A 72,089-nucleotide genomic window follows, 5' to 3' on the forward strand; every position below is an offset into this window, starting at 1 on the left:
TCCTTAACACACAAGAAATCTCTGGTAGCTGGAGAAGGTGCAGAGGTATGGGCCGGGTCATTAGACTAAAGCTCAAGTCTTCAAGACAGCAAGGTGACTGTGTCCCATGGGCAGATGACTAAAGTCAGAAGCCTTAAGAAATCTTATTAAAATGCAGATTCCTGCATATGGAAAAATGTAAATACTTCACCAAAAAAATGGTAGAATGAACTAATTCAGTAAAGTTACTGGATACAAAATAAACATGCAAAAACAGCTTTTCTATACACTAATGATGAACTCACTGAAAGAGAAATCAGAAAATAAATCGCATTCACAGTAGCCACAAAAAAATCAAATATTTAGCAATAAACTTAACTGAAGAAGTGAAAGATCTCTGAAAATTATAAAACACTGATGAATGAAATTATCAAGGACACAAACAAATAGAAAGATATTCCTTTCTCATGGATTGGAAGAATTAATATAATTAAAAGTCCATAATACCTAAATAATCTACAGACTCAATACAATCTCTATCCAAATACCAATGACATTCTTTACAGAATTAGAAAAAAAATCCTGGGGTAAGCATTGTGTCACAGTAGCTTAAGCTGCTGCCTGTGATGCCAGCATCTCTGTTGAAATCCTGGCCATTCCACTTACAATTCAGCTCCCTGCTAATGCATCTGGAAAAGCAGCAGAAGATGTCACAAGTGCTTGGGCCCCTGACACCTATAATTGGAGACCAGGAGTTCCAGGCTCCTGGCTTCAGCCTGGCCCAGCCCAGCCCCATCCATTGCAGTTATTTGGGGAGTGAACCAGCAGATGGAAGATCTCTCTTTAGCTCTCTTTTCTCTCTTCTCTTCTCTCTCTCTCTGTAACTCTGCCTTTCAAATAAGTAAAAATATTTTTTAAAAAATCCCAAAATTCATATGAAATCACAAGACTCAGAAGAGCCAAAGCAATGCTTAGGGGAAAAATCATGCTGGAGGCTGACTTCAAAGCATGCTATAAAACTAAGTAATTAGGGGCTGGCATTGTGTCATAGCACGTAAAGTTGCTGCCTGCAATGCCAGCATCACATATGGGAACATGTTCAGGTCCCAGCTGCTCCACTTCCGATCCAGCTCCCTGCTAATGGCCTAGGGGAAGCAGTGGAAGATGGCCCAAGTGTTTGGATCCCTGCCTCCCATGTGGGAGATCCACATTAAACTCCTGGCTCCTGGCTCCTGGCTTTGGCCTGGCCAGGCACTGGATGTTGCAGCCATCTGGGGAATAAACCAGTGAATGGAAAATCTATTTCTGTGGGGCCGGCGCTGTGGCATAGTGGGTAAAGCCGCTGCCTGCAGTGCTGGTATCCCATATATGGGCGTCAAGTCCCGGCTGCTCCACTTCCAATCCAGCTCTCTGCTATGGCCTGGGAAAGCAGTAGAAATGGCCCAAGTCCTTAGGCCCCTGCACCCATGTGGGAGACCCGGAAGAAGCTCCTAGCTCCTGGCTTGGGATCGGTATAGCTCCAGCTGTTGTGGTCATCTGGGGAGTGAACCAGCGGATAGAAGATTTCTCTCTCTCTCTCCCTCCCTCTCTCTCTTTGTAACTCTTTCAAATAAATAATCTTAAAAAAAAGAAAATCTATTTCTGTAACTCTGACTTTCAAAATAAATAAATAATAAATATTTTTCAAGAAAAAGTAATTAAAACAGCACAGTACCAGCATAAAAAGTGACACATCGATCAATGGGAAGAATAGAGAACCCAGAAATTAATACTCTTACATACAGCCAACTGATTTTTGACAAAAGTAAGGATGAACTGTTCAATAAATGCTGTTGGCAAAACTAGATGTAGAAGCATGGAATTAGATCCCTATCTCTCACCATATACAAATTTAAATCAAGATGAATCAACAACCTAAATTTAAGCCTGAGACTATGAAGTTGCTGGAAGAAAATGTAGGGGAAACACTTCAAGACATTGGTGTAGGTAACAACTTCTTGGATAAGACCCCCCAAAATAAAGGCAACAAAAGCAAAACTACCCAAATGGGATTATATCAAAACCTGAAGCTTCTGCACATCAAAAGAAACAAACAGAGTGAAGAGACAGCTGATAAAATGAAGGAAAATATTTTCAAGCTACTTAATCTGACAGAGGATTACTATCCAAAATACATCAGCAACTCAAAACCTCAACAACAAAAACATTCCAGTTAAGAAATGAGCAAAGATGACAAGAGCCTCAGGTGATTACTGACGTCATAAATAGGAGTGTCAATTGTTAAATCAACAACAGGAGTCACTGTGCCCTTGTTCCCCATGTAGGATCTCTGTCCTTAATGTGTTGTACTATGAGAATTAATGGTAAAACTTGTCTTCAAACAGTACTGTATACTTTGTGTGTCTGTGTGGGTACAATCTGTTGGAATCTTTACTTAGTATATACTAAGTTGATTTTCTATATATAAAGATAATTAAAAATTAATCTTAATGAAGAATGACATGGGAGGGGAGTAGGAGATGGGATGGTTGCGGGTGGGAGGGTGGTTATGGGGGAAAGAACCGCTATAATCCAAAAGTTGTACTTTCAAAATTTATATTTATTAAATAAAAGTCTTTAAAAAAAGAAATAAGCAAAAGACCTCAATATACAGTTCTCAAAAGAAGAAACACAAATGGCCAACGAATATATGAGAAAATGCTCAACATCACTATCCATCAAGGAATGCAAATCAAAACCACAACAAGAGATCATCTCAGCACTGTCAGAAAGGCTATTATCCAAAAGACAGTAACAAATGCTGGCAATGATGTGGAGAAAGGGGAACATTTATTTATACATTGTTGGTGGGAATGCAAATCAGTTTAGTCACTGTGGAAAACAGTATGGAAATTTCTTTAAAAACTAGAAATAGACCTGGCATATGATCCGGCAGTCCCATTACTGGGTATATACCAAAAGACATGAACACGTTGTAACAAAGAGATCCTGGCACCATCATGTTTATAGCAGCACCATTCACAATAGCCAAAATATGGAATCAACTAAGGTGTCCACCATCAGATGAATGGATAAAGAAAACGGATTATATATATATATATATATACACACACACACACATACACAATGTAATATTATTCAGCTGTAAAAATGAAATTCTATCATTTGCATCAGAATGATTGCAACTGGAGGACATCATGTTGAGTGTAATAAGCCAGATACAGAAAGACAAATACAACATATTCTCCCTTACATGTGGGAATAAATTTTTTTAAAAATTAAAACAGAAATGCTTGCATGTATCAATACTGCTGCAAAAAGGTTTATCGAACTTTTATATCTTTGCCAAACAAATTGTTAAGAATGATGTACTACTATAGTTGTAATGATCTGTGATTATTTTAAAATTACGTGTATAGGAATGAAATTGAGATCATTATTGTTTATAGGCCTTTCCTATATTCCTGTTGAACTATGGTCTTTTTCATTTTTTTCCTTGTTGAACTCTTTATTTAGTAGAGCATTAAACCTTTGAGTATACCGTAAATTAAAAATGTTCTCTCAAATATATATGATTAAGTAGAAAATTACCTATTCTATCACTTCTTCTTGTTTAATGTTTGCAACATTAGTACCATGTGGAGCAAACATTTATTGAATAATTGCATTTTAATTAAAAATAACATAAATAAAATGCGAATTCCTGTATTTGTGTGAGATCCAGCGCGTCAGAGTGTCACGTAGGACCAAGAAATCTGAATGTTTAACACGCTGTCACATGAAAGTCTCCCCAGACAGGGTTGAGAATCACTGACCGGGCCATAATATAATTAACGGAGGTTTCCCAGCCGCTCCAGTTATTCTAAGGCTGATCGGGAAGAAGTCCTCACTTGGTTCATTAGCCCAGGCTCTGGGGACCAAGAAGTGATTAGACCGGAAGCGGGAGCTTTTCCAAAACAGCTTGAAATCGGCCGAAGCCAGAGAGACTCTCAGCCCCTCTCGCGTCAGCATCCTTGTGCGCCCAGAACGCGGCGGGCGACGTGAGACCTGCTGGGAGTTGTAGTCCGCAACGCGGTCGCGCGCCTGCGCCTTGTGCAGTTGCGGGTGAGCTTGGGAGAACCGTGGGCGCTGAGGCGGTGAGTCCCGGAGCGGCCAGAGGGCGTGGCCGTCCCTGGGGCGCGGGCGCGGGTAGCGGGGCTCCCTTCGCCGGCCCGAGCTTTGCAAGCTGGTGGATTCCAGCTGTGCCCCGAGCGGTGGGCGCCGGGAGGAGCCAGGGGCTACGGGCCCCATCCGGTCAGGGTCTCCGCCGTCGCTCCTTGCGACCCGGCCAGGCCTTCCTGGGAGTCTTCTGAGACTGGGAGCGCCCCTCGGGGTGGCGGGTCGTCATAGCTCAGGGCCACTCGGGGACCGCGACAACGGCGGCCAATTTTAAACCAGCTTTCAGATTTTTCAGGGACGTGTCACTCCTGCTGTTCCCCAAGTACCCTCTTTCCACACATGGCTTTACTCAGAGGGCCTGTGAGGGCGGCGGGTTCGCTAAACGATGGTTTGGGGGAGAAACCACTAGCCTTGCAGTAAAGTGAACTTTTCGTTGGGAAGGGCTCATGGAAAGAAACGCGAAGGGTCCTTCCCGGCAGGCGTGGGGGGAGGTTTTGGGTCAGTTGAGGGAGGGCTGGTCAGCTGTGAGGCTGCAGGAGATTAATGGGTGGGGTCCGCAGCCAAAACCAGCAGTTCCTGGCTGTCGTCTGGCGACGGTTAGGAGTCGCGCTCAGGAAAGAGAAGCTTCCTAGGAAGGAATCCTGGGCAGCAGTGAGTGTTAGTTGAGCACTTCCTGTGTGCCAGGCATGTGGCTGCTCACTCTCCATACAGTTGCATAGGAGCAGGACATTTTAGGGAGTAGCTGCCGTGATTCTCCTCACGTTGCAGACGGAGGCCCTGAGTCTGTGGGTGCACAGCTGGCAGATTATCGCAGTTGAATTCATTTACCTCTGAAGTCGGGTACCCATCGTGGTGACAGGCCATGTGGGGAGAGTGTGCATGTTAATAGAAAGTGGGGGGTGGGGGTGGGGAAGAGAGTGAGTCTTCTCTGTGATCACCTTAAGGGAAGAGGACAGGTACCAAATGCAGAGAGAGGAGCCACTGCACACCAGCAAGTATAGGTGTGCAGACCTGTGTAGATGTGGACTGCACTAAGAACATTTTGATGTTTTTAGACATTTCAACTGTAGGAGACTATTGGTTCTAACCTTGTCATCGTTTCCTTCTGGCATGGACCATATGACCTTGGATAAGTTATTTAGTCTCCCTAAGCCTCAAACCTCAGGGCCCCTGTCTGGATTCAAGGGATAATACTAGCACCCAGCTCATAACCTTGGGTTACTTAGAACAGTGCCTGGCTGGTAGCGTAAGTGTCTTTCATTATGAGTAAAGAGCAAATTTCTCAGGGCCTGGCCTGCTGCAGTATATTTTTTTTAACATAGGAAAGCCGCTTGGAATGCTATTGCAACATGAGGATCTTAGTGATAGTGGCAGAACTGCACATAACCTTGTATGGAGAATGAAGGTGTGGTGACTTTTTTGTCCTTGCAAAGCATGGCTATGCCTAAAATCGCCTTGATTGAAGGCTATTAAGGAATATTTAAAGAGGGAAATATTTGGCCTAATGGTTAAAATATGCACATCCATATCTCAGTGCCTAGATTCATTACCCACCTCTGGGTCCTAACTCCAACTTCCTGCTGATGCAGACCATTGGAGGCAGGGGTGATGGCTCAACTGGTTGAGTCCATGCCACCCATGCAGGAGATATGAATTGAGTTCTTGGATCCCAGCCTTAGCCAGTTGAGGGCATCTGGGGAGTGAACCAGTGAATGGGAGCTCCCTTTTATATGTGTGTATGTATGTATGTATATGTGTGCCTTTCAAATGAGAAAAGAGGAAAAGCACTTAAAACTAGATGGACTTTCAGAGTATTTGAAAAGTATTGTTAGCATTCTTGCTGCATTTCTTTGAGATATATGTATATTCAGAAGAACAAGACACTTGGAAGTAGACTGGGAGTGGGTTAGATGCCAGCAGACCTGTGATGTTTCATTTAAGAGTTGGGTTCTTAGATATGGAACCATGGAATTCTGGACCAAACTGTCCAAAAAAAAAAAAAAAACCTTTCTTTTCTTAAGAGTTATTTATTTATTTGAAAGTCAGAATGACAGAGGGACAGGAAGGTAAACAGAAAGAGATTAGTCTTGCATCCAATGGTTCACTTCCTAAATGCTGGCAACAGCCAGAGCTGAGCCAGATCGAAGCCAGGAATGTTGAATTCCATCCAGGTCTCCCACATAGGTGACAGGGACCTAAGTACACTGTCTTCCCAGGCACATTAGCAAAAAGCTGGATCAGAAGCAGAGTAGCCAGGACTTGAACCAGCATTCCAATATAGAATGTGGGTATTCCAAGTGGCAGCTTAAACCATTGCAATACAACAACTACTTTCAATAGAACTTCCAGAAATGATGTCTATTTAGCATTTGGAATTTAGCTAGTATGAGTGAGAAACTAAATTTTTAATTGAACTCGAATCGTGATGTAGGATGTTTTGCTTGCATGTTATCATAATTCTAGAGGGCCTGTGGATGAGCTTTGAGATTTTATAAAACTTTGAAATTATATACAAAATTGGTAGTATACATATATTTTCCCCTAGGAAGTAAGTCTGTGGCTTTTGTGAGATTCTCAAAAGCACCAGAAAGATTATAAAATGCTCATAGTTCTGTGGTAAAAATAAGTAAGTGAAGGGCATTAAGAATGCCTTTTGTAAACTCTGCTATTTCTCATTTCCCGTTTTTCCCTATCCTCAGCTGCAGGTGACTCCCACAAGGATTACAGAGAAAAAGAATTTGTAAACTGAGATCTCAGGCGATGGCTGTGGCCCTGGGTTGTGCAATCCAGGCCTCCTTGAATCAGGGCTCTGTGCTTCAAGAGTATGACACTGATTGCGAAGTGTTCCGGCAGCGCTTCAGGCAATTCCAGTATAGAGAAGCAGCCAGTCCTCATGAAGCTTTCAACAAACTCTGGGAGCTTTGCTGTCAATGGCTGAAGCCAAAGATGCGTTCCAAGGAACAGATCCTGGAGTTGCTCGTGTTGGAGCAGTTTCTAACCATTTTGCCCACGGAGATAGAGACCTGGGTGAGGGAACACTGCCCCGAGAATAGAGAAAGAGTTGTGTCACTGATAGAAGACTTACAGAGAGAACTTGAGATACCAGAGCCACAGGTGAGAAAAGAGTGGGGGATCTTTGTTCCTGGGCCAAAGGAAGTCGTCGAGGATGCTCGGACTAGACCTGATGTTTTGTCTCTGTGTCCGTCCCTGGCCCCTAGATTTCCCAACAGTCCTTTTCATTTTCTTCTTCTGCTGGAATCAGCATACGACTCAGTGGTTCTCACCCTTATCAGACCCAACCCCTTCTAGAACACATGCTGAGTAATGTCCTCTTTACTATCCTTAAAGGAAATCTGTAAGTAGCACAATTGCTACCTACGCCAACCCAAACCATTACTATATTACTCAATGGCCTGCACACCGAATCTGGACACCTTATAAGCACCTGTTTATAAGCTTATAGCTGACAGTAGTTTTTACTTGTTCAAAGTTGGCTTTAAAAATTTTGAAGAAGGAGAACTGTCAGGGTATGTGGCTTGCAAAGCCTAATGTGTTTACTATCTGACTATGTACAGATAGAATTTGGGAATCCTGAATCATGTGCAGTCTAGAAGGGACATAAAGCATAGGGAACATAGTAGGATATGAACAAAGATGCACTTCTACAAATAAGTGATTGGGTTCAACTACCCCAGGAAACATTCTGAAGTTGCATAAAGCCTGCATCTATGCTTATTATAGCCACTGAGAGTCCACAGCCAATCATTCTGACTGCTCCCCTCCAAGGCCATGAGCAGCGTGGCTGTTCCTATCTAGTTTTCCGAAGTGGCAAAATGACTCTCTTTGGGTATATGCAGGCTGTAAGCAGTGAAGTGTTCCTTTGATTTTCCCAGTACTGCATTGCTAGGAAATTCAAGTCATGCTTGAATGGGTAGAAATATTCTATATCTAACCAACAGGTTGGGGTTCTTGGCAGGTTTTTGTTACCTACATGAATTTTTGAAAAGGGCATGTCACATCACAGTTGGTAGTGACCTAGAACCACTCTGCATCATGAAAGATACTCTCATCTCTAGTACACTACATTCTAATACCTGTGACCTGCCAGTGTATCTGCAGTGTCCCCATGGAGCTGGAAGCACTGCCCTGTGTTCAAAACCTCCAGTTTCATAGGCCCAGGCTGTAGAAAGGCCTACAACTGTTGGAAAAGGGAACAGGCTGTTCCAACTGGGCTACAGGGGTGCTCTGGTCTTTTGGAGAATAGGGGCTCTGTAAGAGCTGTTACCTTTAATGCAGGCAGCCAACCTGAAAGGGAGTCTTGGATAGCATGGAATTGAAGGCTTCTTTCTGTTTTCCTAGTTTTGCTTTTGGTAGAAGTTTTTTCTCTTCATATGGGCTAGACATGCAGTGCCCACTGTAGAAGCCACTAGTCATGCATGGTTCTGAAGCAGCTGAAATGTGGCCAGAACAAATTGAGATCTGCTGTGACTGTCAAACACACAGCACATGCATAAGAGTTAGTAAGGAAGAAAAAATAGTGGGTAAAATATCTCACTCATAATTGTTTATGTTGATTACATGCTGAAATCTTGATACTTTTCATTGGATTAGGTAAAACACACTGTTAAGATAGACCTTGTCTATTCTTTAAATTGTACTCATATGACAACTGGAGAATTTATAACAACATGTATGGCTCTCATTAAAGTTCTACTAGAACAAGTTGCTCTAAACTGTGGAGTGATGGATTCATGTCTCACAGGTGGACATGCATGACATGCTTTTGGAAGAACTGACACCAGTGGGAATGGAACATATGCCACCAAATGTGCACCTGGAGTCACCTGAGCTCCAGGTAATGGCACCTGTCCAGGAGGCCTCTGTGGCAGAGCCCTGGATCCCACAGGCAGGACCTCAGGAGCTGAATTATGGTGCTGCTGGAGAATGCCAGCCCTTTCTGGACCCTGGTAAGGCAAAAGTTTCCTCTCACTTCTTTCGTTTCTGTTTTGAGAACTCAAGAAATACCAAGGGTTGAGGTTTGTGTTAGAAACAGTGATGTCCCAATGCAAATGGAATGCTGAGATACAGAGTGAGAAAAAGAAATCTCCCTCTGGGAACAGCAGACAACACAGGGCTCTGCATGGAATGGGATCAGGAAGACTTTAAACTAATGACCTTGTGCAGGAGGCTTTCAATCAAGAAGTTATGCAGCAAAACCCTGGGAGTAAGAAGCCCAGTCTGGATAAGGATGAGTTTCTCTACTCAGTCAGTGGGATCTGTGTTATTGTGAGTCCAGTGGTCACATTTGTGTCTTCCTCAGTTGCTTTTATAACATAGGAACTCATGCAAACCTCACTCTTCAGATCTTTCAGGAGAGATCCATCCCTTCCCACAGTGTAAAGGAACATGCATCTCATTGAACTGAAAGGTAGAAGTGGTAGCCAGCAGACCGGGCACTCAGGATCATGTGAGCATCCAGATGCTGGTCTCCTGGACCACTTGGACCACATAACCCTGTTGGCCCTGCATTTCACTTCCCTTTGAGGCTTTCCTACATTTTCACCAGTGCTCCCCCTCCTAGCCCTCCCCTTGCCCTCATTCAGACTTTTGCCCAAGTCTGGGCAGAAATCGTTCCCCTGAGTTCCGCAGGCAGAGCTTCAACTATTGGCACAATCAAGAGACTGTATAATGCTGAGACCACAGAAGAGAAGTACACAGAGAACAGAATAGAAATACACAGAGAACAGTACACGTTACAAAGTAAAAGTGTCTGCTGTACCCATAACAAGCACAATGCCAGGGCTTTGCAGCTGTTCATGCTGCTTCCACTCCTTTCTGTTGTGTATCCAACCAAACTTCTGTGTACTGAAGAAGAACTAAGCTCTGTGCCTAACCTAGGGGATTCTGTTGCACTCAGGACAGAAAAGTTCATGGTTCTTCATGGATTTCAAAAAAAAAGTTTGCCATAAAATAAGCATCTTTTAATTCTATTTCAATGAAATACTCTCATATATTTTTTAAAGATTTTTTATTTGAAAGGCAGAGTTACAGAAAGGCAGAGGCAGTGAGAGAGAGAGAGAGAGAGAAAGAGATAGATAGGTAGGTAGGTAGGTAGGTAGGTAGGTAGGTCTTCCATCTGCTGGTTCACTCCCGAAATGGCTGCAATGGCCGGAGCTGCGCCGATCTGAAACCAGGAGCCTGGAGCTTCTTCCAGGTCTCCCACGCAAGTACAGGGGCCTAGGAACTTGCACCATCGTTTACTGCCTTCTCAGGCCATAGGAGAGAGCTGGATCAGAAGTGGAGCAGCTGGAGGCAGCAGCTTTACCCGCTATGCCACAGCGCCAGCCCCTTATTTTTTTTATTAAATTATATTCATTTAACCTAATTGAAAACATGCACAAATTCATTGCAAACAGGAAGTGAAAACTACAAAGTGATCTGAGGAAATCATAGTATAAAAAAGTCCCCCATTCAAATTCAAGCCAGATACTCCAGATACTAGAAGTATCCAATAATATAAGAATGTCTGCTGTGAGAAAGAAACAAGGCAATGGGGCACTGATCTTAAAAATATAAAATATAGCATGCTTATCTTTGAAAACGTGGAGTTCAATATTAGAGCAGTAAAATTGGCACACAGTTTGCATTGTCAAAGCTTTGGGTCTTTCATTTCAGTTGATGAGATTTCACTTGGCGTGTATGTGAAATATCAGATTGTATCTTTTTGATGATGAAAGACATGTGAAGTATAAATTAAAAGTAAAATTTAGAGGTGACAAATGCTATCTGTAAAACATCAGCATATACTTGTAACTTAAATGTATGCAGATTATAGCATCAAAGGATTTATCATCTGGTAATATCTAATTCATGACTAGAGTGATGATATTTCTTGGTGCAATGGAGACTTTATTATGTAATTTTTGTTAATGAAGCTCAATAAATTCATTCCTGAGCATAGGATGGGGGGTGATCATCAATGAAATAATTTCTTTGTTAACCAGCAATTACTTTTTTCCTTTGTAGTGAATTGCATAATAAATTACCCCTAAAATTTAATTGCTTATTTTTTTTAAAGATTTACTTATTTACTTGAAAGAGTTACACAGAGAGAGAAAGAGAGGCAGAGAGAGAGAGAGTGAGTGAGTGTGTGTGTGTGTGTGTGTGTGTGTGTCTTCCATGGGCTTGGTCACTCCCCAATTGACTGCAAAGGCTGGAGCTGCGCCAATCTGAAGCCAGGAGCCAGGAGCTTCTTCTGGGTCTCCCACTCCAGTGCAAGGGCCCAAGGACTTGGGCCATCTTCTAGTGCTTTCCCAGGCCATAGGCAGAGAGCTGGATAGCAAATGGAGCAGCCAGGACTCGAACCAGCACCCATATGGGATGCTGGCACTGAAGGCAGCGGCTTTACCCATTACATCACAGCTCTGGCCCCAAACCTAACAGTTTAAAGGAAAGAGCATTTATTATTTCTGAGAGTGAAGAATTTGGAACTTCAGGATGTTTCTGGCTCAAGGGTCTCTCTTGTAGTTGCTATCAAGATGTCAGCAGTAGCCGGCAGGAAGCTTTAATTCCTTGCTAAGGGAACTTTTCCATGGTCTACTTGTGTGTCTTCATGACAGTGCAGCAGGCTTCCCCTACTCCCCTCCCCCCACCAAAAAAAAAAATGATCCTAAGAGAAAGGCAGAAAGGAACATGCTGCAGTGCTTTCAAGTCACACACCATCACTTCTGCCATGTTCTGTAATTAAAAGAGAGTTATTAAGTCCAACCCATACTCCAGGGGAAGAAAATAAAGTTCCCCCTCTGAAGGGAAAGAATATCAAAGAATTTGGGAGCATACTTTAAAACAACTATGCACCCTATGCTGCACTGGACCCGCTAATCTTTTTTTAAAAGATTTTTAAAATTTATTTGAGAGGCAGAGTCACACACACACACACAGAGAAAGAGATTCCATCTGCTTGTTCATCCTCCAAGTGGCCACAACAGCCAGGGCTGAGCCAGACTGAAGCCGGGACCCTGGAACTCCATTCAGGTGTTTCACATGGGTGTCAGGGACCCACACATTTGGGCCATCTTCCACTGCTCTTACCAGGCTATTAACAGGGAGCTGGATTGGAAGTGAGCAACTGGGACTTGAAACCATGCTCATATGGGATGCTGGCATCGCAGGCAGCAGCTTAACCTGCTGTGTCACAACTCTAGCCCTGCTTCTAATCTTTTACTTTTTACTTCAGTCTTTCAGATAAAAGCTAAATTCTTTTTTTCTTTTCCTTCAATTAATTTTTGAGTGAATTTATTAAATTATATTAGAACAAATAGAATATAGTCATGATGAATCTCAACAAAAGCAAGGAAATGAGTTTAACATCCTAGGCAATACATTGTTTTTGTCACTGGGAAACTAACATTCAAACTATGTCTCAAACACAGAAGACATGAGAAGGTTTTGGTTTCTGCCTGCAGGACTCTTCTATCAGCTGATCAACTGTTGATGTTTTCTCTATTACTTAAAACTACTCATCAGGTGATAATACTAGCTTCACAGACTAGTGTACATAGAAGATAAATAGAAGAGTCCACTGACAGAAGTAGGCTCTGGGGTCTGCTTTCTTATTTCCATTTACCATGGACCCAAAAGCCATGGAGCCAAGCTTGAAAGCATGCAATGAGCACACATATGATGGTACTTCAAGAAATTCATGGACAATGCACCATTATCTTTTCATTCCATTCTCTATGAACTTTTTGAAGTTTCCCCATAGCTAGGAGTGAGAAGCTTCATCCAGGTCTTCCACATGGGTGGCAGGGGCCCAAGGACTTGAACCATCTTCTGCTGCTTTTCGCAGGCCATTAGCAGGAAGCTGGGTGGGAAGTGGAGCAGTTGGGACTGGAACCAGCGCCCATCCAGGATGCCAGTGTCGCAGGCAGTGGCTTTACACACTGCACCAAAACACTAGCCCTGTATGCAGGTGTTGATGGCATAAATTTCTAAAAGTGGGATCAATTCATTAATGAGTGCTTAAAAGTATATAGATACTATGAAATTGTCCCCTGAAATTATTGTACCAGTCTGTTTTCCCACCATAGCATATGAAAGTGCCAAATTCTTCTGACTTTCACTTATCTTGGCTATGTAAGAGATATAGATTTTTCTCACCATCTTGGCATACAGGAGTAGGCTATAACTTTGGAAACCTTTTAAATAAGTGTCAGTTTTATTCAGGATTAGCAATGGTATTTTATTCAATGTATAATGGGGCCAAAGGTATATGGGAAGTAGCATTAGCTGACATAGGCTGTGAGACTACACAGAGTACAAACTGGTGATAGCATCCAGGAGTATCTAAATGTTGCTGAGGGCGAGAGGGTTGGAGTGGGGTGTGTACACACATAAGTTCATTAGGTTAACATCCATGAAGAAATTGAAATACAAGCACATGTTCTCTGCATCCAGGGTCTGGGGAATGACTGATGGCAAGTAATTGGGGACCAAGGTTTTTGTTTTTTTTTTTTTTTTTTTGAAGATTCATTTTATTTATTTTGAAGCACAGTTATAGAGAGAGGAAGAGGGAGGGAAAGAGAGAGAAAGAGAGAGAGAGAGAGAGATCTTCTGTCCACTAGTTCACTCCCCAGATGGATGTAATGGCTAAGGCTGGGCCATGCCAAAGCCAAGAACCTGGAACTCCATCCTGGTCTCCTACATGGATGGATTCACTGCTTTCCCAGGCACATTAACAGTGACTTGAACCAGCATTTATATAGCATGCTGGTATTGTAAGCAGCTGCTTAACCCACTGCACCACAACACTGCTGGGCCAAGCTTTTTGAAAGCTGGCGCTAGGAGTATAATGCTGGGGATGAAGAACAAAAGTGAAAGTACCCAAGCCTCCTTATTTGGTGCTGTACAGAAAATAGTAGCAGGACTTGAGAGCCAAAACAGGAAGCCCACGAGACACACCTGCTTGGTTTTAGGTTATAGTTTCCCTTTCTCCCAAGGAAAGGGTCTAGGCCTGTCTTCAAAGCAACATGTACGGAAAATTGCAACCTTAAGCATTTCAAGTTCATGCTCTATAGGATATGAATAACCAGATAGATAGTATCTGTCATTCTCAAAACTCTTTTTCCTGACTTTGATATTGAGATCTTCTGGACCTCTAGGCTTGTACTACCCTAAAACTTTGCTTCTTTGGGCTGGCATTATGTTGTGGTGGGTAAAGCTGCTGCCCGCAACACCAGCCACCCATATGGGCACTGGTTCGAGTTCTGGCTGCTCCACTTCTGATCCAACTCCCTGCTAGTGTGCCTGGGAAAGTAGCAGCAGAGGACCAACCCAGCTCTGACCATTGTGGCCATTTCTGTACCTTTCATTTTCAAAATAAATAAATGCATCTCTTAAAAAAACTTACTGAACTTGTTTTTTAGTTCTGATTGTTTTATATACAATATCATGACTTCTGTGAAAAGAGTTAGTATCACTTGCTATGTTCCAAGCTGGTATGTTTTATTTCTTTTGACAAGGCTTTCTAGTGCAATATTGAATAGAAGGTGTTTTGTTCCTTGTCTTGTTATTGATATCAGATAAAATATATTTAGTCTTTCACCAATAGTTATGTTATTAGCTGTGAATCTTTCGTAGTTTCCTTTTATCAAGATGAGGAAGTTTCCTTTTATTACTAGCTCTAATGTTTTTATCAGGAAACAGGGATGAATTTTGTCAACTTTTTCTGCATATTTTGAGATGATAATGTAGTTTCTGCTTGCCATTCTATTGTAATGGTGTATTACCTTAGTTTCTAAATGGTAAACCCATCTTGCATATCTGAGATAAATACCCCGTTGGTCCTGGTGTGTACTTTTGTTATATTTTACTGTATTTGATTTGCTAGTATTTTGTTTCAAATTTTTACCTATATATTAATAAGACATGCTGGTCTTAGTTTCCTTTTCTTTTTTACTGTCTTTGTATGGTTTTGTTACCAGGGTGATAATTACTTCATAGAATGAGTAGGGAAGTCTTTTCTCCTCTAGTTTTTAGAAGTATTTGTGAAGAGTTACTGCATTTGTGAAGAGTTGTTAAATTTTCCTTGTGTTGCTTATGCTTCAGGCATCATTTTTATGAAATTGTTGCCTACTCCAAGATCACAAAGATTAATGCATATGCTTCCTTCTAAGAGTATTATGGATTTATTTCTTATGTTGGAATCATTGATCTATTTTGAATTGATTTGTTTATGTGATATGACATAGGAAATAAATGTCATTAATTTGTAAGCAAATATCCAATTGTCTTAAGACCATTTGTTGTAGAGATTATTTTTCCCCAATAAATATTCTTGCCACCTTTATCAAAAATCTGTTAACTGTAAATCGAAATACGTGTGGAACCTCAACTCTATACCATTTATATATCTTTCTTTCCTTACACCAGTAAAGTAAGTAAAGTGTTCAGTTATTCTTAAAGAAGAGATGATGTAGAATCAGTATAAATTCTTTAAATGTCTAACAGAATTCACCAAACTTGGGCTTTTCTTTCTGGGAATTGTTCTGATTACCAATTAAATCTTTTTACTTGTTTAGGTCTATTAAGATTTTCTATTTCTTTGCTTTTTAAAAAAATATTATCTTTGTTTATTTGAAAGAGTTAGAGAGAGATTGATCTTCAATCTGCTGGTTCACTCCCCAAATGGCTGCAGCGGCTGGGGCTGGCCCAGGCTGAAGCCAGGTGCTTCTTCCAGGTCTCCCACTTGGGTGCAGGGACCTAAGCACTTGGACCATCTTCCAATGCTTTCCCAGGCACATTAGCAGGGAGCTGAATCATACGTGGAGAACTGGGACTCAAAACTGATACTGGCATTGCAGGTGGTGGTTTAACCCATTATACCACAACAAAGACCCCTTTGTTTCTTCTTGAGTCAATGTGGATGGTGTGTATGTTTCTAGGAATTTGTATATTTCATCCTAAAATTATTTCTACTTTATTGCCATCCATTTGTTTATAGTATTTCTTTATAATTTTTTATTTCTTTTTTTTCTTTTCTTTTTCTTTTTTTAACTTTTATTTAATGAATATAAATTTCCAAAGTACAGCTTATGGATTACAATGGCTTCCCCCCAATAACGTCCCTCCCACCCGCAACCCTCCCCTTTCCCACTCCCTCTCCCCTTCCATTCACATCAAGATTCATTTTCGATGCTCTTTATATACTGATGATCAGTTTAACATACATTAAGTAAAGATTTCAACAGTTTGCTCCCACACAGAAACATAAAGTGAAAAATACTGTTTGAGTACTAGTTATAGCATTAAATCTCAATGTACAGCACACTAAGGACAGAGATCCTACATAAGGGGTAAGTGCACAGTGACTCCTGTTGTTGACTTAACAAATTGACACTCTTGTTTATGGCATCAGTAATCACCCTAGGCTCTTGTCATGAGTTGCCAATGCTATGGAAGCCCCCTGAGTTCACTGACTCTGGTCATATTTAGACAAGGCCATGGTCAAAGTGGAAGTTCTCTCCTCCCTTCAGAGAAAGGTACCTCCTTCTTTGATGACCATTCTTTCCACTGGGATCTCACTCGCAGAGATCTTTCATTTAGGTTTTTTTTTTTTGCCAGAGTGTCTTGGCTTTCCATGCCTGAAATACTCTCATGGGCTCTTTAGCCAGATCCGCATGCCTTAAGGGCTGATTCTGAGGCCAGAGTTCTGTTTAGGACATCTGCCATTGTATGGCTCTGCTGTGTATCTCACTTCCCATGTTGGATCGTGCTCTCCTTTTTTTATTCTATCAGCTAGTATTTGCAGACACTATTCTTGTTTATGTGATCCCTTTGGTTCTTAGTCCTATCATTATGATCAATTGTGAACAGAAATTGATCACTGGGACTAGTGAGATGGCATTGGTACATGCCACCTTGATGGGATTGAATTGGAATCCCCTGGTATGTTTCTAACTCTACCGTTTGAGGTAAGTCAGCTTGAGCATGTCCCAAATTGCACATCTCTTCCCTCTCTTATTCCCACTCTTATATTTTGAATACTGTAATCAATACACAATTATTCTTAAGTGCTGAAACTTAACTGAAAAGTGATCGCTGTTAAATTTTTTATTTCTAAAAGGTTTGTAGTAGTACATCATCTTTCATTTATGACTATATTAATTTGAATTTTCTCTCTTTTTGTCTAAGCTAGCTAAAGGTTTGTTAATTTTGTTGATGTTTTCAAAGAAACAATCTTGGTTTCAGCAGCTTTCTCTGTTGTCTTGCAGTCTTGTGTTTCATTAAATTCTACTCTAATCTTTATTATTTCCTTCTTCCCTATTGTTTTGGGTTTAGTTTACTCTTCTTTTTCTAGTATTTTTAGGTTGAAACTGAGGTTATTGAGTTTTTTTTCCCTTTCAATATAGACATTTGCAGCTATAACTTTCCCCCCATGCACTGCTTTATCTGTGTCCTTATGTTTTTATATGCAGTGTTTTCATTTTCTTTTATCTCAAAATATTTGTTTTTATGTTGTATCTAGTTTTTTTTTTAATTTTAATGTTATTAACTGGCTTTATTTTTGAATCTAGAATTGGGCAGTACTTCATACCATGTTCTAATTACATTTTTTTAATTTTTAAATTTTGGATGTAAACATGAAATCCCTGTGAATTTTATTGGGTATAATACTATTTCCTTTTTTAACTTTTATTTAATAAATATAAATTTTGAAAGTACAACTTTTGGATTATAGCGGTTTTCCCCCCATAACCACCCTCCCACCCGCAAACCATCCCATCTCCTACTCCCTCTCCCATCCCATTCTTCATTAAGATTCACTTTCAATTATCTTTATATACAGAAGATCAACTTAGTATATACTAAGTAAAGATTTCAACAGATTGCACCCACACAGACACACAAAGTGTATTCACCCAACTGCATTTTGGTGCCCATTATCAAATCTTTCTCAATCCCAGCCACTCTTTCCAGCCTTTGGTAATCACTATTTTAGATTCATATCAACTACAGACACATACATGTGCACACACATGTGCATGCACATTTTGCCTTCTACATATGAGAGAAAAATTATGCTGTTTGTTTTTCTGTGTTTTGCTTATTTCACTTAGCAAAATGATGTCCAGTTCCATCCATTTTGTTACAGTTGTCAGGATTTCATTCTTCTTTATGGCTGAGTGACATTCCATTATGTGTAGATATACCACATTTTTATGCATTCATCCATTGATGTATGTCTAAGTTGATTCCATATCTTGGCTATTGTGAATAGTCTGCAGTGAACATGGGAGTGCAGATTATCTCTTTCATATGCTGAATTCATTTCCTTTGATTATATACCTAGAAGTTAGAATGCTGGATAATTTTAATTTTAGTATTTTGAAGAACCTTTATACTGTTCACCACAATGGCTTACTAATTTGCATTCCTACCAATAGTGTATTAAGGTTCCTTTTTCTATACAACCTCACCAGCTTTTTTTTTTTTTTAACTTTTGGTTAATAGCCATTCTTCTCTTTTTTTTAAAGGCAGAGTTACAGAGAGAAAGAGACAGAGACAGAGACAGAGACAGAGAGATCTCTGATCCACTGATTCACTCCCCAAATGGCTTCAGTGCCTGGAGCTGGGCCGATCAGAAGCCAGGAACCAGGAGCTATTTCCAGATCTCCCATATGGGTACAAGGGCCCAAGTACTTGGGTCATCTTCCGCTGCTTTCCCAGGCACATTAGCAGGGTGTTGGATTGGAAGTAGAGCAGCTGGGACTCAAACTAGTACCCATATGGGATATGGGCACCACAGGTGGCAGCTTTACCCAATACGCCACTGTGCTGGCCCCAGTGTGTAGCCATTCTAACTGGAGTGAAATAATACCTCATTGTGGTTTTTCTTTGCATATCCCTGATGGCTGGTATATAACTGAGCATTTAGAATATTTACTTATTTATTTGAACAGCAGAGAGACAAAAAGACAGAGAGCTCCCATGTACTGATTGATGGGAGTGAAATGCCTGCAATGACCAGGGCAGGGCCAAGTGGTGGCCAGGAGCCAGGAACTCAAGCTGGGTCTCACATGTGAGTGGAAGGGACTCAACTACTTGAGCTGTCACCTACTGCCTCCTAGATTACACAATAGCAGGAAGCTGGAATCAGAAATGCAGCCGAGACTTGAACCCAGGCACTCCACTATGGGATGTAGGGGTCCCTAGCAGAGTAATTGCCAGGCCAAACACCTGCCCCTAGGCGCTTATTCATGTATTTCTTCTTTTCAAGAATGTCTGTATAGATCCTTTGCCCATTTCTTAAAGGGATTGTTGAGGCCAGTGCCGCGACTCACTAATACTCCACCTGCGGTGCCGGCACCTCAGGTTCTAGTCCCAGTTGGGGCACCGGATTCTGTCCTGGTTGCTCCTCTTCCAGTCCAGCTCTCTGCTGTGGCCCTGGAAGGCAGTGGAGGATGGCCCAAGTGCTTGGGCCCTGCACCCACATGGGCGACCAGGAAGAAGCACCTGGCTCCTTGCTTCAGATTGGCGCAGCGCACCAGCCGTGGCAGCCATTTGGGGGGTGAACCAACGGAAAAAGGAAGACCTTTCTCTCTGTCTCTCTGTCTCTCACTGTCTAACTCTGCCTGTCAAAATAAATAAATAAATAAAGGGATTGTTGAGATTTTTAAATTCCTTGTGTATTCTGGATATTAATCCTTTATCAGATGCACAGTTTAGTAATATTTTCTCCAATTTTGTTGGTTGCCTCTTCACTATGAACAGAGCTTCGTGGTTTGATAAAATCTCCTTTGTCTGTATGTGTTCTTATTGCCTGTGCTTTTGGCATCTTATCCAAAAAAAAAAAAAAAATTATTGCCTGAGGCCAATGCTGTGGTGTAATGTGTTAAGCCTCTGCTTGCAGCACCAGCATCCCATATGGGCACCAGTTCATGTCCTGGCTGCTCTACTTCCAATCCAGCTCTCTGCTTTTGGCCTGGGAAAGCAGTGTGTTGATTTCTGTATAGGTTGAAAGGCAGAAGTCTTATTTCAAACTTTTGCATGTGGAAATCAGTTTTCCCAGAACCATTTATTGAAGAGATTGTCCTTTCTCCAGGGAGTGTTTTTAGCATGTTTGTCAAAGATAAGTTGGCTACAGATGCATGGATTTCTTTCTGGTGTCTCTGTTCTGTTCTGTTGGTGTATGTGTCTATTTTTATGGCCACACCACTGAATTCTACCAAACTTTTAAGGAAGAACTAACACCAATTCTTTATAAAAACAATCAAAAGAAAGAGAGCCCTTATGAACTCATTTTACAAAACCAGCATTACCTTGCTTCCAAAACCACACAACAATAAAAGAAAACTGTAGGCCAAGATTCCTGATTAACATCAGTGCAAAAATTCTCAACAAAATACTAGCAAATAGAGTCAACGGCTCATCAAAAAATCATTTGCCCTGACCAAGTGGGATTTTTCCTGGGTTGCAGGAATGATTCAATATATGCAAATCAATAAACATAATACATCATGTTAACATATTGAAGGATAAAATTGTATGATCACTCAACAAATGCAGAAAAAGCATTTGATAAAATGCAGAATCCATTCATGATAAAAAAACTTGAACAAGTTAGATATGTAAGAAATATACCTCATCACAATAAAGGCTGCAAATGACAAAATCACAGCCAACATTATATTAAATGGATAAAAGCTGAAATCATTTCCACTGAAATTTAGAACCAGACAAGGAGGTGCACTCTCATTGCTCTTACTCAATATAGTTCGGGAAGTGTTATCCAGAGCTATTAGGCAAGAGGAAAAAAACTAGCATACAAATTGGAGGAGATTAAATTATTCCTGATTGCAGATGAGATGATTCTATATAGAGTGGAACCATTAAGAAACTATTAGAAATAATAGGTAAATTCTGTAAAGTTACAGCATGCCAAATCAACACACGAAAATCGGTAGTATTTTTATACATCAACAGTAAGCTCACTAAGAAGAATTTACAAGACCAATCCCATTTCATGATAACTACAAAAAATTTCAGTACCTTGGAGTAAACTTAACCAAGGATGTGAAAGACCTCGACAATGTAAATTACAAAGCACCAATGAAACAGATTGAAGAAAACATACACAAACACGCACACACAAACACACAAAATGGAAAGACCTTCTATATTCATGGATTGGAAGAATTACTATTATTAAATGTCCATACTATCCAAGCAATTTACAGGTTCAATGAAATCTCCATCAAAATACCAATGGGAAAAAAATATCATTCTTTACAGAATTAGGGGAAAAAAAACTAAAATTCATATGGAAACACAAAAGACTCCCAAATAGCCAAATCAGTCTTGAACAGGAATAAAGTTGGAAGCATCACAATACCAGATTTCAAGACATACTACAGGGCTACTGTAATCAAAACAGCATCATTTTGCTATCTAAAAATATCTCTAATTTCAATTTTTATTTCTTCATTGGTTATTTAGGAGTGTGTTGTTTAATTTCCATATTATTTGTAAGATCCTCAAATTTATTTCTGTCATTATTTCTACATTTGATCTTAGCCAAAAGGCTGAGAAGCGATGTAATCCTTCCTTCCTTCCTTCCTTCCTTCCTTCCTTCCTTCCTTCCTTCCTTCCTTCCTTCCTTTCTTTCTTTCTTTCTTTCTTTCTTTTTGACAGGCAGAGTGGACAGTGAGAGAGAGACAGACAGAAACGTCTTCCTTTTGCCGTTGGTTCACCCTCCAATGGCCGCCACGGCTGGCGCCATGCGGCCAGCGCACCGCGCTGATCCAAAGCCAGGAGCCAGGTGCTTCTCCTGGTCTCCCATGGGGTGCAGGGCCCAAGCACTTGGGCCATCCTCCACTGCCTTCCCGGGCCACAGCAAAGAGCTGGCCTGGAAGAGGGGCAACCGGGACAGAATGCGGCACCCCGACCAGGACTAGAACCCGGTGTGCCGGTGCCACTAGGTGGAGGATTAGCCTATTGAGCCGCGGCACCAGCCGTAATTATTTCTAATATTCCATTTTGGTGGGAGACTTGACTTTGCAATTATAATCTTTTTAAATTTCAGAACATTTGTTTTATGATGTAGCACTATATCTTTCCTGGAGAATTTTTTATAGGAAAATTGTTGGAAAAATACATATTCTGCTACTGTTAATGGAGTGTTCTATGAATATCTGTTATATTTAGTTGGTTTACAGTATTTTTGTATCTTCTATTGTTGATCTTCTGTCTAGATTTTCTATCCATTAGTGCAAGGGGTTATTCAAATATCCACCTACTATTGTTGAATTGTTTAGTTCTATTTCTGTTGATCTTTGCTGCAAGTATTTTCATATTCTATAATTAAGTGTATATATGGGCTGGTGCCGCGGCTCACTAGGCTAATCCTCAGCCTGCGGCGCCAGCACCCCAGGTTCTAGTCCCGGTTGGGGCGACAGATTCTGTCCCGGTTGCCCCTCTTCCAGTCCAGCTCTCTTCTGTGGCCCGGGAGTGCAGTGGAGGATGGCCCAAGTGCTTGGGCCCTGCACTCGCATGGGAGACCAGGAGAAGCACCTGGCCCCTGGCTTCAGATCAGAGTGTGAAACAGGGAACTGGGAATTTAATCCATGTTTCCCATGTAGGTGACAGAAAGCCAATCATTTGAACCATAATTCCTGCTTTCCGGGATCCACATTAGCAGGAAGCTGGAATCAGGAGCTGGAGCCAGCTACTGAACCCAGCTACTGAATCCAGTGTAGGAATGCAGATATCCTAACCAGTGGCGTAACCACTAAGCCAAAAGCCTGTCCCTAATTTTATTTTTCCCTCCCTCCTTCCTTCCTCCTTCCCTCCTTCTTTCCTTCTTTCCTTCCAAGATTTGTTCATTTATTTGAAAGGCAAGATTTATACACGGAGAGAGAAAGAGAGAGAGAGAGAGAGGGAGAGGCCTTCCATCTACTGGTTCACTCCCCAGATGGCCAGAGCTGGGCTGGTCTGGAGCCAGGATCTAGGTCTCCCACGTGGGTCCAGGGGCCCAAGCACTTGAACCATATTCTGCTACCTTCTCAGGTGCATTAGCAAGGAGGTGGATCAGAAGTGGAACAGCCAGGACTCCAACCAGCACCCATATGGCATGTTGGCATCAGAGAGGGAGGCTTAACCTTCTTCATCACAACTCCAACCGCCTAATATTATTTCTATATTATTGGATTTACATCTGCCATTTTGCTTTCTGTTTTCTATATGCCTCATGATTTCTTGTTCCTCTGGTCCTCTTTTACCACCTTCTTTTGCATTAAGTAAATATTTCTAATATAATATTTTATTTACCTTAATTAATTTTCACTTTTAAAAGTTATTTCCTTAGAGGTTGTTCTATGATTTACCTTGTACATCTTAACCCACAATTGGCTTAAGTTATACTGACTTACTGCCACTGAAATATAAAATCATTTTTCATATATAGTTCCATTTGCTTTTCCCTGTTTTTGTGGCATTACTATTATACATGTTATATTAACAGTGTCATAAACCCAGAAATACATTATTACTATTACTTTATATAATTCTAAGAGTTTTAAAGAGAGTCTTCAAATATTCTTTCTTTTGAAAGAAGAGAGTGTCTTTAAAAGTTAATTCTCTTTAGAGAAGAAAGGAAAACAATTATATGTGAAAGGTTATGTTACATTAACACTGTTTATCATTTCTGACTTTCTTCATTTGTTCCAATGGATTTGGGTTAGCAACTGGGGTCATTTCTCTAACCCAATGCACTTTATCCTTACCCACCTCATTTATGTCTTTATTGGCAAATATATTACATTTTCATATGTTATATGCCCAGGAAAACACTGTATACATATTGTTTTATTCAGTTGCTTTATAATCTTTTAAAAGAAAAGAAGATGTAAAATTTTTTATTTAAATTATCTTTTCAACTTATGTAATTACCTTTACTTGTGCTGTTTTTTCCATGTGGGTTCGAATTACCATCTGGGGTTACCTGCATTCAGACTGAGGAAGTGCTTACTAGTATTTCTTGTCAGGCAAGGCTGCTGGCAACAAATTCTTTCAGTTTATTTTCTCAAGAATATCTTTATTTCAAAGTGAGTTTGGAACAACAGCTTTTCTGGATAAAATATTCTTCATGGACAATTTTCATTTTTCTTTGAGCACTTTGACTATGTTATATTACTGCCTTCTATCCTCCCTTGTTTCTGAGGAAAACTTAGCTTTTTTTTTTACTTTTATTTAATGAATATAAATTTCCAAAGTACAGAATATTGATTACAATGGCTTCCCCCCAATAACGTCCTTCCAACCTGCAACCCTCCCCTTATCCACTCCCTCTCCCCTTCCATTCACATCAAGATTCATTTTCGATTCTCTTTATATACAGAAGATCAGTTTAGCATGTATTAAGTAAAGATTTCAACAGTTTGCTCCCACACAGAAACATAAAGTGAAAAATACTGTTTGAGTACTAGTTATAGCATTAAATCTCAATGTACAGCACACTAAGGACAAAGATCCTACATGAGGAGTAAGTGCACAGTGACTCCTGTTGTTGACTTAACAAATTGAAAACAGCTTTTAATCTCATTGGTATTCCCTTATGAGTGATGAGTCTATCCTTTTGTGTGGTTTTTAGAATCTTGTGTTTATGGATTTCCTTGTTATTCTACTCAGAACTGAGCTTCCTAGATGTACATATTAATATTTTTCAGTATATTTGGGAAAGTTTGAGGTCAATATTTCTTCAAATATTTTTCTCTGACCCTGTAAAACCAACTGGCTCTCCAGGATGACTGTGTATACCTAAGGATGCACGCCAGAAGGAACAATCTCATATTAACATTACTTATGCCTGATAATAATTAGTATTGCAGGGTGGAATGGACTTCACAGAAATTATCCAATATTTACAAGCTACAGATAAACAAACAAATATTCAAGCAAATAACAATAAAAAAGCCCTGGGGTGACATAGGATTAGTATAATGTCCAGTTTAAATATATAATTTCCAACAAAAAGTATGAGGAGTGCATGTTACCAGGAAAGTATGATCCATAAATTGGAAGAAAAATAAAGCAGATGACAGAATCTGCTTATGAGAGTAGATAAATTATAGATTTAAAATGATTCTTGTGACTCCAGATGAAATAAAAGTAATTGAAGAGAAAGTTAATATGAATAGGCCATGTGTCCAAAACTCAGCCTAAATTTTGGAAAGATCTTCGATGAGTCAAACCATCATGCTTCCCTTTCTTTGTTGTGGCCAGGATATCCATTACCAAAGCTTGATGTGAACTTCCCATTGGAGCAGAGAGAAGAACCATGGATTAAGGAACTACAGGATTCCAAAGAAATGAAGCAATTACTTGATTCCAAGATAGGTAAGTAATTGTTCATTGATTTACTATGGAAGGAAGAAAAGTAGAATTCAACCTCAATCGGGTAAAGTTTGGAATTTTGTTTAGAAACTTCTATATTCCTTTTTAGTGGTTTAATAAAACTCTTCATTTTCCTTTTCTCCATGGAGTAAATGATATCTGCAATTTCTGTTTCTCTCCCAGGTTTTGAGATTGGGTTAGAAAATGAAGAAGATACTTCAAAACAGAAAAAACTGGAGAATATGTATCCATTTATTGTAACTTTAGAGGGGAATGCCCTCCATGGTCCCATTGTGCAAAAAGAATATGCACAGTTAGAAAATCACTGGGAACCCCCTCCAGAGGACTTACAGCCAGATTTAACAAAACTTGTAGATCATCAGACCCCCACTCTAGGAGAGACAGCTGAGAGCTCCAACTTAGAAGAACCTCTCAACCCTAAACCCCACAAGAAAAAGAATCCAGGAGAGAAACCTCATCGATGCCCACAGTGTGGAAAATGCTTTGCTCGGAAGTCACAACTTACTGGGCATCAGAGAATTCATTCAGGAGAGGAACCTCACAAATGCCCTGAATGTGGGAAAAGATTCCTCCGTAGTTCAGACCTTTATCGACACCAACGACTTCATACGGGGGAGAGGCCCTATGAGTGCACCGTGTGTAAAAAGCGATTCACTCGGAGGTCACACCTTATTGGGCACCAGAGAACCCATTCTGAAGAAGAAACATATAAATGCCTTGAGTGTGGGAAAAGTTTCTGTCATGGATCAAGTCTTAAAAGACATCTGAAAACCCATACAGGTGAAAAACCTCATAGATGTCCTAATTGTGGGAAAAGTTTTAGTCGATTGACAGCACTTACTTTGCATCAGAGAACACACACTGAAGAGAGACCTTTCAAATGTAATTATTGTGGGAAAAGCTTTAGACAGAGACCAAGCCTGGTTATTCATTTAAGAATCCATACTGGGGAGAAGCCTTACAAGTGTAGCCATTGTTCAAAAAGCTTCAGACAGAGAGCAGGCCTTATTATGCACCAAGTCACTCACTTTAGAGGACTTCTTTAAGAATTGTTAAGGGAAACAGATCCTACAGAAGTTGACACTAACTCAAAAGCATCTTAACCTATAGCAGCCTATTTGTCTTGGAAGAACCTCTTTGGGCTTATAACAAATTTTTGTTTGTTATTTTTAAAAACCCATCTTCCAAGGCATATGAGTTCTTATATTTGATTTATGCTGTCTCCAGAACTCTTTTTTTAATTACAGTGAAAAACCTTGTGTTCAAAACAACCATAAATGATGACAATCCTTAGATACCATTGTTATCTGACACCTTTATTACAGCAGTACCATAATTATCTTACTGCATCTTATTAAAGATAATTATATTAGATCAGATCTTTAATTGTCCCCCAGGTGACAGTAAAGGAGACAGTGAATTTTGTAAAAACAGTAAAAGTGTGTCAGGAACACAAGGATGAAGGATGTATGTAATTTGTCTGGTAGGATCTGAATTACTTCCATTGAAACTTTTTTTATGTTTAAGAAAATTAAGATTTTTAACCTTTATTTTTCAGTTTTATAAAATTTTCTAGTCTGTTTGGAACAGTATTGATTTGGTAATTGATTTTGTTCACAGAATAAGTAAGATCTCTTTGTGGAAGAATATATTTGACAATTTAAGTTGTACAAGTACAATCTAATTTCATTTAGATTCCCTGAAGAATCAGCATGCACTGCTTTTCACTCGTCTTTTGTTATTCAGTGCTTTTTCATTTTTACTCATTCTTTAAGTCCCTGTCTCCCTAAGTATGCATCATAGAACATAGTTCTGTGAGATAATTTTACAAATAATGTTAGGAATCGCTGCCTGCTGTTTCCTCTACCTAGATCCATAGTGTACATCACCATTTGAGAATATCTGTGAGGTCCTCTAGTAAAGGGGGGAAATGCATCTCTTTTGACTCATTGTTTCCAAAATCCACTTGGCCCCAGAACTTTTTTCATATGCATCCAATAATAGTCCACAGAACTAGTATTTTTCGGATATCCCTTGGAACACACTGCCTTAAGCAAATATTTCTATAACTCTCAATATATTCCTGTTAATTCCCAAGCCTAGTTATCTCCAGGTGTTTCAAGGGTATTATGAAACATTTTTTAACCATGTATGTCTTTTGTGTAATACACCCACATGCAAACACACACACATATACACATACACACACATACATGCATACACATCATTTTAAGGAGGCAAGGGTCACTAATTTAGAAAGTTTCTCAGTGATCCCACCCTCTTTGAATTTTCTTATAATCATACATACACTGCTACTTATATAAATGTTCTCATATAATCACGCTAACAACTAAAGTTCCAATAGTGAAGGAAGAACTCTCATTGTCAGTTAAGACTGTTAATACCTGAAAATATTCATTGAGCCTAGTTCCTTATTATAAAATACAAGAATTGGATATTCAAGCATTTCCCCTTTATGAAGGTATCTGGTCATCTAATCCTTAAATTAGAATTAAAGAATTAGAGTATATCTACTCTAATCCTTTGCAGTTCTCGGGAATGAGATATAAGTATTTGGGAGGGTATATACCATGTACCTAATTAGTCCTGTTCTAGACTTAATGGTAAAGAAAATAAGTCATGAGTCAGGCTCATAAAGAGTTTATATCTTTAGTTAAACAAGAGTTGGGAAACAAATGGAGAATAATGCAAGAGAGTTTATAATCAAGTGCCAAATCATATCAAAGTGCTAGAGCCAGGATGTGTCTTTAATTCTTGACATCCAGGTCCCTGTATGATGCTGCTATAATTCTGGGGTTAAAATGGAGATCCCAGTAGCAATAAACATGTAACATGGGAGGAGTCTGAATGTAGAGATGAAAAATATTGAATGTAATGGCTTCTCTTTTCTCTCTTGTGGACTTGCATTCAACCAGAACAGTGCCTTAGAATGGATGTGCCCAACTGCTCTGTATTTATGCAATATTTTAATAAAATGAAAATGTATATGCTCTTCTTGCTTCACTTACATTGATTAATTGTTTGAGCAGCTTAGAGCTACAAGCACCACATTTGGCTTCTTTTTTTAAAAAAAGATTTATTATCTGAAAGAGTGAGAGAGAGAGAGAGAGATCTTCCATCAACTGGTTCACTCCCCAGATGGCCGCAAAAACAAGAACTGAGCCAGGACGAAGCCAGGAGCTTCATCCAGGTCTCCCATGTGGATGGCAGGGGCCCAAACACTTAGGGCATCTTTCTACTGCATTTCCAAGACCATTAGTAGGGAGTTGGATAAGAAGTGGAGCATCTAGACACAAACTGATGCCCATGTGTGATGCTGGTGTCACAGGCAGCAGCTTTAACCACTAAACCCACAACACCGACCCCCCCCCCACAGTACTGTGATTATGCATCATTTTTAGCATTTAATACAGTCAAATTTTAGCAGTGAGGTTAATTAGAATCATAATGTGAGCTGCATCTTCCTCATCTATATCATAAACACACTGTCTAGATGTTTGCAGGGTAGAAAATATCTGGTATTCATCTGTGTATATATGATGAGCATTTGATGAATATTTGTGGCATTGAATCAAGAAACAGGTTAATATAGTAAATACCTCCTAACTATTATAAAAAATAAAAAAACAGTATCTACCTCATAAGTCTACAAAGATTAAACTAAGTATATTATGTTAAGGCCCTACATAATGTAAGCTTTCAATCAATAGTCAACGTATTTTGTTTTCATTATTTAATGATAAAAGTAAGGCTACATATTTTCTTCTAAGTATGGCTTTCATCACATTCCATAATTTTAATATATAATATTCTTATTGGGAGTTTCAATATTGTTTGTTAATATAGTTTTCATTATAATTCTTCTTTGAGCTATCTGCAGTACAATGTTGTCATTTTCCTTTTCCTTTTTGGTATTGCTACATTGTGATTAGAAAATAGGTTTCACTCAATTTCTGCTTTGAAAGCTCATTTAGGACTTTTTAAGACTTGTATTTGATAGAATTTGGTAAATATCCTAAAAGCTCTACAAAATAAGAGTTCCATTTTAGTGCACATATTTAGTCTTGGACCTCTCAATTACATTAATATCTTACTGGTGTTTGCAAAAGGGCAGTGGCAGGTTGGGTGGGTTGCTTCCTGGTCTGCCTTCCCTACACATTTGTACTCCCATTTCCCTTAGCAAGGATATTTTGTTTTTGTTGTTGAGGTCCTCTATAGATATCATATAGCAATTGTTAATAGTTGCTTAGGTATTGAGACTGGCAGTAAAAAACAGGATGCTAAAAGACCTCAGAGGGTCCTGGCCTCTCCAAACCAGGCTGGGATCCAGGATCACCCTCAAGATACCATCCTCATCTGTCCTCCTGAAAGTGGACAGAACCTGCAGCAGTCCCACTAAGGATTTCGCAACTACGGACATTCTGAATCTGCAGGGATTGCTTCCAAGTGTACCCTGGGTGTTTTTTTCCAGGCTACACTGCAGGACAGTGGGGAAAATACAGGGACATCAACCCCCCCAGCGGCTCACCAGCAGGTGGAGGAAGAGAGGCTTCCCACTTTGCTGCATCTTGCACCTGCAATCCCCATAGCATTCTGAAGAGAAAGGGGGCTCAGCCCCTCCAGGAAACAGCATGAGCTTCATTCCTGCTACCCTCTATCCTTCCTAGCCTAGAGATACGGGCTGAATATGCTCATATGTAACCAAAGCTCACTATTGGGCCCTGAACCGAACACCTGTTTCTCCTTCTTGTCTAGTCCTGTGGAACTGATTGATTGAAAAGAGAGTTCATCTCTTAGCCTTTCCTTAGACATTAGTCATCAATTTGCTCAGGCCCCAATTCTAGGACTTTAATAACAGGGATTGGAGGTGGTAGCTTCCATGCTTCCTGAAGGATATATAGGTTAGCCTCTATCCAGTCTTCTAGCTGGCATTATCAGACAAGGGTTCTCAAGGACCTAAGTTCATATTTTTTTTAAAGATCCTAAGCATATTAAAATATTATAAAACATTATTTCAAATATTTATATTTATCAACATCTTTATCACTTAATACAAGAGTATGGATGTAGTAGCACTTACTGGAGATGACTTCAAAACTCTAAGGTTTCAGGGCTTTCCTGAAGATCAGACCATGTTGGACCTGGAAGAGGCTTGTTTACCCCATGATGAAATATATCTGAAATAGTTTTTTAGCCATCTCTTCCTAGCTACATTCCCTTCCTATGAATGTAGGGAAGTAGAAGGTGAACAGTGAAAAACCAGATGTCCCTCATTTTTGCCTAGAGTGGAGAGAGGGAAACTGTTACACTGCTTCCTGGGAAGGTTTGGAATCCCTCCCTCTTCCTAAGATGCTGTAATGGTCAGAGCTGGACTGCTCCAAAGCCAGGAGCCAGGAGCTTCTTCTGGATCTCCCAGGTGGGTATAGGGGCCCAAGCACTTGGACCATCTGCTGTTGCTTTCCCAGATACATTAGCAGGGAGCTGGATCAGAAGTGGTGCAGCTCAGACTCTAACCATCACCCATATGGGATGCCTGTGTCACAGGCATTGGCTTTACCCACTACACCATAACACTGGCCCCAATAATTCTTAAGAGACCAATCATGTGTCATCTCTGCAATGTAACCTTTTTCCTGCCCTCATTGCAGTGAATCTATAATGGCTTGCACCTTTAATCATTAGCAAATAACTTGGAGAGACTCTCCATAGGAGAGACTCTCTTGCAATACATGGTAGAATTGAATTTTTGTTCTATCTTTACCAAAATTTGTGCCCTCCCCTGTGTACACAATCTGGTCTTGGTAAAGCTACATTAAACCAAGAGCTTGTTTATGCATTTAATTTTAGGAGTCTTTAAATAGGTGAATGGGAGTTTAGTGGCATGAGGGAGTTAATGTCCTCTAAGGGGAAATCCGACTCCAAAACTTGGATACTGTATTTTTCAAGACAGAGCACATTGAGAAGGAGCTCTGAATAGGACATAAAGATGAGTAATATACAGTAACCATCTTGGTTTGAATTTTTCCCTGTCATTGAAGGTGTTGCAGACAAAGCAGTGAGATTTAGCCAACTTCCACAGTTCTTTAGCAACTAGAACAGTTGAAGGATAAGAATTGTAGCTGCATTTAGAGTTGTGGTTTGATTTCTCTGTTTCAGACTTTTGAGCTCTCTAGAAGAGTCCAGTCCTGGTCAATTGTTCTAGAAGTAGGACCAGGGGCTTTGGTAAGACTGAGAGAAATGGCACTTTTGAAAGGGAGTATTGAGAAGTGAGCTGTTTAAGGGAATAAAAAAATGTTTACAGCTCTTAATCTCTCTCTAAGAATTATAGCTGTATCCCATAAGTTTTGGTATAATTTGTTTTCATTTTCGTTAATCTGAATATTTTCTATTTCTTCTTCTGTTTTATTATTTGTAGCAACAGTTAAGAGAATATTGTGGCCGGCGCCACAGCTCAATAGGTTAATCCTCCACCTAGCGGCGCTGGCACACCGGGTTCTAGTCCCGGTCGGGGCGCCAGATTCTGTCCCGGTTGCCCCTCTTCCAGGCCAGCTCTCTGCTGTGGCCCGGGAGGGCAGTGGAGGATGGCCCAAGTGCTTGGGCCCTGCACCCCATGGGAGACCAGGAGAAGCGCCTGGCTCCTGCCTTCAGATCAGCGTGGTGCGCTGGCCGCAGCCTGCCAGCCGTGGCGGCCATTGGAGGGTGAACCAACGGCAAAGGAAGACCTTTCTCTCTGTCTCTCTCTCTCACTGTCGAATCTGCCTGTCAAAAAAAAAAAAAGAGGATATTGTTTGATTTCCATACAGTTGTGCATTTTCTGAATTTCTTTCTTCTATTCCCATCCCATTTCACTCCTTTGTAGCTGGAGAACATACTTTAAATGATTTCATTTATGTAAATTTATTAAAGCTTTTTTATGGCCTAACATATGACCTATTCTGGAAAATGTTTCATATGCACTTGGGAGGAATCTTTTTTCTTACTGTTGTTGGGGGAATATGTTGTTCAGATTTTCTATTTCTTTGTTGGTAATCTGCCTAGTTCTATTCATAATTGAGGGAGAGATACTTAAGTATCAAACTATTATTTTTTTCTATTTTATTTATATTTTTGATTATCATGTAATAGTTGTACACTTTTATGGGGTACAATGCAATACATCAGTATGCATTCACAGTATAAGACAATCAAGCCAGGTGACCAGCCTTTCTGTCTTCTTATCTTTTCCTCATGCTTGTAGCCTAATACCCCCTCTCCTCCAGTATTTTATACATAACAGAATGTTATTATGAAATATAGTTATCCCATACCCCATGCTGTGAAACATTAGAAATTGTTCACTTTTGTCTGATGGTGTTTTGGTACCTGTTATCCAATCTTTCTTCCAACTCTTTTTATTGAGTTCTTCACTTTTCACTTGAATTCTGTGTTTTGTCTCATGTATTTTAGGGCTATATTATCAGTTGCAAATATATTTTCTTGGTTCTAGCTTTATTTCTCCTTTATAAGAAATGAAGGTGGGGCCTGTGGTGTGCCATAGCAGATAAAGCCTCTGTCTGTGGCACTGGCATTCCTCATGGCTGCTGGTTTGAGTCCCAGGTGCTCCACTTTCTATATAGCTCCCTGCTAATGGTCTGGGAAAGCAGCAGAGGATCCTTGGGTCCCTGCCATCCACGTGGGAGACCCAGAAGAAGCTCCTGGCTCCTGGCTTTGGCCTGGTACAGCCCCAGCCATTGCGGCCATCTGGGAACCAGAGGATAGAAGGCCCCTCTCTGTCTCTCCCTCTCTCTCTGTAGTTCTGACTTTCAAATAAATAAATAAGCCTTTAAAGAAAAGAAATGAAGGCACTCTGTTTTCTCAAGGTTTTGTGGTCTACTTTCCCATTGCTCATCTAGACAAAGTCTTTCTGATGTTGCATCGGTCTTGAAAACATTACCTCTATCTATTTCTGTGTAACAAACCACTCCAAATTTTAGCAGTGTAAAAAGTAGCTGCATTATTATACTCTCAGTTTATATGGATGGGGAATTTGGATAGGGCACAACGGATGGCCCTTTTCTACCCAGAATGTGCAGGGCCTCAATTTGGGCTACTCACAAATATGGAGCTGGAACTGTTGGAGCAGGTGGATTCACTAAGACAAAATGGGATAGCCAGGATGGCTGAAAGACAGGTTCAGTTCAGATTAGCCAGCTGACAGACTACATGTGGTCTCTCCATAATGGTGGTCTCAAAATAGTTTATTTATGTGGGATCCAAGAGCAAGCAATGCTAGGGAACAATATAGTAGCTACAAAGACTTCTATGTGTTTACCTCAAAAGTGACACTGTATCACTTCTGCTGTATCTTGTTAGCAGCAGTCTCAAGCCTGATTAGATTCAAGGACAGGGGACCTAGATTGCAACTCTTGGGAAGCAAGGCAAAAGCAAGGCAAACGGTGAGGAAATCAAGCTTTGGATATTTTGCCAAAGTTATTTGTTTAATAAACAGTTCAATGTGAATCAATAAACAGGAAGATGACTTCCTGAATAAAGATAAGGCTCCATGTGGGATAACAAACATAAAGATGACACCTGAAATATGGTTATGGCTCAGTCTGACAAAGAAAAGATGAAGATGACCGGTGCATTTAGGTTCTTTTTCCGTGTGAAACAAGAAGCATGAAGATGACTGTAATAAGGTAAAGGTTCTCTGTGAGACAGCAAGCATGAAGATGACCACTAGGTGTAGGTTTAGCTCAATGTGAGACAACAAATAAGAAGTGATGGCTGGATTAGGATTATAGTTCATTATGAGACAACAGTCATGAAGATGTTAAACAGAATAAGTGTAAGGTTTAGAGTGGGACAACGGGCATGAAGATGATCATTGGAATAATGTTAAAATTCAATATGGAAGGGCCGGCGCCGTGGCTCACTTGGATAATCTTCTGCCAGCAACGCCGGCATCCCATATGGGCGCCGGGTTCTAGTCCCAGTTGCTCCTCTTCCAGTCCAGCTCTCTGATGTGGCCTGGGAAGGCAGTGAAGGATGGCCCAGGTCCTTGGACCCTGCACCCGCATGGGAGACCAGGAGGAAGCACCTGGATCCTGGCTTCGGATCGGCGCAGCGTGCTGGCCATAGCAGCCATTTTGGGGGTGAACCAACAGAAGGAAGACCTTTCTGTCTCTCTCACTGTCCATACCTCTACCTGTCAAATGAAAAAAAAAAAAAGATTCAACGTGGAACAAAAAACATGAAGGTAACCAACAGAATAAGGTTAACGTCCAGTGTGTAATGGAAAGTGTAATGGAAAAGATGAAGAAGACAGCTGGGAAAGCAAATGACTGATGAAATATGGCTAAATTGGCTTGCACCATGGCTCAATAGGCTAATCCTCCGCCTCTGGTGCCAGCACACCGGGTTCTAGTCCCGGTTGGGGCACCAGACTCTGTCCCGGTTGCCCCTCTCCCAGGCCAGCTCTCTGCTGTGGCCCGGGAGTGCAGTGGAGGATGGCCCAAGTGCTTGGGCCCTGCACCCGCATGGGAGACCAGGATAAGTACCTGGCTCCTGGCTTCAGATCAGCGCGGTGTGCCACCCGCAGCACGCTGACCGCAGCAGCCATTGTGGGGGTGAACCAACGGCAAAGGAAGACCTTTCTCTCTGTCTCTTTCTCACTGTCCACTCTGCCTGTCAAAAAAAAAAAGAAAAAGAAAAAGAAAAAAAAATAAATATGGCTAAGTTTCTGTAAGACAACAACATGAATATGAACACTGTTACAAGGTTACATTTCAGTGGGAGAAATTATGATATTGAACACTAGAATTAAATTATAGGTCAGCATAAGAAAGCAAGTATGAAAGCAAATGCTGGGATGGAGATAAGTTTCAGTGTGACCAGAATCATGAAGATGAAAATAAAAGTACTTTACAGATCAGTGTTACATACCAAGCATGAAGATGACTGTTGCAATAAGGTTAATATTCAGCATGAGACACCAATTATGAGAATGAGCAATTAGGGTGCAGTATCAGGAAACAAGCACGGGAAAATGGTTAATATTCATGTGAGAAAATAAATAGGAAGATAACCACAATAATAACTTAAACTTCAGTGTCAGACAGCAAATGCAAAAATGACAGCTGGAGTAATATTCAGCTGCAGTATGAGAAAACAACCGTAAATATTACTATTACAAAGCAGCTATAGTTCAGTATGGCATAACAACCATGTATATACCATTAAGAATTAGGTTATGAATAAGCGAAAGAAAACAGTCATAAAGACAGCTGCTGGAATAAGTTTTTGCTTCAGTGTGAGAGAGCAAGCATTAAAATGGCTATAGGCATTAGGGTAAAGTTTCATTTGAGACTATAAACATGATGACAACTGCTAGAAGATTAATGTTCAGTGTCAGATAGCAAGTATGAAGACAGTCACTGGAATTAGATTAAAACTCAGTGTCTGACACCAAGCATGACAATAACTGTTGGAATAAGGCAATAGGCATGAGCATGACTACTGCCAAAGATTACACAACCGTGTGAGACAAGAATGCAGACTACCACTGGAATAAGGGGACATTTCAGAGTGATGAAGACAACTGAAAAATGTTAAGGTTCAGTGTCCTTAACAACAAGACAAAATAATATTGACCATTGGAATATGGTTTTGAATCAATAGGAGACAACAACCACTAAAAAAGTTCAGATTCTACATGAAACAACGTATGTGATGACTGCTGAAATAAGATGATAGTTCTGTGTGAGAGAAGCATAAAGATGACTGCTGCACTAATATTTTGGTTCAGTATGAGACTAAGCAACAAGACGACATCTAGATAAATGCAAAGTTCAGTGTGACAACAAGCATGAAGATGACTGTAATAAGGCTTGCTTCGATGTGAGATAATTATAACTGCTGAAATAAAGCAAAGGTTCAATGTGAATTTATAAGGATGAAAATGACCACTTTTCTAAGATTAAGGTCATCATAAGACCACAAGTATGAAAATGAAGATGGCGCCTGTAATAAGGTTAGTGTATGTGACTACAACAAGGAAAATGAACATTAGAATAAAGATACAGTTGACATGAAGATGGACTCTAGAAAAATTAAGATTTCATGTGATGGGATGAGTGATATGGGGTGTGTGTGACTGAGACATATCCTAGATATGAAGCGAGTGCAGAGTCTTGAGGTTTCATTCTCCCAAAAGAGAAACTGCCAAAGATGGATGAAGTGGGTCTTGGGGTGTGCAAGAAATCTCTACTACGGGTGGTTGAGTTCACAGGAAAACTTGGGGTGATGTGCCAGAAGTCTCCATTATGGAATGTGGAGTGCACAGGCAAACTCAGGCACAAAGACTGGTTGAAAATGGGGAATGAAAATTCTAGGCCTGGGGAAGGGGATGTGGAAAATGTTCCTTAGTCTATTGGAGAGAATGTTGGGGTTCCTGGGGGATGCCCCTAGGACCAAGAAAAAAGCAAAGGGAAAAATGATTCGATATTGCTGTTTTATTAGGCCTAAAGACCCAATTCATGAACCCTTGGCCTTTTGGGCCAAGTTTAGCTCAGATGAAGATTGGATATGCCAAGTTCTAATTCTCTATGTGAACTACAAAACCCCATCCTTACAAGAAGTTTATAGAATGCCAGATTGGGGTCAGGCCAGATCTCAGGGAGGTGCCACTGCATGATGGGAACAGATTGTTCATGGATGGTTCATCCAAAGTAATAGAGGGAAAGACACAATGGTGGTGCTATCATCAATGGTAATAGCCAATCCTTTTGTGAGGGTAGACAATTACTTAACAATTGGTCAGCCCAAACCTGTGAATTATCTAAATATGTCTAAAGGGTTTTACATACTTTTGAGAAAATCTGGACAAAGAGGGGGCTTTGTAAATAATAGAAGGAAGGAACTGGTACATTGGGAATTAATAAAACAAGTTCTAGAAAGCCTCTTAATTCCAGCAGAAGTGCCTATAGTACATGCAAATTGTCATTGAAGGGGAAATTATATGGGAGTTATAGAAAACAGACTTCAAATGAAGCTGCTAAGCAACTTCCAATAGAAGAAGGAATTAAATAATCCAATCTAATTCCACAATCTCTAGAGCAATAATAAGGCTTTGGTTTACACATAATAGGAACCACTCAAACTGAAGGCATAAATGGAGCCACTGGGATCCCCAAGCTATGTGTGAGGCAATACATACAAACTATGGGTGTGTGAAAATCTATACCATTGCTATAAATAAAAATCTAATTAGAAAATAAACCACAGGAGGGAGACCTCCTGGGTTAAGGCCATTTCAAAGTATTCAGTTAGACTTTATGGAAATGCATAAGGTTGGGAGACTAAAATACCTACTGATGATGCCAGATCATTTTTCCAGTTGAGTAGAAGCTTTCTCCCTCACAACTGGCACCATCAGAAATATCATCAAAATAATATTAAAACAAATTATAGCTAGATTTGGCCTTGTAGAGAATATTGATTCAGACAATGGGAGTCATTTTATATCAACTACACTGAAGGGGCTTATGAAAAGCTTGGATATTAAGTGGGACTACCACACTCATTGGTATCCTTCCTCTTCAGGAAAGGTAGAAAGGACAAATCAAACCCTTACAAAGCAGATTACTAAACTAATCTTGGAAACCAAACTACCTTGGACCAAATCCCTCCCCATAGCACTCCTTAGGATTAGAACAGCTCCAAGAAGGGAGGTGGGATTGTCCCCTTGTGAATTATTACATGGACTCCTTTACTTAGATAGGAGTACTGATCACCTACAATGGAAACCAAAGATCAGTTTCAAAGGAACCATGTACTGACCATATCCTCTACTTTATCATCCCTAAGGTTAAATGGACTCCTTGCCCAGAATCTACCACTCAAGTTTGTAGTTCATCACTCTCAACCCGGTGACTCGGTGCTGATTAAGACTGGGAAGGAAGACAAGCTCCAACCATACTGGGAGGATCCATACCAAGTGCTCCTGACTTCTGAGACAGCCATAGGAACAGCAGAGAAAGGGTGGACTCCTTATACTCAGGTTTGGGCCTGTGCTGCAGTGTAGTGGGTAAAGTCGCCACCTGCAGTTCTGGCATCCTATATGACAGCACCGGTTCAAGTCCCAGCTGCTCTACTTGTGATCCAGCTCCCTGCTAATGTGCCTGGGATAGCAGTAGAAGATGGCAAGTCCTTGGACCACTGCACCCCTGTGGGAGACCCAGAAAAAGCTCCTGGCTCCTGTATTTGGATCGGCCCAGCTCCAGCCATTGTGGCCATCTGGGGAGTGAACCAGCAGATGGAAGACCTCTCTCTCTGCCTCTGCCTCTGCCTCTGCCTCTCTGCAACCCTGCCTTTCAAATAAATGAATAAATAAATATTTTTAAAAATAGATTTTACTTGGGTTAAATAACTGGTAAATGAAACCCTGTGACAAAGAGAAGGGGACCAATAGAAAGTGTGTCAGTCATCCACATGACCCTTAAAAGTGACTCTAAAAAGAATTCCAGCCCCTTCCTCTGAGCCTCCCCTATCCTGACAGAGGCCATGGAATATGGCTTGAGTAGGTGGGATGTGCTGCTGGTGGAGGAAGCTGGAAAGAGATGCCTGACTATCCAATATACTCAGATCCCTTCCAGAAAGAAGGATATTAGGAGGAAAATGCTGCATCCCAAATAATACAGCTCCTGATGGAACGAACCATCACAAAGGCATTACAGGGGCAACTACTTTAACCAATAACCTGGCAGAGAATGTGGGAATTGATGACTCCTTTACGGCTTAGCTAGAATGACACTTTGGAAAGTGAAAGGATATGGTAGCGTCAATCCTCACCTCTCTCATAATTATAGCCAGAATGATGAACCAAGTTAGAAGAAGAGGGTGATTTGAGAACAAAAATAAGAGTGAAAATGGGACCAAAAAGTATAAAAATAAATAGGAGGGATTTTTAAGAAAATGTCTGGTGTTGCATTTTCAACATAGAATGGAAACTTACTGTTAGCTGACTTACAGATTTAGCAAAACTCACTAGGCAAACAGGATGTTATAGAGTAGCCAACTCTCAAGAGAAAATTAAAGTACAGAAAAGAAAGGAAGAAGGTAACTTTGTAAGTTGGGCAATGTCCAGGGAGATTGTACACCCAACAGGACTCAGCCAATGAGGAATCAGAGGAGGGACCTGCAGGCTAGGATATAAATTGTTTGCTGTAACTGTTCCAGGTGGGCCTGCTCATCAGATACCGGATCTTGCAAGAGTGATAATAAAGTCTTGCTTTCACTGTGCTTCCTGAGTCTGAGTCCATCTCTCTTTTTTTAAAAAAAAAGATTTATTTATTTACTTGAAAGTCAGAATTACACAGAGAGAGATAGGTCTTCCAGCTGCTGGTTCACTCCCCAGATGGCTGCAATGGCCGGAGCTGCACTGATCCAAAACTAGGAGCCAGGGGCTTCTTCCGGGTCTCCCACATGGGTTCAGGGGCCCAAGGACTTGGACCATCTTCTACTGCTTTCCCAGGCCATAGCAGAGAGCTGTGTTGGAAGTGGAGCAGCCAGGACTCAAACCGGTGCCCATATGGGATGCTGGCACTGCAGGCGGCGGCTTTACCTGCTGTGCAACAGCGCCGGCCTCCTGAGTTCATCTCTTGAGTGGACAGGTGAAAATATTTCGCACAATGTGAGGCAAAATGCATGAAGATGATCGTAGGAGTAATGTTAAGGTTCACTTTGAGCTATCAACCATAAAGAGTAGTTGTGGAATAAAGTTAAAGTTCAGTGTGTGAAATAGAAGGTCATAAAATGATTGCTTGAGTAGTATTCATGTGCAGCGTAAGTCAGCAAGCATAACAATGACCACTAGAATAAATTTCCAATTCATTGTGAAACAGCAAGAATGAAGACAACTCATGATGTTGTGTTTCAGGCTGAAGATGCGAGTGTTCTGATTACCACTGGGATTAGGTACAGGTTCACTGTATGACAATCTGCATGCAGATACTAGTGGAATAAGATTGTCCTTCTGTAGTATGACACTGTGATATGTCCATTTATTAGTGGGAGACAACAAATAAGAATGTGAACACTGGAATAAGGAAACAGTTTAATGGGAGACAAGCATGAGGTTGACCACTGGAACAAAAGTATGAAGGTTCAGTTAACAAGTGAGGCCAGCCAGTGGGGCTGGAGTCTGTGGCCCCTTCAGACAGAGGTAGAATGTCCCTCACAAGCAAGCTGTCAGCTGTGGCTGGAAAGCCTGTCTCCAGACCAACTGGCATCTCCCCCACTAATAGCTTCTTGTGCTGCATAGTGACCTTGCAGCCTTAAATCACATCTTCAGGGTGGGTGCAATCTTTCACTCAGAACTGTCAGGGGAAGGGGCTGAGCCCTTGGTGGTGGTGGGGGGAGGGGCCAGACTGGTTCCAGGAGATCCAGGCTATCTTGTGTGACCTTATGGCTTTAAATCACACCTCCAGGGTGGCTGCCATCTTCCACCCAGAGCTACCAGAGAAGAGGGCTGGGCCCCTAAGGAGATGGACAGTCTCCAGAAGACCCCCCACTATCTCCCTGAGTCCCAAGCCAATCAACATATATATGGGAAACCCCTACTCCTGTCCAATGGGCACCCCCAATAGGATAACCCAATGAACGGATAGTAATGCCTTGAAAACCCGGGACACTTCCTCAAAGCCAGTGTCTCGTTTGGGTACTCAGCCTGCTCTCCTCTTGGACCAGATGCTTTTTCTTCTGCTTGCCAATCAAATAGGTTTCTTTTCTGTCTAATAAAAGTTTCTGCCTCTTTGCAAAATTTTCCCCAGCCTCTTATTTCTATACTAAGCTGAGGAAAAGAATCCACGAAACTTGCTTCTGCAACTGCCCTCCCCTCTGTGACTGGTAACAACAAGCACACAGAATGAGGCTGAAATGAGCTTATGCTTCAGTGTGATACAACAGGAAGAAGAGGTCCAATCAGAGAAATTTAAGGTTCACTGAATAACATTAAGTATTAGGATGAATTCCGGAATCATTAATCTCATGGGTTAAATGGAACTAGAAATATTACTTACCTCATAGGATTTTTGAGAGGACTGAGATAGTTGAAAAGAACCAAGAATAGTTCTTGGTCCTGGTAAGCTTTAAATAATTGATAGTGGTACCTCCTTTCTTTTTTAATTTTTTAAAAATTTTTATCAATACAAAGAGGACTCTTCTTATTAGCATCACCTCCACCAGAACTAGCAGCCATAGCAACAGCATCACTGTCAAAATGGTCTGTATTTTCTCTTTCAAAATGACTATTGCTGCTGCAGATTCTTCTATTGGCTGGGTTTTAAAATTAGCAAACTTTCAGTAAAAAATACACACAGCTGCATTTTCTTCCATGGAGACTGTCTCCCATTTGTGATTGAAAATAGGTTCCAAAAGAAAAAAATGTAGCCACTAGTCGGTCTGAAGATGGCATTCAAGGTGAGAGGTACAGTTTTTTAGTTTCCAGGGGGGAAAGTGTTTTTCCCCGGTGTGATGGTTAATTTCAGAAGTTCACTTGACAGGCTCAAGGGATGCCCAGACAGCTGAAAAAGCATTCTTTCTAGATATTTCTGTGAGAATATTTCCAGAAGAGATTGGCATTTGAATCAGTGGACTAAGAAAGGATGATTCACTCTCACTCAATTTATAGTAGGGCATTATCCGCACTATCCTATAGTCTGAGGGCCTGGGTAGAACAAAGGGGAAGACAAAAGTAAAATTCACTCTGCTTTCTGGAACTAGGACACCCTTCTCCTGCCCTTGGACAACAGAACTCTAGACTCTACAATCTTCAGACTCCAATACTAACAACAGTGCCCCCAGCCCAGTTTCTCAGACCTTTAGCCTTGGACTGTTATAGCATCAGTTTCCCTGGTTCTGAGGTGTTGAGATTTGGACTAAATGATGTTGCCAGCTTCCGCAGTACTCCAGCTTGCTAAAGGCCTACTGTGGGACTTCTCAGACTCCATAATCATATACACCAATTCCCCTAAAATATCCCCTCTGAGCTGTCTGTCAATCTATCTAGCCATCTGTTTATCCACTTAATACTGTCTCTCTGGAGAACTCTAATCCACTCTGCCTATAAAAAATAGTGTCTCTCATGTTACTCTAAGATAGCCTCACTTCTACAAGAATCCTGAGAGAGATAGGCAGTTTGAATGAGATGCTGAAACAGTGAAAGTCACAAATCAGATCTGTTGAATATCCAATTTATTGGATATCATACTTAAAGAAGGAAACCAGTTACCTGCTGAGCAGACAGCTCTTCAGGTTCCTCTGTGAACGATGAACAGTCCTATTTCTCTCACTACTCCTTTCCCGCCATCTCTCCAGCTGGCATCTCTTACCCTGCCTCCTTTAGTGATGACCTATCCCATACATCAGTGAATGATCATCAGAAGGAGAAGAATCCAAGCGACATCTTATTCTGGGAGAATAACTCCAGTGAAAGCCCACAGTTTTGTTCTTTGGGAATGTAACACTTACTGGGCTAGTCTGTGCCACTTTATGCAATGATACAACAGAAACATCTAGACATTCTGTCCCATCTAACTAGGTAGTTGCAACTTCATCAGCTCTTTACAGCCCTTTGAGTCTCTACAAACATATTTGAGTCTCTACAAACAGACAAAAAAACTATGTCTCTTCCATGCAAGTTTTCTAATGGTAACCCTCAAGTCCTTCTTTGGACGACAGCTTATTCCTAGAACAAAATTAAGACCTCAGGCATGCAAATATCAGTGAGAAATTGAAAAATCCCTTTTCTAACTGTGTGTACCTTTCCAAGGGCCAGACAGACCTATATTTTGTTTTCATGAAGCCATACAAAGGAACAACAAATCCTCCTGTTTGGAGAGTGGACTTTTCACCATTCCTGCATATACTAAATTGAAATTACGCCTCTTAATTGCCATTCTACAGTTTCAGTGATAATCTATTCTCTTTCCAATGACTACAATAACAAGAGGATGGGATGGGGCTGGTACTGTGCCTAGTAGGTTAAGCCTCTGCTTGTGGCACCGGCATCCCCTGTGGGTGCCTGTTTGAGTCCCAGCAGTTCCATTTCCAATCCAGCTCCATTCTGATGGCCTGGGAAAGCAGTGGAAGATGGCCCAAGTGCTTGGGCCCCTGCATCAGCATGGGAGACCTGGAAGAAGCTTCTGGTTTCAAATTGCCCCAGTTTCAGATGTTGAGGCCATTTGAGGAGTGAACCAGAGGATGGAAGACCATTCTCTCAGTCTCTCCTTCTCTCTGTAATTCTGCTTCTCAAATAAATAAAGAAAATCTTTTTAAAAAGAGGATGGAAGATACACTTAATAAAATAATGTATTTGATATGGAATTCATCATCCCAATAACTTATGAGAAATTAACCTTCCCACCAATGTGGAATCATGCACCTGTACATGGGGCAGAGGAGTGAAAGGACATATGATGATCTAGGAGTCATCTCCTTATGAATGATCCAGGGCAGGGCAGCCTAAATTTGAAGAAAGGTCATCTTTACTTTCCCCAAGAGGGGTCCCAGTTCTGGAGATTCAAACAATTACAGGCATCCTTCTTTAACTACTCAGCCTGTGACCCCCTTTTAAATGCAAGTTCTCACCAGAATTGCTCATTAAACCAGACAATTCACTGAGGCCTTCCCCTATCCTACTGCAATGAAGCCAACTAAGATGACTGGGTTGCTAAGGCACAAAAGGTTTCTCAGATCTGTTGCAATTTCACAAGCGTCCTGGACTGGCAAAATAAGCAACATTTTCATCATAAGCCAAATATAAGTCTGAGTTGTAAGTGTCTGGTCCTTGGTCACCAGTAAGTCACATAATGGAAGAACTTAGTTTCCATGGCTAAAATAATTGTCTTGAGTAAAGCTTGATCTAAAAATACATAATGCCTCGGCTTTTCACAGGTAGAAAATAACAATGATCTTCACCCTCGTAGGGTTCTACATAATGTAATTATAGTAATAAATGAAAAAGTTTTTTTTTTTTTGACAGGCAAAGTGGACAGTAAGAGAGAGAGAGACAGAGAGAAAGGTCTTCCTTCACCTATTGGTTCACCCTCCAATAGCTGCTGAGGCCGGCGCACCACGCTGATCCGAAGCCAGGAGCCAGGTACTTCTCCTGGTCTCCCATGTGGGTGCAGGGCCCAAGCACTTGGGCCATCCTCCACTGCTCTCCCGGGCCACAGCAGAGAGCTGGACTGGAAGAGAGGCAACTGGGACAGAATCCAGCACCCTGACCGGGACTAGAACCCAGTGTGCCGGCGCTGCAGGCAGAGGATTAGCCTATTGAGCTGCGGCGCTGGCAGATGAAAAAGTTTTAAAATACAAATGTGTTCTACAAAACTGAGGTATGATGTGTAGTTTCTGATCAAATGGAAATGTAGAGTTTTCTACCTCACTGTGAGCCATAGCCAGCTTCATGGGTGTACAACCTGTGCATTCAAATAAAGCTCCATGCTTGGTTTAACACGTTACTGATGACATCTTGAAATTCTTAATATTTTTTTAACAAGAGACTTGTCATTTTCATTTTTCTTTGAGAGGCCACAAATTATGTAGCTTTTCCTGGTCTCAGGGACATGACCCCACTCTGGAAATGAAACCCTTGCATATAGAATAGAATCACTAGAGCTATTCCATAAGAAGAAGAGTTAAAAGTCCCTTTCAGAATATTGTATAAAAGTTCTTTGACTACGACCTTGTCTAAATATGATCAGAGTCGGTGAACTCAAAAGGCTTCCAGAGCCTTGGCGACTCATGACAAGAGCCTAGGGTGATTACTGATGCCGTAAACAAGAGTGTCAATTAGTTAAGTCAACAACAGGAGTCACTGTGCACTTACCCCTCATGTAGGATCTCTGTCCTTAGTGTGCTGTACATTGAGATCTAATGCTATAACTAGTACTCAAACAGTATTTTTCACTTTGTGTTTCTATGTGGGAGCAAACTGTTGAAATCTTTACTTAATACATGCTAAACTGATCTTCTGTATATAAAGAGAATTGAAAATGAATCTTGATGTGAATGGAAGGGGGGAGGGAGAGGGAAAGGGGAGGGTTGCGGGTGGGAGGGAAGTTGGGGGGGGAGCCATTGTAATCCATAAGCTGTACTTTGGAAATTTATATTCATTAAATAAAAGTTAAAAAAAGAAGTTCAAATGAAGCAATACCCCAACAAATTATCAAAAATCTTTACCTTTAATTAATCACTATCTAGGAAAGAAGTGACTTCATACAGGCTAGAAAATACTAGAGACCTTCCTGGCATTGCCAGTTAACAAGTGCCCAGGAGTGCACAAGGCGGGACAGCTCTTAGAATGTCCTGCTGTGCTGAGTCCTGTCAGCCTACATGGTAGGTGTCAGAGCTGCCACAACAGAATGTGGCTCAGTACAAAAAACAAGTAGGGTACTGGGCCACTGCTTGCTTCCTAGTAGGATTTCAGAGCATGGTTTCCAAAAAGGTGTGCTTTAAGGAAACTAGCTGTCCCTGGCAAAGGAAATGGACAATGAAAGGAAATGATGGTAAAGTCCAAGAAGCTTGGTTGGGGCTAGGAGGATATGCAGGAAAATGCTAAGGCAACTACCATAAGGTTCTGCTCCAATATTTGGATTAAGGAAATGGGGAACAAATTATGGAATAATTTGGGTAACAGACACTTTACAAAGATAATCTCTCTTTTAATAAAAGATTTATTTGTTTGTTTGAAAGGCAGAGTCACAGAAATGCAGAGGCAGAGAAAGAGAGAGAGGTCTTCCATCTACTGGTTCACTCCCCAGATGGCTGCAACGGCCGGAGCTGTGCCGAACCAAAGCCAGGATCCAGGAGCTTCTTCTGGGCCTCTCAAATGGGTGCAGGGGCCCAAGCACTTGGACCATCTTCTACTGCTTTCCCAGGCCATATCAGAGAGCTGGGTGGGAAGTGGAGCAGCCTGGTCTTGAACTGACTCCCATATGGGATGCTGGCACCGCAAGCAGTGGCTTTATCTGCTATGCCACAGCACCAGCCCCAAGATAATCACTCTTGATTGTTGTAACAGCTCTTCATATTTGAAATACAGAATTACATGTCAAAAGTCAAGTCACAGATCAGTAGAAAATATTTATAAACATATCCTACAAAAGTTTTGTATCTAAAATATATAAATACCTCTTATAACTCAATGATAATTTTTAAAAGGGAGTAAAAGATTTAAATGAACACTACATAAGAAAATGCCTATTGAATGGCAAACAAAGCTATGACAAAATCCTCATCGCCATTACTTATAGGGGATATGCAAAAGAAAGCTACAATGAGTTAGCACTACATACTCATCAAGATGGCTAAAGTTAGCACTACATACACATCAAGATGGCTAAAGTTAAAAAGTTTCACACTACAAAGTGTTACTATTTAATGTCCTCTTTTTTCAAAGTTTTTTTATTTATTTGAAAAGCAGATACAGAGAGGAGAGATAGGGAGGGAGGGAGACACACACACACACACACACACACACACACACAGAGAGAAAAAAAACTTCTGTCTGTGGGTCCACTCCTCAAATGGCTGAAACTGTCAGGGATATGGCCAGGCCGAGGCCAGGAGCCTGGAGCTTCCTCCAGGTCTCCTACATGAGTGCAGGGGCCCAAGGACTTGGGCCAGTCTCTGCTGCCTTCCCAAGCGCACCTGCAGAGAGCTGGACCAGAAGTGGAGCAGCAGGGTCTTGAAGTAGCACCCATATGGGATGCTGGCACCACAGGCAGCGGCCTAACCCCTTACTCCACAATACCAGCCCCTGAATATTCTTATATTAATTGGAGGGAAGTCATTAAATCCAGGCCACATTTAATGCTGGGGATAGCACACGAGAGTGAATGTCACAAGACTGGAATCACTGTAGGCAATCATAGCAAGTCAATGGGCAAACAATTTGTAGTATACCACCACAATGTAACACTACTTAGCAATACAAAGAAACTATTCACACATGCAAGTAATCACTCAATAATCTCAAAAATGTTATTCTTAGTCAAAGATGCCAGACATAAATGTGTTTATACTGTGTTATTCCATTTTTATATGAACCCCTAGAAAACCAAATCCAATCCATAGTGACAGAAAACAGATCAGGAGTGGCCTGGGCCTGGGTGTGGTGAGAAAGTGTTTACTAAGAAGGACACAAGGGAAGTATTTCTTGTGAAGCAAATTTTCCATATCTTGTGGTAGCAGCTCCATAGACATATAAATTTTACAGAACTCATCCAAATGTATACTTTATATGGTTGTATTTCATTGTATTGTTTTTTAAAATCCATATTCATTTGTTTCCATTTTACTTGAAAAGCAGAGAGGACAGAGAGGCAGGCAGAGACAAGAGAGAAAGGCAGAGACAGAGATCTTTCATCTATTGGTTCATTCTTCAGATTCCTCCAGCAGCCAGGGCTGGGCTGAGCCTAGAATTCAATCAGGATCTCCCACATGGGTGGCAGGTGTTGTGGGGTGCACAGATTAAAGTGGAAAAAAACTGCAGTGACACTCCTGAGGTCAAATTGGGAGTCTTTATTAGCTAGCTGGTGACTGCCCTCTCACAGAGCAAGTCTGGAGAAGATGGCTGGGAGTTGCAGTGGCAAGGGTTTTTTTAAGGCAGAAACTACGTTTTGGTGGCCTTGGTGATTATCAAGCAAGCAATCAGAAGTACAGAAGCCAGAAATATGCCGGTTACAGCAGGATGAGCAGACTGATATCTCTAACTTGTTTTTCTCAAAGGAACAAACAGTCCGTGCTCTGAGGCAACCAAGCAAGATAACCTGTAACCACCCGGGCAAGCTATGTCCTGTGGGAAAATTTTAAACTGCAAGCCACCTTGTCACACAGGAACCCAACTACTTGAGCCATCACATGCTTCCTTCAAAAGTGTGCATTATTAGGGAGCTGAAGTCAGGAACGGAGCTGGGGGTCAAACTCAGGCACTGTGATATGGGATGTGGGCCTCCCAAGCAGCACCTTAACCATTGTGCCAAATCCCTGCCTCACATTGAATTATTGATTAGATTTCAAGCACAGGAAAATTGAAAAATGTGTTAAAGCAAAATAAACAGGAGGCCATTAGCCTGAGATTTTCTCTACAACTGGAGCTCTAATGTAAGCAAATTACAGGATAACTTAGAAACATTTCTTGTAATCGACTTAACAAAAAAAAATCTCAATGAATCACAATCAGCCAACCAGTCATCAGATTACACCTAAATAAGGCAAACATCTAGCTGTAGCCAATCAAGTGATTTCTGTTCTTTGTTTCACTGATCCACCTGTGAAATTCCACTGCTCATACTTCTGGGCAGAGCTTTCTGGACCTCTTCTGGTCCTGAGTGCTGCCAGATTCACAGATTGTTCTTTGCCCACATAAACTGTTAAATTTAATATGTGTCAAGTTTTTCTTTTAACTGTTGGAAGGATTGTGTAGGGATCTTGGGAGTCCCTTGAGGAAATACACAGTAACAGCAAGCTCCCTGAGTTTTCTGTTTTACTTCTAGACATCCTTGTTGGTGCTACAGAAGCCTGCAACCTGAAACTGCTGACACAAGCAAAGCCCTAAGAACAAGCCCTCTAGTCAAAGCATGGGAGCAAGAATGTGGCTGAACAACGCAGGACACCTCTGTGATAATATAAGCCCTACTCTAGTCAATGTGCCCCACTCCTCTCCGAAGCTTCAGTGGGGAGCTTACTCTTCAATGACCCACTCCCACGTGGAAATACAGGGCTCAGATGCCCATGGTGACTGTACTAGGAATTTTATCATCCACTCCAAGCCTCCACTCAGCCAAGTCCTTGGGCCTCTGCACCCACATGGGAGACCGGGAAGAAGCACCTGGCTCCTGGCTTCGGATCGGCACAGCTCCAGCCGTTGGAGCCATCTGGGGAGTGAACCAACAGATGGAAGACCTTTCTCTCTGTCTCTCCCTCTCACTGTCTGTAACTCTACTTCTAAAAATAAATAAATAAAATCTTTAAAAAAAAGGAGTGAGCCAGCAGATAAAAGATTTCCCTTTTTCTCTGGTTCTATCTGGCTTTTAAATAAAATAAAAATAAATTTTAAAAATAAAGTATAGGAAACAAAACAAATAAGACAACTGAAAACTCTTCTCAAAAAAGAAGTAAATAAATAACACTATGGCTAACATCATACCTAATGGTGAAAGACTAAATGCTTTCCTCCTAAAAGCCAAACTAAGGCAATGGTGTCAGCTTCCCACCACTCTCATTTAACCTAGCACTAGAAACTCTACCTACTGAAATAAGACAAGGAAAGAAAATACAGTTTGAAAAGGGAGAAACAAAACTGCCCCAGATTGCAGATGACACAATTGTGTAGTTTGAGAATTTCAAGGAAATGGCAAAAAGACTCGTAGAAGTATTAAAAGAGTTCAGCCAGGTTACAGGATACCAGATGAACACACAAAAATCTATCACAATGAGTGAGCATGTGGATACTGGAATTCAAAGAACAAAAATCATTTATAATCCCTTTAAATAAAATGAATGCTTAGGAGTACATTTAACCAAAATATATAGGGTATGAGTACTGAAAAATATGCAAATTTTAATCAAAGAGAATAGACATTCAGTGTAGTGGTTAAAATGCCTGTTGGGACACCCATTCTCCTTATTAGAGTGCCTTGCTTTGAGTTCCTGGTGCGCTCCCAGTTTCAGATTTCCACTGATGTACACCCTTGGTGGAAGCAGGTCATGGCTCAAGAAGTTGAGTCCCTGCCACCCACAACATTGAGTTATGGACTCATGGCTTCAGCTGGCCATTGTAGGCATTTGGAAAGTGAGTAAGACAATGGTTTCACTCTGCCAGTCTGTCTCTTTCTCCCTGTCTCTATGTCATTCAATTAGATTAATTAAAATTTTGAAAAAAAAAAACAACAAAGACCTAAATAAATGAAAAGACATAACTCTGTTCATGGGTTGGAAGGATCAACATACACATGATGTAAGTTCTCCCCCAAAATTGGTAAGTGTAACACAATTTCCAGCAAGCTTTTCTGTACTCATAGACAAGCTCGTTCTAAACTTCATATGGGCACGTGCAAGCTCTAGAATAACTAAAGAAATGTTGGTAATGAAAAATGAAGATGGAAGAATTACTCTACCTTCTATTAAAATATGCTACATACTCGTAACTATAGTAATTAAGACTATGATATGAAGAAAGGACAAACAGGCAATGAAACAAAATAGGGAACACATAAAGAGACCCAAGAATAATGTTCAACTGATTTTGAACAAAGATGAAATTCAATTGAGGAAGAAGAGCTTTTTGCAACAAATCATATTCCAGCTATCAGATATCCAAAAGGCAAAAATTGAAACTGGACCTAAACCTGAGACCTTACACAAATTCACCTCAAAATGGATAAAGTAAAAAATAGTGATATCACAAACTGCTGGCAAAAATGCAGAGAAACTGGATATACTCATAAATTGCTACTGGGAATATAAAATGTTACAGCCACTCTGGAAAAGAGTTTGGCAGAGTCTTAGAAAACTTACTTGACAATGGAATTTTGTGTTCACAAATGTAAGCAAATATTCATGCAGCCCCAAACCAGAGATATCTCTGGTGTGCTTCATAGGTGAATGCTTAAACAAATTGTGGTATAACCACACCAAGGGATACTACTTAGCAACAAAATGAAATGAACTGTTGACATTTGACACTTTCAAAAACTTGGGTGACTCTAAAGAATGATATGGAGAGGGAAAAAAAAGCCAGTCCCAAAAGATTACATACTGCATTACTCCATTTGTATAATAACATTTCTCACACAATAAAATGATAGAGAAGAGCTTAGTGGGGAATTTCAGAGGGAAATCTGAATAATATAGGTTGATTGTGGCACTGCCAAAATCTTGGTTGTGATATTGTACCGTGGATTTGACATTACCATTGTGGGAAACTGATTAATGAATGCATGAGATTTCTCTGTGTTTTCTCTTACAACTGTATGTAAATCTACAGTTCTCTCACAATTTTAATTAAAAATATCCATTCAAGTTCTACATACTTACATTGAACATCTGGAAAACAAATAGTTAACATGTATTAAACACACATTGCCATTTAGTTTCTCTAAAGAGAATCAAGCAGATATAAATCTAACAAAATGTGTACAAGGAGGCAGAGTCTAAGCACAAAGAGGTAGATGGAAGGAGTTCTTTTGAGTAATGAAACGTTTTTGTATTTTCATTGTAGTGATGATTACACACATGTTTACATGCCATAATACTGCTAGAGTTATACATGCCCACACTCATACATGTGCATGTTAATGCAAATTTTAAACATGATGAAAGCAGGATTAGGCTTGTAGTATATTTGCAGTGATATACTGATACCAATTTTCTGTTGTTGTTACTATAACCTATCTACAGAAAATGTCATGATTGGAGGAAGCTAGATGAAAGGCAGAGGGTATTTTATGTACTATTTTTGCAACTTCATGTAAGTCTATAATTATTTAAAAAATGTTAAAAAATGAAAGAGAAAGCGCCAAGGAGAGGTATCAGAATGATTGGGGGAAACAGATTGTGAAAATGAATGTAGCTCAATCCAGTCTGGAACAAAGGTTTTCTAGGTGAGTTAAGTCTACTTTATGGGCCCTTCGCTTTTTCAAATAATTTTTGTTGTATATAATATGTATGGCTAGACATACATATTCATAGAGAGTAAATAAGTCTGCCTTCCTACTGCCTTAAGGAGAGAAGATGACATTGAGTCATTTAATATATTTGCTCTAGCATTTTTAATGCATTTAGACACACACACATAGGAGTGCGGTTGATAAAATCACGATGCCTGCACAATAACTTGGTGGCTTCTGTCACACTGGAACTGTTTTTTGTTGTTGTTGTTGTTGTTAATAAAAAACCAGAAACCGTTCACCATGTAGGTAGGGCAGTTGTCCAGTCGGTGTGTGTGAGTGTGCCGGTTCCGGTGCAGCTACACGGAGGACTGCCGAGGTGGTCAAGCGTGACGCTGACCAGGCATTTTGAGGGGCCCTGACCATTCAGGTCCGTCCCTCGTCTGACCGCTGGGCTGGGGTCAAAGGGAATCTGCGTGTTGCTGACTCTACGTTTTCTGAGTCACGACCTAAGGAAGAACCAGCATCTATCTCCCCGCTTCGTTAACAGGCCGGGTCGGGCTCGTTTGGGATTTTCGGTCCACGTAGGATAAAGAGGAGCCGAGCCCGTGAAGGGTTTTCGGGCCATCAGCAAAGACGGCGCTTAAGGCAAAGGAAAACCCGAGAGGTCCTCGCGCAGCGAGCGGCGGGCCCAGGGGACGCGGGGCAGGGGAGGTCGGCGGGGAAATCCACCAACACGGCCGCACACGCGGGCAGCACAGGGACCAGAAACGCCGGGACGCACGCGAGTGGATCGAGTTGATGGCGCTCCGCGGTGCGGTCACCGCACGGCGCGAGTGGGAGAGACTAGAGCGAACTACCGTGGGCCGGCACACCGGGTTTTCTGGGGAGACGGTGGGGAGCCGGAGCAGAGTGCACACCCAGGACCGCTTTCTGCGCAGAATCCGCACACCCGCCCAGACCCTGGGCAACGCACTCCGGCTGCGCCCCCGGGACTTTCGCTAGGGATCCGGGGCAGCACCGCCATCCCTGCAGCTCAGGCCTCAGGCTCCGCCCAGAAGAGCCCGGGGAGGCGGGGCTCTGTGGGCGGGCCCCGTGGGAGGGGCTGTCCCGTGGGTGTGGCTTGAGGGCGGGGTGGTGCCTGTGGGCGGGGCTGTGTGGGCGGGCAGGGCTGCTCCCATGGGCGGGGCTGTACGGGAGGGGCGAGGCCCGTGGGCGGAGCTGCGCTGGCGAGGCGGGTCCCATGGGCGGGGCTGTACAGGAGAGGCGGCCCTGGTGGGCAGGGCTTTGTGGGCGGATCCCGTAGGAGGGGCTGTCGCGTGGGTGGGGCTTGAGGGCGGGGCCCGTGGGCGGGGCTGTACAGGAGGGGTGAGGCCCAAGGGCGGAGTTGCGCTGGCGAGGCGGGTCCTGTGGGCGGGGCTTTGAGGGGGCGGTGCCGTAGGGCGGGGCCTGGGCCGCCCCTGGTATCTCCAGTCCAGGGGCGGGGCCAGGAGAGGGGCGGAGCTAGGCCGCAGCAGCCGCAGTGAGGAGGCGGCGAGGGGCGGAGCTGAGAGGCTGCTGGGTCCCGCGGAGGAGGAGGCACAGTGGCCGTAGGGGCGGCGGGGGTGGGCGAGGCTGAGCCCGGCGAGGGCGGGGACAGCCCGAGGGCGGGCCGTGGCGCCCGGGGACCGGCTGTGGTTCCGGACAGCATTCGCAGGACCGCGTCTGGGGGATAGCGAGGGGGGACAGCGAAGGAGGATAGCGTCCGGGGGACAGCGACGGGGGACAGCGTCCAGGGGACCGCGTCTGGCTGTCGCCCTCTACGTTCGCGCTCCTGCGGGAAGGCCGGCGGTCGGCGGGGCCTGCGGCGGCCCGGGTACATGGCGGCGTCGGCGGCTCTGTCCGCGGCGGCGGCGGCGGCGGCCCTGTCCGGCTTGGCGGTGCGGCTGTCGCGCTCGGCCGCGGCTCGCGGCTCCTACAGCGCCTTCTGCAAGGGGCTCACTCGCACGCTGCTCACCTTCTTCGACCTGGCCTGGCGGCTGCGCATGAACTTCCCCTACTTCTACATCGTGGCCTCGGTGATGCTCAACGTGCGGCTGCAGGTGCGGATCGAGTGAGCGCCCGCCCGGCGCCGGGCCACCGGCAGGACGGCCAGCGGGGCCGCCGGGGACCGGCGCGGGGCGCAGGCCGGCTGCCCGGGCCCCTGGACGCTAGACCTCCGTGGCTGAGGCGCGGCCCCCGACCCAGGAGCGCAAAGAAACTCCCTGAAGGGGCCCTCAGCGTCCCTGGGCCCCGCCGACCTGTTGCCTCACATCGGCCAAAGCGGAGAACCTGAAGGAAGGGATACAGCCGCTGCAACCCCTGGATTTGACAGGCTCTGAGCACAGAGGTAGGTCACAGGCTGGAGTTGGGGGGTGGTAGGAGGCCACAAGTTGGAGTGGGGCGTGATAGGAGGTCACAGATTGGAGGAGGGGGGTGGTAGGAGGCCACAGGTTGGAGTGGGGGGGTGATAGGAGGTTTCAGGCTGGAGTTGGGGGTGGCAACAAGAGGCCACAGGTTGGAGGAGGGGGGTGATAGGAGGCCACAGGTTGGAGTGGGGCGTGATAGGAGGTCACAGATTGGAGGAGGGGGTGATAGGAGGCCACAGGTTGGAGTGTGGGGGGTAATAGGAGGCCACAGGTTGGAGTGGGGCATGATAGGAGGTCACAGGTTGGAAGTGGGGGGGGTGATAGGAGGTCACAGATTGGAGGGGGGGTGGTTCGAGAGATAGGAGGTCACAGATTGGGGGGGTGGTTCGAGAGATAGGAGGTCACAGATTGGAGTGGGGGGGAGTTAAGAGGCCACAGATTGGAGAAGGGGGGTGGTAAGAGGCCACAGGTTGGAGTGGGGGGGTGGTAAGAGGCCACAGTTAGGAACTGACAGGTTGGAGGGGGCACAGCACGAGGCCACAGGTTGGAGGGGGGATGGTGGAGGAGGCCATATGTTGGATTAGGAGGGAGGCAGACGAAGGCCGCAGATTGGAGCAGGGGAGGGAGCAGTTGCTATGACATCGACATGTCAGGACTCCTTGCTGGCTTGGAAGAAACATGGAAGGGACCTGGGTAAACCAGCCACCAAAGCTGCCCAGCCGAAAGGAGAGGAGACAGAGCCCCGGGCTCTTGTCTGCTCAGGCTCTAGCCTGCACCCATCACAATTCTGTGATGGGTGGGGGCAGGCAGTGTTCTCAACATCTCATCCCAGAAGGTCAGCCCATCCCCAGCAGATATGGCCTCCCCTCCTGCCCACAGCCTGGTACCTGTGCCCTTTCTCCAGAGGACCCTTGGTGTCACCTGAACCCCCAGGGATGCATGGGGATAGGCTGGGCAGCTGTGGGAAGGCCTTGGAGGAGAAAAGATGCACCTGCCCTCCTCCTGCACTGTCTCTGGGTGGACAGATAGGAAGCAGGGTTCTCTGGGCTAAACCCCAGGTCTGTGCCCTTCTCTGCGCTCAGGACCCTGGCGCTCCCTGCGGCTTCCCCACAGTCCTTGACTGCCTCCTGCCCTGTCTTTGGGGCCAGGGGACTGGTCTCTGCCTGCTCCTGCTGTTCCTTTTGCCAGCCCTAGCCCCTCTCTGAGGGGCTCTCCCTAAACTAGGCATCTGGAGACAGGAAGGAGTCTGGTTTCTACCTATCCCCTCTTGCCACAGTCTTGCTCTTCAGCCATGTCAGCCCAGTTGCCCTACAGCTCCTGACATGATCCTCTGAGCACCACCCAGCTCCATCCTTCAGCCCTGGAGGCCTGTGAAGTCCACTGTGTACTGAAGGGATTTGGGGTGATGGGAGAAACTCCTTGAACAGACAGCAGATCTCCAACCAGGGAGGGAGAGCAAGTGGAGAAGGGGGTGGCAGAGGAGGCGACACTTGGGGAAACAAAGCCATCTCTGGGTGGCCAGGCAACTCTGAAGTCTCTACCTCTTTCTTTCTCTTCCAGGGATTGCCATTTGTAGGTGGTGACCAGCCCTTTCTCTGGCCTTGGCAAGAGGCATGTCCCTGCCCATGGGTGGCCCCTGCCCTGGCCACGAACAGAGAGCAGCTGAGTGAAGGGCCTGACCTGGAAGAGAGGAAGGACCTTCATGGTGGACGCCCAGCACGGACAGAGACCCAGAGGGGCGGGGTCGTCTGGATATCAGCTCCTAGCACGGGAAGAGCTGGGTGCGTTCCGTGGGCACCAAGGTCTTCTAGCAACTCTATGTGGGAGTTGTGTTCTCCCTCCCCAGTGACTGGGGGAACTGAGGCTCTGGGGAAGGGGTTGGGGTTTGCTCTTGTTCCTGGTGGCTTGGAGGAGACGTGGAAGGTACCCAGGCAAACCAGCCCGCACAGCTGCTCCACAGAACTGGAGGAAGGAAAGGCAGCCTCAGGCTCTCCCCCTGCCCCACACAGTAGAAGGAGGTGGAGCTGAGGCTGCCCCTGTGTCTGCTGTCCCCTGCCCTCCTCCACAGTTCTCCAAGAGCTTGCATGGTGGGATGGAGAACCCGGGTAACCCAGGTCCAGGGGCAGGCTATCCAGGGATCTGGCTTTCCTGGGAATGGTATGGAAGGTCATGGGCAAGGCCAGGACAGCGTACTGAGATGGGGGACAGGAGAGATGGGTCCAAGAACCCGGGGGAGCCAAGTCTCACCCCCGAACCTAACCTTCCCACCCCAACCGTGACCAAGGGCTCTTCAGCAGTTAAGTGGCACGAGCCTATCAGTGGGGACAATAATGGTGGCATGCTCGCTGGGGACACGATGTAACCAGGAGGGTCAAGGGAGAAACGTGGGGTGGGAAGGGGTGGGGACCCATGGCCTGACCCCATCTCTCCGTCCCCAGGCTCGGTCCCCTACCGTCAGGGTCATGCGAGAGAATCTCCTGCAGATGGGCTTCAGTTAGCCCTGGAGGCCCTGGGTGTGATGCACACTGGCACCCACGAATGGTCAGGAGCAGCCTAAATGGAAGCCAGGAGAGACCCTGGCCCTCAGCAGCCATCCTGGTTCCCACACAACCTCGGCTGGTGGCTTGAGGCCCCTGTTCTGCATTCCTGAGATGGAAAACTGCAGCGTCTGCTCAACTCTAGGGACAGAGTGGCCCAGGGATCAAGCCCTGCCCCTGGAGCTGGGATCCTGGAAGACCTCTGCCTGTCTCAGGGATGGGCGGAGGCTGGATGGTGGCTGCCACGTGCCCCTGCCCCCCATGTTTGCCCACAGCCACAACCTGATGACATCCTTCCTTTTGCCAAGTCTCCTGGGAACCCCCAGTCCTGCTGGCCCCTCTTGTCCATGCCAACCTTGTCTGCAAGGTCCACCTCTGGGAGTCTGTAAGCACAGATGTCTGAGGGTGGCCTCTGAGGGACCAGATATCCACAGGGCTGGAGGGGACAGGAGGAGCCAAGGCCTCCGTGGGTCTGCTACATAGGTCTGGTCCCTTCAGAGCCCTGTCTCACCTTCTGGGGGACAGGATCACCAGCTGCAGCCATTCCTGGCCAGCCAGGGACGGAGGAGGAAGGCTTTTCTCTATGGGTGTGCATGTGCCCAGTGAGAGGGGAGAAGAAGGATGTCCAGGTGCCCCAGCCTTCTTCCCTCCAGGGGTTTGCCTAGGGCCTAGGAGGCTGCTTCCCTACAGGGAGGAAGGGGTGCAGCTTCAGGAGCCCCGCCCTGGGGCCCCCACTGCATGGAAATCCTGGCCCGGTCCAGAGTGGCACTGTGTCCGCAGTGGCTTTGGTCATAGCTGTCTTGGCCAGAAGCTGTTGGCCACCCTGGGATATGCCTTGACCAGCCCTGGGCTTCATGTGCCTGTCTGTTGGGCAAAGTAGTTAGCCAGCTTCTGCTTTCCCACCGCCCTCGTCACCACCGCTTCCTGTCCCCACGGGGCCCTTGCTGCACGGCGCGGTCTCCATGCACTTTGTATTTATGGCAGTCTGTTTTCCAGGCAGTGGAGCTTCTGCACATGCAGATACTGGCCTGAATGACGTCACTGTTCTGTGTGTGATTAACTGTGTCCTGGACAGCATCGTCTGCTCAGCCAGGTGTTTTTGTTTGTGGTGTCGTCGTGCTGTTGTCTCTAAGTTACAAAGATAAGTCCTGAGTCCAGGACATCGTCATCCTGCCTGAGGCCTCCTGTTTCTGGTGGGCATGATGCAGTAGCCTGGGAGGAGGGAGGCCCAGTGCTGGGACCGCTGCTTCCATGGCCTTGGCCAGAGCTAGGGGCTGGGGGTGGGGCTGTGGCAGGGAATGGCCAGCTCTTCAGAGTCTGCTCCCAATGTCCCCAGCCTTGACCTGCACCACTACCGCATGAGACACAGGCAGCAGCAGAACCTGGCTCAAGGAGTGGCAGTTGGCCCCACCCACTACTGGCATCCAAACACCTGAGACCTAAGTCTTTTCCATTGTCGAGTCTGATGCTTCATTCAGTTGGACCCTGGAGTGGGCAGGAGTGAAGGGAAGTGGCACACAGCCTCCACAGGCACTTTGTGCAAACAGCGGCAGGTGGTCAAGTCCCCATTGCCCCTGTGGGCCGGCCTCTGGGGGTCTCAGGGAAAGAAAGCATCCATGGGCCCTGGAAGTCTCTTCCTTTTCCCCCACCTCAGGTGCAAACTCAGCCCCACTCCCATTGGCCCCCCAAGGAAGCAGGCCAGAGGCTCTAGGGCGGGCAAGCTGGCAGAAGGCTGGGGAGGGGGCTGGGGGAAGCCTGAGGACGAGGGCAGGGCGTTCGTGAGAGACCTGGGGAGAAGGGCATTGGGGTGCGATGGAAGAAGGCTCACAGACTCCCAGGACAGGGGCGGCTTGACGAGGCAGGATTGGGCTCAGGCTGAGGAGCACAGCCTGAGGTCAGGGGCCCTGGGAACACTCAGTCACAGCCCAAGGCTCCCCAGGGGTCAGAGTGCCCTGGAGAAGGGCCCTTCCAACTGCACTGGTGGCTGTGCTCTGTGGTATGTGCCACCACAGGGGGATGGACCCATGTCCTGAGCTTCCCTCCCATGTCCACATGGTTCCGTTCAGTCCCTGATGGCCCCACTACCCATCCCCCCCAGGGACCACACGCCCAGCAGACTGAGGTAGGACAGCATCGTGATGACAGGGACCGCCCTTCCCACCAGCAGGTTTGTCCTGTGCTGGTGAAAGGCATCACCCAGGAGGCTCTGAGCCCAGCCCTTTCTACCATGTGGTCCTAGGCTCATCCCCACCATGTGCATCTTAGCAAAGCTCTGTTGGGTGCTTGTGGGCATTAAGCGGGAGAAGTCAGTTCAGTGGGGGTCCTCTGGTCATCCTTGGAGTGGCCTTGTGACCATGAAGAAGAAACCAGGTGGCAGGGACTGACATCCAATGATGTCACGTTCCAGGCACAGGTGCTTTGCATCTGTAATCTCAGTGTAATGCCAGTATACCCATTTTACAGAGAAACCAAGTCTGAAATAGATCCTCAAACAGCAGCTCTTCCTGTGCCTGCAATGCCCTCTGGAGGGGCAGAGGATGGGGCTGGAAGCAGGGTCGACGGGCAAAGGCAGAAGGTGACCCTGTCCTTTCTGGGCGGGGTCCAGCTGATGGGACATCTGGGCAATGGGGAGGGAGGGCAGGTCTGTGGGTCCTCTTCACATTGAGCCCCCCCATGCCTGGGAGCAGCTGGGCCCCCATTGGGATGGACCCCACTGTCGTCTCCCTTCCATCCCACTGCTGGAAGCTGATGGGGATCTGAGCGACAGAGTCAGGAGAGGGCAAGAGAGCAGGTAGGTGGGCGGGTCCGGGGGCGCTGGAGCACACACACTCAGGAAAGGAGAAACGTTAAGAGCATGCACAATCCCAGCCTGCTCCTGCCCCACCCCAAGGGAAACTGCTGGGGTGGGGCCATCAGGGACTGAACAGAACCGTGTGGACATGGGAGGGAAGCTCAGGACATGGGTCCATCCTCCTGTGGTGGCACATACCACAGAGCACAGCCACCAGTGCAGTTGGAAGGGCCCTTCTCCAGGGCACTCTGACCCCTGGGGAGCCCTGGGCTGTGACTGGGTGTTCCCAGGGCCCCTGACCTCAGGCTGTGCTCCTCAGCCTGAGCCCAATCCTGCCTTGTCAAGATGTCCCCCTCCTGGGAGGGAGTCTCTCTTCTTACTGTCGACTTTTCACTGAAAACTTCTGTCCATCTCCCAGGAACGCAGATCCTCCCATTTGTCAGATATTTTCCTGTGATCAAAATCAGAGTGTCTTTTCTCTATTCAACTATCTTGGAATCTCTTAAACTCACTCTTAGCACCACCCTGGCCTATTCCATTACCAGACATTTTTCCAAACACACTGCAACATTGCAAACACATTTAAAAATATTTTTAAAAAACTAAGTAGTCTCAAAAGTAAAACAATGTGGACCAGCATTGTGGTGAGGTGAATTAAGCCATTGTTTTCAATGCTGGCATCCCATATTGGAGTGTCCATTCAAGTCTGAGCTGCTCTACTTCCAATCCTGCTAACATACCTAGGAAGACAGTAGAAGATGGAGCAAGTACTTGGGCCCCTTCCATTTATGTGGGAAACCTGGATGGAGTTCTTGCCTCCTGGCTTTTGCTGTTGTGTGAACCAGTGGATGGAAGATTCCCATATTTATTCTCTCTCTCTCCCTCCCTTCCTCCCTCCTTCCCTCCCTCGCTCTGCATTTCAAATAAATAAATCTTCAAAAAAATAAAAATAAAGAATATCCACCTCTAGCTGTGATGCAAGGATCAGAAAGCTGCTACCACATCACAATCAGCTTTTGCTACTCAAGAAACTTTTCAGTAGGCAAAGGAACAATGAAATAGAAAAACACAAGTTCTGCATGACTATACTTGCCAGAAGAAGGAGGCAAAGAAGCAGGAAGATGGCCACTGCTTCTTATCCATCACCCGAATCTCAAGGGAACCTAATTGCAGAACCTCTTACTGGAGGACAATCTTGGAAATAATGTTTTGTGGTTTTTCTCTTTTTATATCTTTATTTTCAATTTGAAAGAGAGATCTTCCAATCACTGGTTTACTCCCTAAGTGACCACAATAACTGAACTGGGCCAGGTTGGAGCCAGTAGCCTAGAAATCCATCCAGATCTCCCACATGGGTGGGAGGGGCCCTACTATTTGAACCATCATCTACTTCCTCCAGGATGCGCGTTAGCAGGAGGCTGTAATCAGAAAAGCAGCATAGACTTGAACTCATATGCTCTCTGATATGGCATGGGGGCATCCCAAGTGCTGAACTAAACACTGCCCTAGATTTACAGTTTCCTGACTGTGCAATACAGGAAGATATATTATGAGAATAAGATGAAGACTGGGACCCAATTCTCTATGAGCATCACAATTAATGTCTTCAACATGCAAAGAGAAGCTGAGCCTATAACTTATGAATGAATATAAAATGAAAACCTTCTGATACATAGAAGGACCTACAAATTTGACTTTCCATCAATTCTTGCTGGAAGAATTATTAAAGGTTATATACTTTTATTAAATGTGAACAAGAAACCAAAAGGAAGGCATGAAAACAAAAAAAAATACTCATTTTAAGGCATTTAACAATCTCAACATGTGTTGATGATTAAAGGAAAAAAATAGGAAGAAGAAAAATAATATTTAACATTTATTGAGAATTTACTTTGTGTCAGGTACTACGATAAGCACTTTATATACACTAAATAATGGAATGCCCACAATGGCCATGAAACAGAAAGTTTTGATATTCTTCTTTATGATGAGGAGGAAACTGGAGCTCAGAGAGTACAGTAACTGGCCCAACGTCACACACTTGGTGGACTAAGGCCTACCTGGTAGATTTGGGTCCAGGTAGTATTACTTCTGTGTCTGTGTTTTAAGTTATCACAGTTTTTTTTTTTTTTAAAGTTCAAGGGGGAGGGTAGAGGGAAGCGGAGGGATAAGAGGTGAAAAGTTTCATGTGCAATGTTTCTAACAAGCTGGAATTAAAATTCAAGAAAACAAAATTTTTCAAAACACACTTCAAGAATTGTGGAAATAGAGCACCGACAGAAGACAACATATAGTAAGGTTTTTGTCATGTCAGGAAGAGAACAGATGCGCGAGCAACTTTAGAATATACTCAGAAAGGCATAATTATAAGTGTGCCTGTGTAAAATGTCAGTGTAAGAGGATTCTGGGAAGCTGGCGAAGTACAAATCAAGGAACACCAGCAATCTCTCTCCCTACATAGACAGCAATTACATGGGTAAGAGCTGTCTGATGTAATTTTTTTGATTTTGGAGTATATGGGGTAAGGCACGGAAGTGTGGTTAACTTTGGTCATTTTCAACTCTCAGAGTACAGTGACAGCTCCCCAGCCCCCACCACCAGCTCTGAGGCAGGCAGTGATGCACATGTTATTGGAGCAGCTTGCACCCAGCTTGTGGGAGCTGGAGTGGAAAAAAAGGAACTTGTCCCCCAAATATTGAGGATGTGTGCTCTAAGAACTGATTGCTGCATCTGTTCCCAGACATGGAAACAAAGAGGTGAACAGCCATTGTATTCACACTTCTCCCTAATATTGTAAACCCTTCCCACTCTGGCTTAAGTGCCTTTCAGGGATTATAAGGGGCTGGAACCTGTTTTCTTTTTCTTTTTTTTTTCTCCCATATGTGACCCAGACATTGATGATTAGGAAAATCAAAAGAAAATACATATGTGGAGAAATTACAAAGTGCTTATCAATGCCAGGGAAAGACACAGACTCAGAACAGGCTTAAGATGATCTCAAGTTCACATCTCAGGTTAGTTGTTGGCACAGAGACAACCTACTACAATAAAAGGAACCACAATAATTAAAAAAAATACTGGCTGGCTGTGGCGCAGTGGGCAAGGCTGCTGCCTGCAGTGCCAGCATCCCATATGGGCACTGGCTCGAGTTCTGGCTGCTCCACTTCTGATCCAGCTCTCTGCTATGGTCTGGGAAAGCAGTGGAAGATGGCCCAAGTCCTTGGGCCCCTGCACCCACATGGGAGACCAGGAAGAAGCTCCTGCCTCCTGACTTCGGACTGGCATAGCCCCTGCCATTACAGCCAATTGAGGAGTGAACCAGTGAATGAAGACCTCTCTCTCTCTCTCTCTCTCTCTCTCTCTCTCTCTCTGCCTCTGCCTCTCTTTAATCCCAACTTTCAAATAAATAAATAAATCTTTAAAAAATTCACAGAGAACTGTAACTAAAAATAAATTTATTTGGGTGCAAAAACAAATTTAGAAATATATACATAATTTTTTCATAATACACACTTCCCATGCCTTTTTGAACATCCCTGGAATCAATAAAGTTACAGAAAACCTAATGAAGAAACAAGAAAATAAACTGTGGGGCTGAAAGAACAGTAACTGAAGTTTTCAAATTCACTAGATTGATTTAAAAGCAGAAGAAAGAATTGGCAAATGTGAAGGGTGTAAATTGGAAATTGTAAGTTGTGAGTGACAGGAAGATGGAAGATTGAAGAAAAGTGAACAGAACCTCAGGGACCCTAGGGACACCATCAAGTGGACCAACACATGTACTGCAAAAGTCCCAAAAGAAGAAGAAAAGGGGAAAGGAGAATATTTGAAGTCACATTGGCTAAGAAGTTCCCAATTTTTATAAAAGACATGAATATAAACACTGAAAAAGCTCAATAAACTCTAAGAAGAACTGAAACCCACACAAAGGAAAGCTATAGTAAAACTTTTGAAAGACAAATAGAGAATCTTGGAAATTCTTCTTTCTAAAAACGATGGTCACCCCAGCGGTCTGATAGAGTACTGTTCCTGCCACTCCAGTTGCAGAGCAGGTTTCTGCCCAGACTCAGCCTCAGCCCTGGTCCCAGCTTCAGTGCTGATGCCAGCTTCAGTACTGGCTGCAGCAGTGGCTTCAGTCTTGTCCACGGATCTAACAGTGGCAATGGCTGTGGCTGTGGCTGAGGCTTCAACCGCAGCTCTGGCCAGACCTTGACTTGCACAGATGCTCCAGGGTAGACATTAGCACCTTCACTGCCAGGTCCCATTCTCCCACGGTCTTTCCCCAGGGGCTGCATGGTCAGTCTTCCCCAATCACTTTGGCCTCCATCATGGAAAGCTGTGACTGACAATACGAGGGCACTGCCCAAGTTGTTTTTTTTTTTTAATTAGTTTTTAACAGATTCAATAAGGTTTGTAGATACAACCCTAAGAACATACTGATACTCCTTTTCTCCTGCCCTCCCTCCCTTGCCCTCTCCTTCTGTTTCCTTTTTCTTTCTTTTTTTTTTTAGTTTTTGAGATAACATTTTAAATTTACATTAAGGTAAAAAGGCTTACTGTTCACTGAATAAGAAGTTTAACAAGTAAAAAAGCAAAAATACCCTAGTTTAGTGGGAATACAGACAATGACTATAAACAATAATTGAATGGGAAAATGACCATTTCCCCCATATACAGTAAATTTTAAATAACCATATATCACTAAAGCTATAAAACATTCTTATCCATTGGTTTGAGACAGGTATAAAACAAAGTTGCCTGTGTGTATCAGTATTACTGCCCAAGTTAGTGAGACCCTGCTGGGTACTGCTAACAAGCAGTCAGTAGAGGGCAGAAATGAAGAAGTAGAAGATCAAGTGACTGTTGACATGGAATTTGATAGAACATGTAGGAATTGCCCCCCAAAAAGTCTCTGCAAATGAGCTTATCCTGGGCCAGCTGATCCATGAGTACTACAGCCAGGAGGGCCCCAATCCCGTTCACCTTACTGTGAGTCTCCACAGTGGTGTCATGAGCTTCCAGGCCTGTCATGTGAGAATTGATCATACTTTTGATCGTGAAATCTCCATATTATGACACTGTGCATATCAGAGTTGAACTCATAGTGAAGATGCGTTTTGGCCTCAACCATGTGATTAGACTCTCAAGTGACTTGCAGCAAGTGGGAGGGGCATCAGTTGCATCCAGGATGCCTTGAGCACAGTGTTGCTGTACGCAGAGGATGTGCTGTCTGGAAAGGTGACAGCTGACAATACTGTGGGCCACTTCTTGATAAGCCTGGTTAACCAACTACCCAAAATGGTTCCCAATGAGTTCAAAACCATAGTCAACAGTAGAATCAATGACCTGCTGATGGTGACCTACCTGACCAATCTCATGTACACATAGACTGCCCCTGAACGAGGAACTTGGAAAACCTATAAACCAGCCTCAAGCAGCATACCTGGCAGTTTGTATGTGAATGCTAGGACTCAGAATGATGTGGAATAGGAGTGGCTCCTTTATGATCTTGAGTCAGCTGAGTCAGTCAACTGCTTGTGACTAAATAAACATAGGTTACAGGATCTGGCGCTGTGGTGTAGCAGGTAAAGCTGCTGCCTGCAGTGCCGGCATCCCATATGGGTGCCGGTTCAAGTTCCAGCTGCTCCACTTCCAGTCCAGATCTCTGCTGTGGCCTGGGAAGGCAGTGGAGGATGGCCCAGGTCTTTGGGCCCCTGCACTCACATGGGAGACCCGGGGGAGGCTCCTGGCTTCGGATTGGCGCAGCTCCAGCTGTTGCTGCCAATTGGGAAGTGAACCAGCAGATGGAAGACCTCTCTCTCTCTCTCTCTCTGCCTCTCTGTAACTATACCTTTCAAATAAATAAATAAATCTTTAAAAAATAATCATAGCTTATCTGTGTGTGTATATATATATATATGAGAGAGAGAGAGAGAGAGAGAGAGAGAGAGAGAATTTTGAAAGCAGCAAGAGAGAAGTGACTCATTACATATGAGTGATCCTCAATGTAATTGTCAGAATATTTCTCATCAGAAACTTAGGAGGCCATAAGGCAGTGAGCTGAAATAAAAATGCTTAAAAAAGTAAAGCAAAAATCGTACATCAGGAAAAAATCTCCTTCAAAAGTCAGGAAGAGGGGCAGGAGATTGGCCTAGCTGTTAAGACACCAGTTAAGATCCCCACAACCAGTGGGTTAAGCCTCTGCCTGTGATGCTGACATTCCATATAAGATCAGGTTGGAGTCTGGGCTGTTCCACTTCTGGTCCAACTCCCTAATAATGCACCTGGGGAAGCAGTGGAAGATGGCCCAAGTGCTCGGGCCTGCTACTACCCAACTGGGAGACCCAGATAGAGTTCCAGGATCCTGGCCCAGCCCCAGCCATTGTGGCAATTTTGGGAATAAATCAACAAATGGAAGATCCTTCCTCTCCCCCGTCACTCTGCCTTTCCAATAAATAAAATAAATATTTTTAAAAAGAATGCCCACATTCCATTTGGTTCGAGTCTTAGCTCTGTGCCCCCTTTCACCTTCCTACTAATAATGCATGTCCTAGAACGCAGGGTGATGGCAGTAGTTAGGTCCCTATCACCCACACAGGGTAACTAGATTTAATTTCTGACTCCTGGATTCAGCCTGATTGAGCCTCAGCTGTTGTGGGCATTTGAGGAGTGAATCAGCAGATAGGAAATCAATTTCTTTCCCTCAATCTCTCATCCTTTCAAATAAATAAAATAAGATTTAAAATAAAAAAACGCTATTACTGTAACAGTTTGGATTGTTGGAATTTTGCTTTGTTACTCCTAATTTTGTTTTACACATAATTTAAGATTAATGCATTAAAAAGAATTATTAGCTTGTGGTTTCAGGCACACAATGTATAAGGATGATAGTTTGTGATATCAGCAATCAAAAGGGGGTGAGGATGGTGCTGTGATGTTGAAGCTTTTTGTAAATTATTAAGGTTAAACTGGTATAAATTCAAGTTACAGTGCTACAACTTTACAATGAAAAATAAGTCTCCATGGTCAGTAAAAAGAAAATAGCTATTGAATATACACAAATGGAAATGAGAAAGGAATTTACACATTTCACTGCAAAAAAAAAAAAAACTCAATAAGGCAGTAATGCAGAAAATGAGCACCAAAAAGCCTATAAGGAATATAGAAAACAAATAGCAGAATAAGTCTTTTTGTAGACTTTAAATTTAATGGATTAAACACATAAATAAAAAGACAGAAGTTAGCACAATAAATAGAAATGCATAGTGAAAATTTACACTGTCTACAAGACATTCACCTTAGATCCAAAAACAAATTGGTTAAAAGTGAAATGATGAATAAAGATATTGCCTGCAAATAGTAGCAAAAGAAAGCAGGAGTGACTATACTATATTAACAGATGAGGTAGACTTCAAATAAAATTGTTTCAAGAGATAAAGAAGAACATTACATATTAATAATTGGTTCAATATAATAAAGATGTAACCATTATAAGCATTATGTATTTAATAACAGAGTATCAAAATATATAAAGCAGATAATGACAGAACTGAAGGGAGAAACAGTTCTACAATAACAATTGGGATCAATATCCCATGATCAAACAAGGCTATAACAACCAAGCAGAAATTAAATAAGGAAACAGGGGGTGTAACTCAAAAGCCCAGCTAGATATAGCAGACCTGCATAGATGACTGTACCCAATAACAACACACACATTCTTCTCGAGTACACGGAGGACAGTTTACAGAGAGGACTATGCATTAGGCCACAAACTAAAACTCAATAATTTTTAAAGGATAAAGAATAATATATTCTGCAACCACAATGGGGTGAAAATAGAAATCAGTAACACAAGTAACCTTTGAAAATCTACATATGTATGCAGATGTTAAACCACACATGCTTAAATAATCAATGGATGGACAAAGAACCAACAAGGGAAATTCAAAAATACTTATAAGTGAAAGGAAAGACCATTCAGTGGGGGAAAGGACAATCTTTTCTACAAATGGTATTGGGTAAACTGAATATCCATATACAAATAAATGAAGGTGCAGTCTTATCTAACACCAAATACACACATTAACTCAAAATGAATTGAAGACCTAACAATGTAAGACATAGAATTATAACGCTCTGAAGAAAACAGGACAAACGTTTCATGATATTGCACATGGCAATTATATTTTGGACATGACATCAAAGGCATAGGACAACAAAAGAAAAAAAAGACAAATTGGACTTTAATAAAAATTGTTTAAATTTGTGCACCAAAAGATACCATCCAGACCCAAAAAGCTCAGGCAGAAAAAGCAAAAACTGAAAAACAACATTCTATCAAACTAAGAAGCTTCTGCACAGTAAAGGATATAATCTACAACATAAAGAGATACACTTCTTTTTTTAAAAAGATTTATTTTATTTATTTGAAAGACAGAGTTACAAAGAGAGATAGAGACAGAGAGAGAGGTCTTTCGTCTGCTGGTTCACTCCCCAAAAGGAAACAATGACCTGAGCTGGGCTGATCCGAAACCAGGATCCAGGAGCTTCTTCCAGGTCTCCCACATGGGTGCAGGGGCCCAAGCACTTGGGCCATCCTCCACTGCTTCTCTAGGCACATCAGCAGGGAGCTGGATTAGAGAACTAAATTAATTCCTACTGGGAGCAGCACTCTCAATGACCTTTCATCAGGCTCCCCCTCTTAAATTTCCCATAACTTGTTAACCTCACCAAAGCGGGAAGCAAGCTTACTACACATGAACACTCTGGGGACAAACCACACCCAAGGATAGGACCCTAGGGTACAGAAGTTCTAATTCCTGGTATATTCTCAAGAGAATTGAAAGCAGGATCGCAAAGAGATATTGGTACACCCAGTTCCTAGTATTATTCAAAACAGGTGAAAAAAATAGAAGCAACTCAAATGTTCATGGATAGATGAATGAACAAGCAAAAATGGTGTGTGCACAATAGACTATTATTGTGCCTTAAAAATGAAAGAAATTATTTTATGGATGAGCCCAGAGGACATCACACTAAATGAAATAAACCAATCACAAAAGAACAAATCATATGACTCCATTTATATGAGATGCTAAAAGTAATCAAAATCATAGAGACAGAAACTAGGATGGCAGTTGTCAGTGCCAGGAGCTGGGGGTAATTGCTTAATAGGCATGGAGTATCAGTTTTATAAGATGTAAATGGTTCTGGATATGGATGGTTGTGATGATTGTGCAAAATTATTAAACATTTAATGCCACTGAACTGTACACTTAAAATGATTAAAGTGGTAAATTTTATACTATCTGTATTTTAATACTATTTAAATATTGAAAGGTAACGATTAGGAATCTTTGGAGAAATGGCTAATGGAATAGCATTTTAAAAGTTTGAAACAAATCAAATAACTGCACATTAAACATGACAGAGGGGGCATATATACTCACAAAACATATCCATAAGAAAGACATATAAACTACTATGCATCTCATACAGCAGTGAAATGGCCAAGCAGCACCATTAGAAATACAAGAATTAGTAGATAAAACCACCATCATAATAAAACATTTCAAAATACTTCTATTAATAACAATAGTAACATAATCATGATAAGAACAGCAGAAACAATGTATTGGGTCCTAATCAGGTTCCAAGTATGTAAGAACTTCATTTTTAAAGACAGTTTTTGGACAGCAGGGCAGATTTGGCCATAGTCAGCAACCCTTGCTCAGCAGCATTATCTTATTTCCTTCTCTTCATTGCGTTTATCCCTAAATGAACTGAGCTGGCTGATTTAGAATGACATCTTCTATAGGGGGCCTGAGCTGTCATAGCTTCCACTTTTGCCTTTATAACCCAGGAATTCCTGCTTCCTGGGGAAAGAAACCAAGGAACCATTATCAGAAGGCAGTTACATGAGGACCCAGAATTTTGTCCTTTTGCTTTCAGGCTATATTTTCTTCTTTTAAAAAAAGATGTATTTTATTTATTTGAAAGAGTTACAGAGAGAGGTAGAACCAGGGAGAGAGAGAGGTCTTCCATTCAATGGCTCGCTCCCCAGTTGGATGCAATGGCCAGAGCTGAGCTGATACGAAGCCAGGAGCCAGGACCTTCTTCTGGGTCTCCCAAGTGGGTGCAGGGGCCCAAGAACTTGAGACATCTTCTTCTGCTTTCCCAGGCCGTAGCAGAGAGCTGGATTGGAAGTGGAGCAACCGGGACTCGAACTGGCACCCATATGGGATGCTGCACTGCAGGTAGCGGTTTTACCCGACACGCCACAACACCGGCCCTGAGGCTATATTTTCGATGCCTAGAACGGTGTTCAGTACATAAACGTCAATCAATAAGTAATTGTGAGGTGAACTCACGAGTAAAAGCCTATGTATCCTATAGGACATTCACTCCTACTATGTTCCATTTAACTGGAGAATTAACCACTGAATGGTTGGGAAGCCCCACAAGACCTCTAAATCAAACTGAATGAAACTTTGTTTATTCACAGGCTAGGGAGTTCCTGCTACATCCTAAGACTGGAGGTGATCTCAGAGACACTATCCAGTGATTCCCAATAGGTCTGAACACACCTCTTCTCCTAAGTGAGTTACCTGGTTAAATGAACTGTTTCTGAAGAAAGAAGGACAACTTTTCATGGAGTGTATACTAGTGAGATTTTTTTAATACCATAATTGCCCAAGAGTAAGTAGCTTCTCCTTCCTTCTATTGGCTCTGGGTTTGCTTCCTGATTCATCTGTGATGCTGGGCTGCACCTCTCGAACAATGTAGATCTTCAGCCACCTTGGGGCTTGCATGCAACCAAATCCAGGGGGTATGGATAATTTTGGTAAACAAAATCAACTGAAGTCTTAATGAGTTGCTTAACAATTTTATTCCTACAAAACAGATGATGAGTTAACCACAGCAAAACATCATTTTTGGCCAGACCACACATTCACTGAATTTAATGTCATTTAATCTGCCCCTAGTGCCTGACAAGCACCATTCAAAGTGCTCTGTGATGCATCAATGACTAAACAGACCCAAAATGTCCTGCCTTTGTGAAGAAGGGACATAGAAAAATATACCTAACTATTTTGTCAATTGTATAGATGATGGAACTCCTTTGTTACAGTATCTAGCAAGCTTTGACATGCTTTTGAATTGTCAATACACTTCCCTAAAGTGGGTTTATGGTTCCAAGTGAACTAGCCAGTTTCTTAATTGTATTTACATAACAGTCGTATTTAAATACTATTTAGGATTACTAAATTGAGTGTTTCAACTAAATAAGGCCCTTTACCGCTCCTAGAAGAATGGATTAACAGAGAATAAAAAGGTGATGCTATTACACCATTTGCACTGGGATGATAGAAACTGCCCTCCAATTATAGCATGGCTGAGTGCTCTCTATCATGATCACATTGATGACATCATAGATGTGAGGCACATATCCATCAGGAAGTGTCAGAGAATCCAAGTTGAAAAAGATAGTATACTCTATCACACCATTTCTTCCATTTAAACTAGTAATGCAGACCTGTAGAGGCAAGTGATGAAATGATTATGTGAAAGCATCATGCACAATAACCTACTCTGCACATCTTCCCTCTGGCTGTATGTAACCTGCAGGCCACTCCATGCCCACCAGTGATTCCAAACTTGGCTGCCACATGGTGAACACCCAGAGTGCTTTGTAAACACATCTATGCCACACACTACCTCACACCTATTAAATCACAATCTGTGGGGCGGGAGCCTTGGTCTCCAGTGAGAAACTTGCTGTACATATTATGGTGTTAATAGCCTCCATAAGTCAATGCTGAGAGAGTGAAAGTTTGAATGAGAAAGGGATGTGGTGATAAGAAGACTATCATTTTTCCCTGTTCCTTCTGTCAAATTTTACGCTCATTATTTTCTCTGAAATTTGTTAAAATAGAATTTCCTTCTCAATTTCAGACTCCATCACTCAGATCATACTTTTTACTGATGAACTCTTAAACACCACAACCACTTCCATTCATTTTTCCCAACAATTGTCTAGCATACAAATTGTTTTTCTTACTGTTATTTTCAGAATATCCTAGTAACGTTTTCTTTTGTTTCTTTTTAAAGATTTATTTATGTATTTGAACGTCATAGTTACACACAG

At 42.9% G+C, this 72,089-nt stretch overlaps 3 protein-coding genes across 6 annotated transcripts in view; 2 read left to right on the top strand and 1 right to left on the bottom strand.

Annotated features, from left to right (window-relative positions):
• Positions 1 to 4,027: 4,027 nt before the first annotated feature.
• Positions 4,028 to 38,954, top strand: ZNF449 (zinc finger protein 449). 4 transcript variants are annotated; one of them, XR_011385470.1, is made up of 7 exons: positions 4,032 to 4,115; positions 6,837 to 7,251; positions 8,900 to 9,104; positions 25,417 to 25,530; positions 25,711 to 26,328; positions 30,854 to 30,985; positions 38,416 to 38,954. XR_011385470.1 is itself a non-coding variant. In XM_002720320.5 (6 exons), the coding sequence occupies exons 2-6, from the start codon at positions 6,898 to 6,900 to the stop codon at positions 38,418 to 38,420; spliced, it is 1,296 nt and encodes a 431-aa protein (XP_002720366.2). In that variant the 5' UTR covers positions 4,032 to 4,115; positions 6,837 to 6,897; the 3' UTR covers positions 38,421 to 38,954. The 4 variants fall into 4 exon arrangements, 3 of the variants coding, with proteins under 3 accessions (XP_008271464.1, XP_002720366.2, XP_069922862.1); XM_002720320.5 differs by lacking the exon at positions 30,854 to 30,985; XM_070066761.1 differs by lacking the exon at positions 38,416 to 38,954 and having other exon boundaries at positions 30,854 to 32,493.
• Positions 38,955 to 53,753: 14,799 nt separating this feature from the next.
• On the top strand, positions 53,754 to 58,315 carry LOC100349865 (small integral membrane protein 10-like protein 2A). The gene is made up of 2 exons (XM_002720403.5): positions 53,754 to 54,591; positions 56,171 to 58,315. The coding sequence occupies exon 1, from the start codon at positions 54,083 to 54,085 to the stop codon at positions 54,317 to 54,319; it is 237 nt and encodes a 78-aa protein (XP_002720449.1). The 5' UTR covers positions 53,754 to 54,082; the 3' UTR covers positions 54,320 to 54,591; positions 56,171 to 58,315.
• Positions 58,316 to 70,831: 12,516 nt separating this feature from the next.
• The window catches only part of LOC100350357 (cancer/testis antigen 55), a 19,703-nt gene continuing 18,445 nt past the window's right edge, over positions 70,832 to 72,089 (bottom strand). Inside the window, exon 6 of the mRNA XM_051826943.2 lies at positions 70,832 to 71,477. Within this exon, the coding sequence (XP_051682903.1) occupies positions 71,286 to 71,477 (192 nt within the window). The 3' untranslated portion in view covers positions 70,832 to 71,285. The remainder of the gene's footprint in view (positions 71,478 to 72,089) is intronic.

Source organism: Oryctolagus cuniculus, chromosome X (assembly GCF_964237555.1).
Source record: "Oryctolagus cuniculus chromosome X, mOryCun1.1, whole genome shotgun sequence".
NCBI lineage: Eukaryota > Metazoa > Chordata > Mammalia > Lagomorpha > Leporidae > Oryctolagus > Oryctolagus cuniculus.

Coding starts and splice junctions, on each gene's coding strand:
- ZNF449 (XM_008273242.4), top strand. CDS start 6,898: ATGGCTGTGGCCCTGGGTTGTGCAATCCAGGCCTCCTTGAATCAGGGC. Junction 7,252..8,899: donor TTGAGATACCAGAGCCACAG/GTGAGAAAAGAG, acceptor CATGTCTCACAG/GTGGACATGCATGACATGCT. Junction 9,105..25,416: donor CCAGCCCTTTCTGGACCCTG/GTAAGGCAAAAG, acceptor TGTTGTGGCCAG/GATATCCATTACCAAAGCTT.
- LOC100349865 (XM_002720403.5), top strand. CDS start 54,083: ATGGCGGCGTCGGCGGCTCTGTCCGCGGCGGCGGCGGCGGCGGCCCTG.